We start from the raw sequence: 69,352 nt of genomic DNA, 5'->3' as shown, positions 1-69,352 counted from the left end.
AGAGGCAGCTGGAATGGGGGTAGGCCTGGTTCCACTTGGTTTGTGACCTTGGGCAAGTTACTCCAACTCCTCTGAGCCTTGATCTCATCGCCTGTGAAATGGGATAGGGGCAGAGCAGAGTGATTGGCCCGCACTGCCAGCTCAGATGCCATCTCTGAACTAGCCAGTGGTAGGGGCTAGCGTGCCACCTGGGAGAGGAGGACAGAGGAAGGCTGTGCAGGCCCGGGCAGAAGGTGGTCATTGGCTCCTAGCAGTCTTGGCAGGCTCTGCAGGGAGATTTAACTTGGGTCTGGGTAGACAGGAGGGCATCGAGCCTGATGGCATTGGGGAAGGTGTTCCCGTAGTAGAATAGGTTAGTAGTTCCATCTGTGCATGAAGTTAGAGTCAGGTCGGGAAGGGCCCTGCATGTCAGGTGGGAGGAAGCTAGCAGAGATCTTCAGGCGAACGGCTTGCTATAGAGCTGATCTGGGTGGCTGGTGTGGGGGATGGTGGGGCTGGAGCTCTGGAGTCAGGGAGGCCCTGGGCTGGGGGTACCACTTACTGGCTAGATGACTGACCGTTGGCAAGTCACTTCACCTCTCTGAGCCTGTTTCATCATCCTTAAGTGGGAGTGGTCCTGTCTGCCTCATGGGGCTTGTTGTTTGTGAGGTTAAACTACATGATGCATGTCAAAGCTCAGTGTCTCACAGGGGCCCAAGGAAGTGCTCAGCACCCAGTTGTTAAAACCAAGACCAAGCAGCGGGGGCTCTGGGGCCTGCTCCCTGAGCTGCCTCTTCCCTTCTAGTCTTGGTACCTGCTCCCAGCTGGCTGCCCAATGCTCTGACCACCCCCTTTTTCTCCTACAGATCCCTTTGGGCGTCCCACAAGCTTCGCCTCCTTGGCTGCCCTCTCCAACGGGGCCTTTGGAGGCCTGGGCAGCCCTACATTCAGTGAGTGCGGGTGGGGCTGGCCGGGTGGGTGGCCGTGGCAGTGGGCTTAGGAGGCCCCAGACATGGGACCTCCTCCTCCCTGTGGCGCCTGTCACTCTTTGCTTCACCCTCTGTCTAGACTCCGGCGCCGTCTTTGCCCAGAAAGAAAGCCCAGGGGCCCCACCAGCCTTCGCCTCCCCCCCAGACCCATGGGGCCGCCTGCACCGCAGTCCTCTGGCCTTTCCTGCCTGGGTCCGGCCCCCTGAGGCCGCCCGGACACCAGGCTCAGACAAGGAGCGGCCTGTGGAGCGGAGGGAGCCCTCTATCACCAAGGAGGAGAAAGACAGGTGCGCCGACCCTCCGACCCACTGCCCTGCTGCCCGCTACCCACATCCCGCACCGCCAGCCCTCCTGCCACCCCGCTCCCCACACCGCCCACCCTCCTGCCGCCCTGCTGCCTGCACCACCTGCTCTCAACGCCACTCGCAGTCTGGTCGGGTCGGACTGTTGGAGGCCCCCTCTCTCTCCCCAGGGACCTTCCCTTCTCACGGCCCCAGCTCCGAGTTTCTCCCGCTACTCCCAAGGCCCGGGCTGGCGAGGAAGGGGCCAGGCCTGCCAAGGAATCCGTGCGGGTAAAGGAAGAGCGGAAGGAGGAGGCCGCTGCTGCTGCTGCCGCTGCTGCCGCTGCCGCCGCCGCTGCCGCCGCCGCCGCTGCCACCACTGGGCCTCAGGGCCTTCACCTGCTGTTTGAGAGGCCCCGGCCACCCCCTTTTCTGGGCCCTAGTCCCCCAGAGCGCTGCGCGGGCTTTCTGGAGCCAACCTGGTTGGCAGGGCCCCCTCGCCTTGCCAGGCCACCCCGCTTCTATGAGGCTGGCGAGGAGCTGACTGGACCGGGGGCCGTGGCTGCCGCCCGCCTCTATGGTCTGGAGCCGGCCCACCCCCTGCTATACAGCCGCTTGGCACCGCCTCCACCGCCTACTGCAGCCCCAGGAACCCCTCACCTTCTCAGCAAGACCCCCCCAGGAGCCCTTTTGGGGGCCCCACCTCCACTTGTGCCCGCCCCCAGGCCTAGTTCCCCACCTCGGGCCCCTGGTCCAGCCCGGGCTGACAGGTGAGGGAAGGGCAGGGGCGGGGGCAAAGCTCCATCCCCCTTTCCTTTTGACAAGGTCCTAGAGCTGAGGTTTCAAGCCAGGGCTGGAGGGCAATGGTCATGACCTCACCAGCCACCTTTGAGGTCATGGAACCTGGGAGCGGAAGCCCCAACCCCCACGAGATCAAGCATCAGATGGACCTTGGGGTCACTGGGAGGGCAGAGGTCACAAGCCTCTAGAGAGAGGGGGTCTGTGTGTGTGTGTATGTGCACCTCTGTGCACATGAGAGATGAGAGTGGGGGTCATTTCAGAGGTCATAGCTCATGATCTCCTGAGGTACACCATCGCCCCCTCCAAGGGCCCCTAGGCCCTTGGCCTGCCTCCCCAAGGGCTCATTAAGCCAGAGGCCAAAGTGCCCCCCCTCCCCTTCACCTACCACCCAAGTCCTCATGCCCTCTCAGGGCTAGGGGAGGAGGGGCTAACGGAAGGGGGGTTCCATGTACATATTTATCTCTCCTTCCACATAGCCCCCCAGACCTTTTGTACATTTTTACAGGGGTGCCCCTCCCAATAATCTCCCTTCCTGGTTAATTAAATCCTCAGACTGGTGCTGTGTTCCTAGCCTCTGGCCTCTCTGTGGGGGGAGGGGGGATTGTAGAGGGAAGAGCTGGGAGGGGACAGGCAGGAACCCAGGGCTTATCCCTGGGAATATGGAGTCAGCAGGAGACAGAGCAACAGAGGAAGGGACCTGGGTACCTAGGCTGGAAAGAAGGGCAAAGGCTTCCTGCTTGGCTGACAGCCCAGGTTCCTCCCCACTTGTTCCTGTTACCTCTGTGTGCCACCATCCCCAAAAGGCTCAACCTCTAAGCTTCAGACTCCACCTCTTAGTGGCTCAGTCCCCCACTCCATTTCCAAGTGCCCCCAGGACTCCTGGGCCCTGCCCTCCAGAACCCTGTTCCCCGGAACCCTGCCCTAGGCTGGGGGGGGTGGGCAGAGAAGGTCACCATGTACCACACACCAAAGAAGGGGGTCGGCCCGGGGGTGGGCCACACAGGCAGCTTCTTCAGCGGCCTCTCGGCGGCAGTCCCAGCCTTCCCAAAGCAGCAGGTGCCCCCAGGCTGGGGCCCAACCTAGAAGGCAGGGGTCAGTTTAACAAAAACATAACGTTGACTTTTTTCCCCGGTGGGACTTATTCTGTAACATGACTTGCGGATATTTATATAAAAATGAGTGTTACAATGAGGCCCCTTGGCTGCTCTTTCAGTGTGTGGGGGTCATGTGGGTTGGGGGACGGGTGGGGGATTCGGATCAGGGAGGGATGGGGGAGGACAATACTAGCCATGTCCTATGAGGGTTCCCCCTCCCACCTTACCTGGGAGACCTGTTTTCTTACTTGTGGATGGATGAATTGGAGCATTGGGCATTGAAGTTTTCCATATTTTCTACAACCCAGGCATACATATTCTACAAGATTCAAGCAATATGAAAGGATAGCAAAACTAAATTTCCCATTTACCTGCCAACCTGTGCTATGCCCCATGCATTTCCTGAGGTAACCACTCCATCATTTGGTATATGCTCTTCAGGCCTATTTCTGTGCTTACCTACAAGTATGGACACATATAGTTCCATCAGAAAAGATCTGCAATTTAAAACAAACAAAAAAAAACCAACATTGGTTTTTCTTTTAGATCCAGTCACTATAAAACGAACATAGATATATACTACAAAGGGAAAGTGCCTCGTAATCTCAGCCCATGGAGGTGACCACTGCTAAGTGTCATGGATATCTTCCTCCAGTTATTTTTCTGGATATATATTTCAAATATTGTGGGGGAAAAATGGGGTCCTGTGAGATGTACTATTTGCAACTACCTTTTTACACTTAACATTATTTTTTGATGTGGTCATTAAAAACCAAGTAACTAAACCGAGCTAGAGAGGCTGGCACCCACCCGAGCTGCCCCAAATTGTCTTGTTCCACTATACCCATCACCTTAGGAAAGAGGTAGCCAACATTCATTCCTACCATGCCCAAGGCCTCTAGGGAAGGCTCAAACCTAAGGATGTTCCAACAAATCAGAAACAGGTTGACCAGAAGGACATGGCAGTCCTTGTTTTCAGCTTCTTTAGAAAAATCTAAAAATCTGTTGACACTGTACATGCTTTCCCCATGACTGCCCTTGAAATGGAGCATGATCCTCTTTCTCCAGATTGCCACTGTCTCCTCCACTCTTGTTTAGGAATGAGCCATTGTCACTATTGAGGTACCTCCCTGACCCCCATACACATTTGGGTGTGGAACTCTCAGGAGAATATGTTCTAGATACGTATATCGAACCTCTTCTAGATCCCCCCAAATGTAACTCAGATACCCAGTCATCTCCTATATCTGATGCTGTGTCCCCCAGCCTGAGCCACTTCCATCTGTTATCAGCACCCAAGTCAGAAAGCTCTCTCTTACCTCACTTGATTCACTATCTGAACTGCCTTTTATTCTTTCGACCACTGTTCACTTGATCATACCAGGCAGGCACTGACCTTGTAGCTGGGGCGCAGAGGTAAACAAAAATCCCCAGCTTTTCCAGAGCTTACATGCAGGTCCTGGGAGGAGCAACAGCAGCATGCTTCCTGAAGAAAAAGGGTGAAGGGCAGGAATCCCCAGGGCTGCCTTCTTGGGGCCTGTCCTCAGAACCACTACTTTCCCTTGATCCATCTCTGCATGTCCTGATCCGAAATCAGGAGCTCCTCAGGCAGAGGTAAAAGAGGAATCCAGAAAGACCAAATGCTGGTTGAAAAAGCAAAACAAAACCAAAATCATTTCACCATCATGAGGCTGCTATTCAGAAATGCATTTCTTTGTTTTGAATGAGCTTAGAAGTGTAGCTATGTAGTCTTAAACAATGTGCTTATTTCTGTGCCATGATTTATTTGTAGAATTGGGTTTTTTAAATTTGAAGATCTAATGGGCTCTGTTAAATGATTCATGATTGGGCAGCGCCCCATCTAGCAAATGGAGAGGCGCTCCTAAAATGGAGGGTTTTTAAAACAACTTTATTGAGATATAATTCATATACCACAGAATTCACTGTCTTTTATGACTGGCTTCTTTAACTTAGCATTATAAGCATTCGGGGTGCATCCAAGTTGTAGTTGTATCAGTCCTATGTTCCTTTTTATTGCCAAACAATACTCCATTATATAGGTGTACCACATTGCATTTATCCATTCTTCAACTGATGGACATTTGTTTCTTTTTTTAAGATTTTAAAATTTATTTATTTATTTATCCTGGAGGGGCTGGAGGGGGTAGGAGTAGAGGAAGGGAGCAAGCCAACTCAGCAGTGAACGTAGAGCCCAATCCTGGGGCTCAATTCCAGGACCCTGAGATCATGACCTGAGCCACTGAAACCAACATGCTTAACTGATTGAGCCATCCAGGCTCAATATTTTATATACCCACCAGCAGTGTATGAAGATGGAGGCTTGGATTTTTTATTTTTATTTTTATTTATTTATTTTTTGAGGTTTGGGTTTTTTTAAAGATTTTATTATCTATTTGAGAGAAAGAGAGAGAGAGAGAACATGAGGAGGGGGAGGGGCAGAGGGAGAAGCAGACTCCCTGCTGGGCAAGGAGCCCAATCAGAGGCTTGATCCCAGGACCCTGAGATCTGGACCTGAGCTGAAGGCAGACACTTAACCGACTGAGCCACCCAGGTGCCTCAAGATGGAATTTTATAATAGTTTTTTCTGGTATTGCTGTATGAATCCACAAAGTTAATTAGCACAAACTTCTTAGAACAGTGCCTGGCACAGAATAAGTGCTCAAAAAAATGATTGCTGTGATTATCAGTAATGCCTTTCTGTTTTGAAACTCTAAGAAGTAGATCTTAGGGCTCAATTAAGGAGAATGGCTTACTTACATGCAGTTTATTGGGAAGGCACATCTTTCAAAACAGACTTTGAGGTGAGGAGCATCTGTCTAGGGGCAGAAGGAGTCTGAGCCAGTGAAGAAGAATCCAGGTTTAAAGCCTTCTTCATCAGTCAGATCAGAGTTTGAGTTTGGCCTCCACCAACCAGCTCTGTGACTTTGGTTGGTCTTTAGCCTGTTTCCACTTTCCAAAGAACATGACCAGCCCAGCCCACAGGTTCACTGTGATAATTAGTTACATAGAATAATGCAGGTATAAGGTACTGAGCACAGAATTGAGTACACAGTAGACATTCACCAGATGAGAGTGTTGTTACTGATTGCAGTGGTCAAGACTATAAGCAGGTTCCCTATTTCAGGATGGGTAGGTTAAAGTTCAGAGAACTTTATATGATGTACAGAGTTAGGAGAAGAAAGGAGATATACACATTCAAGGAGGAGATTTTATTTTATTTTTAAAAAGATTTTATTTATTTATTCAAGAGAGACACGGGGTGGGGGGGCAGAGACACAGGCAGAGGGAGAAGCAGACTCCTTGAAGGAAGCCTGATGTGGGACTCAATCCTGGTACTTCGGGATCACATCCTGAACGGAAAGCAGACACTCAACCGCTGAGCCACCCAGGCATCCCTCAGAGAGGAGATTTTAAAAAATAAACTTGATGTTACAACAGTTTTAGCTGGACAAAAAAAAATTAGCAAAGATAGTAAAAGAGTACGGAGATTTCCTATGTGCCCAAAACTCAGTTTCCTGTTTTAACACCTATTAATATTTCACATTTGTTACAATTACTCAATCAGTATTGGTGCATTATTGACTTAAGTCCATACTTTATTCAGATTTCCTTTGTTTTTTTTTTTTTTAGATTTATGTATTCATTTTAGAGAGAGAGAGAGAGAGAGTACCAGCAGGAGGGGCAGGAGAGGGAGAAAGAATCCCAAGCGGACTCCTCGCTGAGAGCCAAAGCAGGGCTTGATCTCAGGATCCTGAGACCATGACTTGAGCCAAAAACCAAGAGTCAGATGCTTAACAGACTGCACCCCCAGGTCCCTCAGACTTCCTTAGTTTTACCTACTGTCCTTTTCCGGTTCCAGGATCCAACAAGACACCACATTATATTCAGTCATCATGTCTTCTTAGGGTCTTATTGATGACTTTTCTAGACTTTCCTTGGTTTTGATGATCTTGACAGTTTTGAGGAGTATTGGTCAAGTAGTTTAGAAAACGCCCCTTATTTGGGATACATATATTGTTTTTCTTAGGATGAAACTAGAGTTGGGGAGGAAGCAGAGGTAAAGTGCTGTTTTCATCACATCATATCAATGGTACATGCCTTCAAGATGATCCATGTCTGTGGCTGAGGCATGCTTGTCAGGTTCTATTGCAAAATTTCCCTTTCCCCCTTCTTGGCATATTCTACTCTTTGGAAGGAAGTTACTCTGTAGCCCAGACTGTGGGAGTAGGGAAATTATGCTCCACCTCCTGGAAGGTGGAGTTTCTACATAAATCACTTGGAATTCTGCTTGGGAAATTTGTCTCTTCTCCCTTTATTTATTCAATAATTTATTTATATTATAATGGATTCATGGATATTTCTTTTCTACTTTGGATTATACGCTAAGACTATGTTTTTGTTACTCTGCAGTTTTCTGTTGGCTCCTGTGTCCCTTTCATTGTGGGTTGCCTTTTTTTTTTTTTCCCTTAGCAGAGACTGTTTTACTGTTTATCCTTTTATATCTTTCTGCTTTTGTCTCATGTGCATGTATTGTCTGGCCTTAAAATTTAAAAACAACTGCCCTTGTAATTAACATAAAAAGTTTGTAGTTTATAAAAGAAGGTAGGATGGGGTGGCTGGCTGGCTCAGTCAGAAGAGCATGGGACTCTAGATCTCGGGGTGGTGAGTTGGAGTCCCACGTTAGGTGTAGAGATTTCTTAAACAAAAATTATTTTAAAAATTATTTATTTTTTACTTTTAAAAATATTTTATTTATATTTTTAAAAATGTTTTCAAAGAAGGTAGAGTAAAAAGTTTTGATCCATTCTCCTGATCATTCCTGCCTTGCTCCATTTCAGCTTTCCAGAGATACCATGTTGATTTCTTGTTTGTTTCTCCAGCACAATTCTTTTTTTTTTCTTCTTTCAAATATTTACATATAGGACATACTGTTCCCTATGCTGTTTTTCTCAGTAACTATCTCTTGCGGGTTGTAACATTACTTTGTAAGGCTACACCATAATATGTTTAACCACTCTCCACTAATGGACATTTATGTTCTTTCCAGTCTTACTAGAACAAGGAGTGCTGCAATGAATACCCATCTCCTTGTATACCTGAGCAAATAAATCTGCAAGATAAATTTCTAGGCAGAGAATTGCTGAGTCGTGAGTATATGCTTTCAAAATTTAGATGCTGCTGAATTGTCCTGCACAAACCTTGTGCCAATTGCCAATTTTCACTCTCGCCAACAACGTAGTAAGAGAGGACGTGTTTCCCCACACCCTTACTGACAAGGTTTTTGATCTCTGCCAATCCCACAGGTGAAGGACAGTGACTCACAGAAGTTTGAATCTGCATTTTTTTCATTGAGTGAAGCTGAAATCTTGCTGGACATTTACAAATCCTTTGTCTTTTTGTTTTCTGTGAATTGCCTTTTTAAATATCTGCCCATTCCTCTCTCCCCCTGCTCTTTGGGTTTGTCTATAACCTTTGTTCTGTGCCTCAGTGAAAGCTACTCATTCATTTCTTCCATTAACACATATTTATTTACCTACTGTATATCAGACTCTGTTTTAGCGATGTGACAGTAACCAGGAAGGGCAAAGATATTTTTCTCTGGGAGATTAAAATTCTAGAGGGGGTAGGCAGTAAAGGAACAAATACACGTTATGGAGGCAATACCTGTTATGGAGGGAAAGGTAGGGTATGGGCTAGAAAGTTCTGGGGCGCTATTTTATAGAGATGGATTAAAGAGGATTTCTCTGTGGGATGCTAAGGGAGCAGAGATGGAAATAAAGTGAGGAAAGGCTGTGTGCAATCATCTGGGTGAGGGAGCAGCAGTGAGAAGCCCATGAAGTAGGAATGTGCAGGGTGGGCTGGGGGATCAGCTGGAGGGCCAGCGTGACTGGAGCAGTGAGTGCGAGGCAGAGGGGGTGGGAGATGAGGTTCCAGAGATAAGTGGCCACTGGATCATGCATGGCCTTGCAGGCCGTTGTAAGGACTTTGGCTTCTACTCTGAGTAAGGTGCTAGCCATTGCAAAGTTTATTTATGTTGGCTGTACTATTTTTTTTTTTTTTTGGAGAGTTTTGAAGCAGAGGAATGGCATTATCCAATTTAGGGTTTTTTTTTTTAAGACTTTATTTATTTATTTGAGAAAGAGAGCACAAGTAGGAGCCACAGAAGGAGAGAGAGAAGCAGGGTCCCTGATGAGCAGAGGTCCCTATTTGGGGTTCTATCCCAGGACCCTGGGATCATGACCTGTGCCTTCCTGAACCTTAGTTTCCTCAAATCACGATAAAGCCTATCTCAGCGGAGATGTTGTGAGAATTTTTTGTATTCTAAAAGTAGTTAGAATTACTGTGAATCTTAGTCTGCCTCCAGCACTCGCTGCTTGGGTTGCCTGTTGAATAATAAGAGTATAATTATTCTCACAATTATACAGAGAGGCAGGCAAGGCTGGTATGACTATGCCCATTTTATACATAAGTACAGTGAGGTACAAAGATGAAAGGGGCTTTCGAACTTCATGAAAAATTCAAGACAGGCAGAGTTTAGGGTCGTACAAAATATGAGTTTGAATCCCTGCTTTGCAGGCTATTTGCTCTGTGACTTCAGGTTTGTTAGCCTTCTCAGTCTGAGAGTTAACCACATAGGTGTCTATCAAAAAGGGACAAGGCCTCAGACCTCACAGGACTTCAAGGATTAAAAGCTGCTAGAAAAGAAAAAAGCCTCCCATCGTGCTTGGAGCCTGGCAGCTGTCCAGGAAATAGCTGCTATTAGGGTAATTATTCTGTAAATGTTCTGAATGATAATAATATTTATGGACTGAGGTGTCACCTATGTTAAGTGCTGAGGTCAGAGGAGAAACTAGGCCTTGTGGTCTCTAACTCTTTCCCTAATACCAGCTCCTGCCCTTCTGAGCGCCACTGTGAATGAGGAGGAGAGACCCTCAGTGATGCAAATGAATGTTGACCTTTCATTAACAAAACAATGGGCTCGTTGACACGTAGGGTAGAAATGTTAAAAACTTTGAAAGGAGAAAAATTGGTTCACAAGTGTTTGTTGATATACTCACCCTGCTCTACTTGTCAATAAACATTTCCCAAGGCCTGCTGGAACAGCTCCAGGTTGGACTCCTGTTGAGGTCTCTTAAATGCTGTTTGTACTGGGGCCTTAGGATGTTTCAGCCTAAATGATGCTAACTCCTCAGGGCTGACCGGGTTGGGGGCGGAGGCGGGGGATGGAGGGCTTTGATGAAATGTGTATGAAGAGCCTGGGACCACTTAGAAACGAAGCCATTTTTCTTGTGTATAAGGAAATCAGTTTCCTTTACCCCAAACCTCCCTACCCCACCCTTAATTTCAGGAGGACGCTGACCACAAATCAATAAATAAGCAAAACTCAACAATTCAGGAAGGAGTGCCTGGCTGGCTCGCTTAGAGGATGTGCCCTTTGATCTTAGGGTTGTGAGTTTGAGCCCCACATTGGGTTCAGAGATTTCTTTCTTTTTTTCTTTTTAAAAAATATTTTATTTATTTATTCATGAGCGACAGAGAGAGAGAGAGAGAGAGAGAGAGAGAGGCAGAGACACAGGAGGGAGAAGCAGGCTCCATGCAGGGAGCCCGACGCGGACCTGATCCTGAGTCTCCAGGATCACGCACTGGGCCGAAGGCGGCGCTAAACCACTGGGCCATCCAGGCTGCCCGGGTCCAGAGATTTCTTAAATAAATAAGCTCCAGGGGTACCTGGGTGGCTCAGTGGTTGTGTCTGCCTTCGGCTCAGGTCATGATCCCAGGGTCCTGGGATTAAGGCCCGCATCAGGCTCCCCATAGGGAGCCTGCTTTTCCCTCGGCCTATGTCTCTGCCTCTGTCTCTGTCTCTCACGAATACATAAATAAAATATAAAAAATTAATTATATATAATATATAATTAATATATATTATCGGAGGAGTAAAGGGCTAAGAACAGAAAGATGCTTCTGAAGAAGAATAAAGAGAGAAGGCTTGCTCTACCAGGATTGTTAAAAAGCTGTAGTAATGAAGATAAAGTAGTGTTGGTAATAATAGTAATCTACCAAATCCAGCTCAGAATATAAGAAGCTCTGATAAATGACAAGAGTGGCAGAGCACATCGAAGGAGGGACTATTTGATAAATGGAACTAGAACAAAAATGGTCATCCATATGGGAAAAAACGAAGTTAGATCATTGCCTCACACTATCCGCAAAACCGAGTTCCAGATGTAAGAACTTAATTATCAAAACAAAACTTTAAAAGTTTTAGAAGAAAGTCTAAGGGAATTTCTTTCTGGACTTGGAGTAACAAAAAATCTCTCTTTTTTTCCCCAAAGATTGTGTTTACTTATTTTAAAGATTTTATTTTTAAAAATTTATTTGTTTGTTTGTTTGTTTTTACAGAGAGAGAGTATGAGCAGGGAGGGGCAGAGGGAGAAAGAATCTCAAACAGGCTCTGGGCTTAGCATGGAGTCCAACATGGGGCTCGATTCTATGACCCTAAGGTCATGACATGAGCTGAAATCAAGAATCAGACGTTCAACTAACTGAGACACCCAGGTGCCCCCCTTGGTTTTTTTAAAGATTTTATTTTGGGCAGCCCGGGTGGCTCAGCGGTTTAGCGCCGCCTTCAGCCCAGGGCCTGATCCTGAAGACCTAGGATCGAGTCCCACGTCGGGCTCCCTGCATGGAGCCTGCTTCTCCCTCTGCCTGTGTCTCTGCCTCTCTGTCTCTCTCTGTGTCTCTCATGAATAAATAAATACAATCTTAAAAAATATATACGTTAAAGACTTTATTTCTTTATTCATGCGAGACAGAGACACGGAGAGGCAGAGACTTAGGCAGAGGGAGAAGCAGGCTCCCTGCAGGGAGCCTCCCAGACCACTCAGGCACCCCTTAATGATTTTAATTTTAAGTAATCTCTACGGGCAACATGGAGCTCACACATATAACCCTGAGATGAAGAGTCCTATGCTCCATTGACTGAGCCAGCCAGGAGCCCCACAAAGAATCTGTTAATTAAACAAAACACAAAAGAGTAATTATAAAAGAAAATATTAATATGTGAATTATATATTTTAATATGTAAGAAAAGAAAATGAAATTATAAGCTACAAATTTGCAGAAGAAACGTGCAAACACAGAAAACCATTCAAGTACCTATTGAGATACTCTAGACATTTCTGCAAATCAAGGACAATAGGCCAAGTTAAAAAAAAATGGGTAAGAGACTTGAAAATGCACTTGAAAGAAAAAGAAACATGACTAAAAATCTCACGAAGAGCTCAGCATCACCACTAATCAAGGAAATACAAATCAAGATCACGATGAGATGCCATACTGATTTATATGCAGTCTATGGCAACAGTTAAGTCAGATAACACCAAGTATCGGAGAAGGGCAATAGGTCTTTTGTACCTAGTTGGTGGGAATATATATCCATACGGCCATTTTGGAAAGCAATTTATCACTTTTTTTTTTTTTTTTTTTTTTTTTTAAATTTTTATTTATTTATGATAGTCACAGAGAGAGAGAGAGAGAGAGAGAGGCAGAGACATAGGCAGAGGGAGAAGCAGGCTCCATGCACCAGGAGCCCGATGTGGGATTCGATCCCGGGTCTCCAGGATCGCGCCCTGGGCCAAAGGCAGGCGCCAAACCGCTGCGCCACCCAGGGATCCCAATTTATCACTTTTTAAAAATATTTTATTTATCCATTCATGAGAGACACACAGAGAGAGGCAGAGACACAGGCAGAGGGAGAAGCAGGCTCCCTGCAGGGAGCTCAATAAGGGACTCAATACCAGGACCCCAGGATCATGACCTGAACCAAAGGCAGACACTCAACCACTGAGCCACACAGGCGCTGCCCAATTTATCATTTTCTTGTATAATTGAACATTCACATACCTTAAAACCCAGCAGTTCCACTCTTTTCTTGTATAATTGAACATTCACATACCTTAAAACCCAGCAGTTCCACTCTTGGGCAAATATCCAGGAGCAAATTTTGTGCGTGTGCTCCAGGAGATATGTATATGAATATGCATAATGGCAGTGAATAAATGGCAAAAACCCCTCACCCAACAACAACAGAAAGAATTCCAACTTCCCTTCAACAGGAGAATGGATAAATACATGGGGGTACATTGACCAAATGAAATTACAGAAGAGTGAAATTTGAATGAACCACAGCCACATATCACCATTTAGATTATTTTTATTAACATAATAGTGTAAAAAAAGAAAACAGGAACCCAGGGACTACCTACACCATGATATTGTTTTTCTAAAATTCAGAAACAACTACAATTAAACAATATATTGTTTAATCATCATATTGAGGACAAAGCTGCAAAATTAAACGCAAGAAAACAATAAACACAAAGTTCAAGTTAGTGGTTTCCTGGTTTGTAGAGGGGAGAAGTATCTTGAATAGGATAGAGGTAGACCCCATCAGAAGATATGAATTGTTGTCAATATGATTTTAATATAAATAAGTAAATATATAGGGGTGGCTCAGTTGGTTAAGTGTCTGACTCTTGATTTCAGCTCAGGTTATGATCTCAGTGTTGCAAGATCCAGTCCCAAGTAGGGCTCTGCACTGGGTGTGGAACCTGTTTGGGATTCTCTCTCTCTCTCTCTGTCTCTGTCCCTCCCCTCCCCCCTGCTTTTGCACACTCTCTTCCTCAAAAAAAAAAAGTAAATATAAAAACAAATGAGGGGATCCCTGGGTGGCGCAGCGGTTTGGCGCCTGCCTTTGGCCCAGAGCGCGATCCTGGAGACCCGGGATCGAATCCCACGTCAGGCTCCCGGTGCATGGAGCCTGCTTCTCCCTCCTCCTGTGTCTCTGCCTCTTTCTCTCTCTCTATGTCTATCATGAATAAATAAATAAATCTTTAAAAAAAAATAAAAAAAAATAAAAACAAATGAACAAACAAAAACATAAAACAAGTAATTAAATAAAAGAGGACCATGAATGAACAGAAAGTAACAATGTGGCACAGATTAAGGATTTTAACTAATCTAATTCTTTATATCTGAAATACTTTCTTTAAAAAAAATGATCATGAACCATATGCCACCACTTGTGTAAAAAAATCAGTGGGGGACTATCCATTATCCATACATACAAAATGTTACTCATAAAACAGTCTTTTACAAGGTAATTGGGGATTGGTTGGGATGAGAGATTATGGATAGGGAGACTTTCTTTTTTTTAAATTTTTATTTATTTATGATAGTCACACAGAGAGAGAGGGGGGAGGGCAGAGACACAGGCAGAGAGAGAAGCAGGCTCCATGCACCGGGAGCCCGACGTGGGATTCGATCCCGGGACTCCAGGATCGCGCCCTGGGCCAAAGGCAGGCACCAAACCGCTGCGCCACCCAGGGATCCCAAGACTTTTTTTTTACTTTATACCTTTGTGTACTGTTGGAACTTTTATTTTGTGCATGGAATATCTTTTCAGCAAGAGCTGTGTCAAAATAAAGAAATTAAAATAAAAATGAAGCTTTTTATTCAGTACAGTTGATATTTTATCGCAGATGTTTTAAAAGCTTGGTAATTAGTGGTATTGATGAGGGAGGGGCAAACAGGCACCCTTCATACCCTGTTGGTGGCAGAAATTGGAGGGCAATATTTAGTTGTATCTATGGAAATCTTAAATGCACATATTCTGACCTAGTAAGTCTCTTCCACTTTAAGAATCTTCTTTACAGGGTGCCTCGCTTGTTCAGTCAGTAGAGCATGAGACTCTTGATCTCAGGGTCATGAGTTCAAGTCCCGTTATGGGCATAGAGATTACTTTAAAAAAATTTACAGGTTCACTTGTACAGCTCAAGATGTAAGTGAAACAGAGTTGCCATCATAGTACAGTACAAAATTCAGTGCAGTACACACCATGGTGTATTCAAACAAGTGAGTATTCAGAGTCTATTTAAAAGTAAGAGATAAAAAAAAAAAAGTAAGAGATAAGTTTGTATGTATTAACCTGAAAAGATGCTACACATATATTCAGTGTAAAAAGGCAAAATGTGGAACAATATATATAGTATGATATCATTTTCAGGCATAAAAGATATACATAATCATGGAAAATTTCTAAGCAAATGCAAACAACTGTTAACACCAGTTACTTCTGGGGAGTGGAATTAAAAGAGTGAAGGGAAGGACATACTTTCTGGTTTATATTTAATATTGGATTTTATTTTTTATAAAGAGCCAGCATTTATTACTGCTATAATAAAAAAAATCTATTTTAGGAGTGCTGAGTGGCTCAGTTGGTTAAGTGTCTGACTCTTGAGTTCCCCTCAGGTCTTGAACTCAGTGTCATGAGTTCAAGCCCTGCGTTGGGCTCCACGCTGGGCATGGAGCCTACTTTTTAAAAATTCAAAAAAATATATATTTTAGAAGTTCAAAACAAAGTATTATATGTCAATTATATCTCATTGAAGCTGGGGAATAGTTTATAAATCAAAAAGAAGGAATATGGGGTGCCTGGCTTTCTCAGTCCATAGAGCATGTGATTCTTTTTTTTTTTTTTAATTTTTATGATAGTCATACAGAGAGAGAGAGAGAGAGGCAGAGACATAGGCAGAGGGAGAAGCAGGCTCCATGCACCGGGAGCCCGACGTGGGATTCGATCCCGGGTCTCCAGGATCACGCCCTGGGCCAAAGGCAGGCGCCAAACCGCTGCGCCACCCAGGGATCCCAGAGCATGTGATTCTTGATCTTGGCGTTGGGAGTTCAAGCCCCATGTTAGATGTATAAATTACTCAAAATCTTAAGGGATACCCGGATGGCTCAGTTAGTTGAGCATCTGACTCTTGGTTTCAGCTCCGGTCATGATCTTAAAGGTTGTGAAATCGAGCCCCCACCCCCACCCCTGCATGGGGCTCTGTTTTCAATGGGGAGTCTACTTGAAGATTCTCTCCCTCTGCCCCTCCTCCCACTTGTACGCACACATATGCACGTTCTCTCTCTCTCTCTCTCTCTCTCTCTCTCTCTCTCAAATAATCTTTTAAAAAATAAATAAAATGTTTTTTTAAAAAGACTTTATTTATTTATTCATGAGAGACAGAGAGAGAGGCAGAGACACAGGCAGAGGGAGAAGCAGGTTCCATGCAAGGAACCTGATGCAGGACTTGATCCCAGAACTTCAGGATCACACACCCTGAGCCAAAGGCAGACGCTCAACCACTGAGACACCCAGGCGTCCCGAATAAAATATTTTTTTAAAAAGAAGCAAGGTGGGGTATCTGGGTGGCACAGTTGGTTGAGTGTCCAACTCTTGGTTTCAGCTCAGGTTGTGATTTCAAGGTCATGAGATCAAGCCCCACGTGGGACTCTGAGCTCAGCATAGAGTCTGCTTGAGATTCTCTCTTCCTCTCCCCTGGCCCCATGCTCATGCTCTCTCTCATGCTCTCTTAAATAAATATAGACGTCTTTAAAAAAAAGAAGAGATGTAAAAAAGAAGTAATTTTTTGCTCACTACAAAAATTTTTTTTAAATATTTTATATATTTATTTATTCATGAGAGAGAGAGAGAGAGAGAGAGAGGCAAAGACACAGGCAGAGGGAGAAGCAGGCTCCATGCAGGGACCCCAATGTGGGACTTGATCCCGGGTCTCCAGGATCACGCCCTGGGCCAAAGGCAGGCTCTAAACCACTGAGCCACCCAGGGACCCTACAAAAATTTTTTTTTGAGGAAAATAGAGAAGCATTTGAAGAAGAAAAGTTTTTTTTGCCTTCTTATCCTCAACAAGATATAACATTTAATAGTTTGGGATATATTCTTTTAAAAAATTTGTCTACTTTATTTGCTTATTTAGATATGTTTATTTTTTACAGAATGGAATCATCTGTGTTATTTTTTCACATTTTACCATGTCAATGATATATATGTACAATATTAGTTGTTTCCAAAACCAGAAATAATTATACTTTTTTTTGTCCTGATAAGAAAAATCTGGGACACCTGGGTGGCTCAGCGGTTGAGCATCTGCCTTCAGCTCAGGGTGTGATCCCGGAGTTCCAGGATCGATTGCTACATCTGGCTCCCTGTGAGGGCCTGCTTCTCCCTCTGCCTATGTCTCTTCCTCTTTCTGTGTGTCTCTCATGAATAAATAAATACAATCTTTAAAAAGGGGGGTGGGCAGCCCGGGTGGCTCAGCGGTTTAGCGCAGCCTTCAGCCCAGGGCATGATCCTGGAGACCCGGAATCCAGTCCCACATCGGGCTCCCTGCATGGAGCCAGCCTCTCCCTCTGCCTGTGTCTCTGCCTCTCTCTCTCTCTCTCTCTCTCCCTCTCACTCTGTCTCTCATGAATAAATAAATAAATAATCTTAAAGTGAAGAAAAAAGCAAATGTGAGTGTGTGAAGATCTGAAAAAACCGTTTATGAGGCTAGCCATTAGGCTCTGTTCACAGTAGTTATATGTGGGCGATTGGATTGAGGCAGTTTGGGATTTTTGTAATGCGTTGCTTTCATAATAATCATACTTGCATGTGGTCACAATTTTTGAAAATTCAGACAAGCATACAAAAAGTTGAAATCATCCCCAAATCCTACCACTGAGATAACTCCAGTCAGCATACTAGTGCACGTTCTTTCTTCTTTCCTTCTCCGCCTAGAGAAACATATTCATCCTCTCAATTGAGAAACTGGAATCATACAGAATACACTGCTCTGTGCCCTGCTGTTTTCAATATGTTCCATGTCAGTACATCATAGTAATGACTGCACATTTTGCCATTATAACAACTATCCCATAATTTAATCAAGCGATCTCTTGCTGTTGCATATTTTTTAAACCTGTTTTTAAAACCTTTTCATTGTAAAGTATAAAGCATGTTAGAAGAATGTCTAAGATACATGTATTCTTTAAAAAGTAGTCATAAAAGAAAACATTTTTGTTACCTCTACTCTAGAAACATTTTAAAATTTTTAGTTTTTTAAAAAGTTTTTTTAAAATTTATTTATTCATGAGAGACACACAGAGAGAGGCAGAGACATCGGCAGAGGGAGAAGCAGGCTCCCTATGGGGAGCCTGATGTGGGACTCGATCCCAGGACCCTGGGATCATGACCTGAGCCAAAGGCAGAAGCTCAACCACTGAGCCACCCAGGCGTCCCAAAATTTTTAGGTTTTAAAAAATAAGAAAAGCATAACAAACACCTGCGTACCTCTCTAGAATTAACAAATACATGTTCTGTTAATTTTTTTGCTTCCTTTTTTAAATTAACAAGACAATAGAATACATAAAATAGAATGCATTTTATCCTAACACCTTGTTTTAGAATACAATACTTTATGTTCACTCTTTTGTGACTACTTCAATGGACCAAGGCCAATATTGACAGCTCAATATTCTTTTGAAGTTTCAATAGTCTTAGAGTTGGCTCTTAGTATAGGTTCTTGTGTCTTTCCAACAAGAGTTCATTAATCTTTGAAAAATTCCTTGCTTTCTGGTTCAACAAGGTATTGCAGGCTCACCTTGTACCTTTCAGCTTTAGTCACACACCTGGCCTTTTTGGCAACCAGCCCTACCCAGTTCCTTTTAGAGACTATGATCTGGATGCTAAGATGCTTTGTTAGGATGTAGAATTGTCAAAATAAATGCAACTTTACAGACACAGGTGAAGTTCTCTTTGCTCTGTGAAATGATTGTCATCAGTTTCACATTTCCCTGATTATTCATGAGGGTGACCATCTTTTCAATGTATTTATTGGCCATGGGGGATGTTTTTGATTGGCAAGCTTGCTTAAGATGTGCTGGATTCAACCTGTAAAGCTCCTGCACTGTGTTGGCCATGTTCTCAAAAGTTCCCAGTCCTCCCAGAGAGGAGAGAGGTATTCCAACAGCTCCCCAGCCTCTCCTAGTCTCCTTGGACCTCAGCCACTTTACAGCTGCCTTCTGGAGGCAGAGGTCCCCTTGGAAGAGCTATTTGCTATATCTGGCAACCCTACCACCAGGTTCCTGTTCTACTCCTCTCACTGAGCCTGCAGCAATCATCTCCAGATTTCACCCCTACTGTCTATTGTCTCCAGCAGCCTCTGCCCAAAGCCCTCCTGCTACACTGAGAATTCCACCTAAACTCCTTAGCTGGGCCTTCAAAGCCCTTCCAAATCCAGGCCTGGCCCTTCTCTCAGACCTCATTCCAAATGTTCCCCAGCCTCCTGGAACACTCTGGGCCTCCTGGTTGTTTCCAGTTAGGATAAGCTGGGCCAGCCTCAGAGTCTTTGTACTTTCTTACCTCTGCTCAGAACGTTCTCTCCCCAAAGCATCCTCTGTTCAAATGTTGCCACATCAGGTAGGCCTTGCCAGACCACCTGGCCTGAGACAGCATCTTCCATGCCCCAATCCTGCCTTACTTTTTCCCCCAACACACACCACTCACCCACCTTTATTTTATACTTTGACTTGCTTAATACATATGGCCTTTGTCTTCCCTCACCGGGAATGCAAGCTTGATAAAAGCGAACCTTAAAGTTATTGGTTAGTTTTTCCAACATCATCTCCCTGGTGCCTAGGATAATTCCTGGCACCTTTCAGACTTGGATCCGACAGGCCATCCTGCACAGCAGTTAAGGGCACAGTTGTGAGTCAGTCTCTCTTGATTCAAGCCCCTGCTCTGCTTGCTGCTTTCCAGGTGTGTCACCTGGGGCCAGTAACTTAACTATCCTTTTTACCACCTGTGAAACAGGGACGATAATCTGCTTGAATTGGGTTATTGTGAGAATTACTTTTTGAAGGTTTTATTTATTCGAGAGAGAGAGAGAAAGAGAGAGAGAGAGAGGCAGAGACACAGGCAGAGGGAGAAGCAGGGTCCCTATGGGGAGCCTGATGCAGGACTCGATCCCAGGACCCCAGGATCACGCCCTGAGCCAAAGGCAGATGCTCAACCACTGAGCCACCCAGGAATCCCACTATTACAGCTTTTGCACGAATTTAACACATATCGGTTTTTACTGTTACACACGCGCAAACATCACCCACCCCAATCTATTGACTTTGGGAAGGGAGAGAGACTGGCCCCAGGGAGATGGATTAGGAAGTTGGTAGGATGGACCAAGCTCTAGAACTCTGACTTACTAACAGGGTTAGGAGCAGCTGGCTGGATGGTAGAGAGCAGGAGGCTAGAGGACTTGAGAGCTTGAAGTTTCATTTGTGTAGCACCTTACACAAAACTGAGAAAACAGCAATTGTCCATACCAAAGAATGGAGTGGGGAGGCAGTGGAGATGGTGGTAGTGAGGAAGGGGGACTAAAGTCCCAGCAGTCCCAGGGTGCCTGGCTGGCTCATGTGGTCCCAACAAGCCAGTTCTTGGTACTGTCACTGATTTTGAGTCACCAAGGGCTAAGGATCAAGTGTGGGGCTGAGGATATATAGAATATTGAAATATTTAAGATGTGGGGTTCCTGGGTGGCCAGTCAGTTAAGCATCTGCCTTCAGCTCAGGTCATGATCCCAGGGTCCTGGGATCGAGCCCCACATCAGGCTCCCAGAGCAGCAGGGGAGTCTGCTTCTCCCTCTGCCCCACCCCCTGGCATCCTCTCTTTCTCAAATAAATAAAATCTTAAAAAAAGAAATATTTAAGATGTAATGGACAAGACTTGGTGGCTGGATGTGGGGCATGAGGGAAATGGAAGGTGATGGCTATGTTTCTAGTTTAAGCAACTGGGTGGATGGTGGCACCACCCCCTCAGAGCAGATTTTGTGGTTCAACTCAGTGAGTTCAGTTATGGAAGTATGAGTCTCCGGTGCCTGGGAGGCCAGGAGGAATCCAGTAGTTAGACAGATGGGAACACAAGTTCTGAGATGGGGAGAATGCTTGGCTTAAGAGGTGATAGTTGGAATGCACAATGAAATCATGACAAAATGCTTTTTTCTTCTGGGATCTCTTTAGGCAAATTACCAGAAATGCTTACATCTAAATGCTTTCTGGTTGCAGACTGGCTTCTCCACTTCATCTAGACTGCTCTATAATCCCCCTGATACTTCTAGCAATGGAGGGTCCCTGTAAAGAAGGGGTCCAGGAGCTTAAACTTCCTTAGCTTCAGAGTATCTGCCTCTGTTCCTGTGGATGTGTTGGATGAGAAAAGACAATTGAGGCAAGAATCTTGAGGAATGTCTACAATTGGTGGAGGGGTCCAGGAGAAGTGGTCTGTAAGGGAGACTGAGAAGGGGCATCCAGGGAGGTAGGAGTTAGGAGGAGACTGGGAAAGGCTTCACAGAAGGCAAGAAGAATGGCTGTTCAGAGGATCATTATCACTAGCAATCAACTGTCTGCCAAGTTCTAATGATTCCTCTCCCTCTATCTCTGCTGCCACCTCCTGGCCAATAGTCCCCATTACAACTGGGTAATTGCTCTGGCTTCTGGTGTCCAGCCTCTTGTGGAGACTGGGTCATGTCCATCCCTCTTCAACAACATTCAGTAGCTCCCGGTCACGTCCTAATTAATCCCACTAGGGCCTGGAATGCTGGACCTTTGGCCGCCTGGTTCCAGGTGACTTATCTGTCTCAATCTGCTCCCTTAGAAGATAAGCTAATCTATTCACTATCCCCACAACCCTCAACCTTGTAGCTGTGTCATCTTCCTGAATTGCCCACCCTTCATGCCTAAATTTTTCAAAGTCAGGCTCAAATGACATCTTATCTAGGAAGCCCTCCCTGATACACACTGGATCCACCTGACCCTTGGCCACCTTCTTCTGTGGCATCAAAACACTGCCCTGATATTCACGAAGTTCACAGATCACCCTCCAATAGACGAAATTCCTGGGAGTAGAGACTGTGTCATCTTCTCTCCTGTCTTTCCCATTTAACCCAGCATAGGGCCTGATACTCAGTGGGCAGAGGAAATGCTGATCAGGAAAGCACACTTACTACCTACTCATATGTAGGAAAAAGAAGTCGCAGATTCAACTACCCTCAAGAGCCAGACACAGATATGACAAATGCATGAAGTTGCCCAGTGCTCGACGATGAGGAATGGTGGGGCCTATGGCAAGTAGGAGCCTTCATTCTTCTGCTTAAAGTATTAATAACACTCAGAACATTAAAACACTATGGAAAGCCTGTCTGAAAACGAATCTTGTGGTGCCTGGGGGCAGGGGGGAGCTCAGTTGGTTAAGCAGCTGCCTTCAGCTGGAGTCATGGTCTCAGGGTCCTGGGATCTAGCTCAATGTTGGGATCGCTGCTCAGTGGGGAGCTTGCTTTTCCCTCTCTCTCTGCTGTTCCCCCTGCTTGTGTTCTCTGGCTATCTCTCTCTCTGTGTCAAATAAACAAACAAACAAACAAACAAACAAATAAATAATCTTAAAAAAAAAGAAAGAAATGGGCAGCCTGGGTGGCTCCGCAGTTTAGCGCCACCCTCAGCCCACGGCATGATCCTGGAGACCTGGGATCGAGTCTCACGTCGGGCTCCCAGCATAAAGCCTGCTTCTCCCTCTGCCTGTGTCTCTGCCTCTGTGTGTGTGTATGTGTGTGTGTGTGTGTCTCATGAATAAATAAATAAAATCTTAAAAAAAAAAGAAAGAAAACTAAACTTGACCTGAAGACTCAGGAGTTTGAGACTCTGAAATATGAGTCCAAAACACACTCCTCTGTTTAGGTGGCTCTTTAGAGCTTTCAAAGCATTTTTACATCAGCAACTCTATCTCCCCTTTACGTATGAGAAAAGTGAGGCTCAGAGAAGTGAGGTGCTTAAGATGACATAGCAAGGAATTAGTAGCACAAGGCTAGGTCCAATCCATTTGGACTCCAGCTTGGCCTCCTGTTTTCTGAAGGTGATGGGAAGAGGGTATAAAAAGATAAACATAATTCACTTTTTAAAAATTTTTATTTATTTATTTATGATAGTCACAGAGAGAGAGAGAGAGAGAGAGAGAGAGAGAGAGGCAGAGACATAGGCAGAAGGAGAAGCAGGCTCCATGCACCGGGAGCCCGACGTGGGATTTGATCCCGGGTCTCCAGGATCGCGCCCTGGGCCAAAGGCAGGCACCAAACCGCTGCGCCACCCAGGGATCCCCACATCATTCACTTTTTAAAAATTAAGGCTATTTTTAGAGCAATACATTGTTCATAGCATTGAGGGGAAGATAGAGATTTCTTTTCTTTAGGATTGTATTTATTTATGCATGAGAGACACATACACACAGAGGCAGAGACAGGCAGAGGGAAAAACAGGCTCCATACAGGGGGCCTGATGTGGGACTCAATCCCTGAACTCCAGGATCATGCCCTGAGCTGAAAGCAAAGCTTGACCACTGAGCCATCCAGGCGTCCCAAGATAAAGATTTCTTATATATGCCTGGTCCCCACACATGCAAAGTCTATTATCAGTGTCCTTCACAACAGTGGGACATTTGTTACATTTGATAAACCTACACTGACACAGTATAGTCACTCAAAGTCCATGATTGACATTACAATTCACTCTTGGTATGGTACTTTTTGTAGGTTTAAACAAATGTAATCACATGTATCCACCATTAGAGTATCATAGAGAGTATTTTCTGCCCAAAAAATCCTCTGTCCTTTCCTCCTATTCATTTCTCCCCCACTGACCCCTGGCAACTGCTGATACTTGTAGTCTCCATAGTTTTGCCTTTTCCAGAATGTCATGCAGTTGGAATGATACAGTATGGAAACTTTTCAATTTTTTTTTTTTTAGATTTTTATTTATTTATGATAGTCACAGAGAGAGAAAGAGAGAGAGGCAGAGACATAGGCAGAGGGAGAAGCAGGCTCCATGCACCGGGAGCCCGATGTGGGATTCGATCCCGGGTCTCCAGGATCGCGCCCTGGGCCAAAGGCAGGCGCCAAACCCCTGCGCCACCCGGGGATCCCCTATGGAACCTTTTCAGATTGGTTTCTTGTATTTATGTTTATCCCATGTTTTTCTTTCTCTCTCTCTCTCTTTTTTTAAAGATTTATTTATTTATTCATGATAGATGTAGAGAGAGAAAGAGAGAGGCAGAGACACAGGAGGAGGGAGAAGCAGGCTCCACGCCGGGAGCCCGATGCGGGACTCGATTCCGGGACTCCAGGATCGTGCCCTGGGCCAAAGGCAGGCGCCAAACCGCTGAGCCATCCAGGGATCCCTTTTTCTCTCTCTTTTTTAGAGAGAAGGTGGGGAGGGGCAGCAGGAGAGGGGGAGAGAGAATCTTAGGCAGGCTCCATGCCCAGTGCAGAGCCCCATGCAGGGCTTGATCTCACAACCCTGAGGTTATGACCTGAGCTGAACTCAAGCATTGAACGATTAACAGACTGAGCCACCCAGGCGCCCCTCCTCCATGTTTTTCTGTGGCTCAATAGCTCACTTCTTTTTAGTGCTGAATAATATTGCACTGTCTAGATGTATCACAGTTTGTTAATGTATTCACTTATTGAAGGCCACCTTGGTTGCTTCCCAGTTCTGGCAATTAGGAATTAAACTGCTTTAAACATCAATGTGCAGGTTTTGTGTAGACATAAGTTGTGTGTGTGTTTTTTTTAACTCCTTTGGGAATTAAAAGGACTGTGACTGCTGGATTGTATGGTAAGAGTATATTTACTTTTGTAGGAAACCACCAAACCATCTTCCAAAGTGGCTGTACCGTTCCCACCATCAATGAATGAGAATTCCCATTGTTTCACATCTTCGTTGGCATTTGGTGTTGTCAGTATTCCTAATTTTGGTCATTCTAATAGATGTGCAGTGGTCTCTCGTTTTAATTGGCATTTCCCTGATGATATATGACGTTGGACCTCTTTTCATACTTTCATTTGCCATCTGTACGTCTTCTTTGGTGAGGTGTTTGCTAAGGTCTTTGGCCCATTTTCTTAAACAGGTTTTTTTATTATTGAGTTTTAAGAATTCTTTGAATATATTGAATAACAGTCTTTTATCAGATGTCATTTGTAAATATTCTCTCCCAGTCTGTGGCTTGTCTTCTCATTCTCTTTACATTGTTTTTCACAGAGAAAGGACACCTGGGTGGCTCAGCAGTTGAGCGTCTGCCTTCGGCTCAAAGTATGATCCTGGAGTCCCGGGATCGAGTCCTACATCAGGCTCCCTGCCTGGAATCTGCTTCTCCCTCTGCCTGTGTCTCTTCTTTCTCTCTGTGTCTTTCACAGAGAAGTTTTTAATTTAATTTAATTTAATTTAATTTTTTTTAATTTACTTATGATAGTCACAGAGAGAGAGAGAGAGAGGCAGAGACACAGGCAGAGGGAGAAGCAGGCTCCATGCACCGGGAGCCCGACGTGGGATTCGATCCCGGGTCTCCAGGATCACGCCCTGGGCCAAAGGCAGGCGCCAAACCGCTGCGCCACCCAGGGATCCCGAGAAGTTTTTAATTTTAATGAATTCAAGATCATCAATTGTTTCGTATATGGATCATCCTTTTCATGTTATTTCTAAAAAGGCATCAACACCACAGTCCAGGTCATCTAGGTTTTCTCCTACATTATCTTCTAGGTGTTCCACAGTTTTGGTCTTTACATTGAAGTCTGCAATCCATTTTGAATTAGTTTTTGTTAAAGGTGTAAGTCTAGATTAATATTTTTGTTTATGGATGTCCAGTTGTTCTAGCTCCATTTGTTGAAAAGTACTTTTGTTCCATTGTATTACCTTTGCTCCAAAGTCAGTTGATCCTATTAATGTGGGTCTATTTCTGGGCTCTCTATTGATCTATTTGTTTCATTCATATATCTGTCTATTCTTTTGCCAATATTACATGTCTTGATTACTGCAGCTTTATAGTATCTCTTGAAGTCAGGTAGCGTCAGTTTCCGACTTTGTTTTCCTTGAATAGTATCTTGGCTATTCTGGGTCTTCTGCCTATCAGTATAAACTTTAGAATCAGTTTGTTGATATTCACAAAATAGCTTGCTGGGATTTTGACTGGGATTGTACCAAATCTATAGATCAAGTTGGGAAGAACGGACATCTCGACAATATTCAGTCTTCATCACTCGCTTTTCATTTAACCATTTTCATTTGTCAAATGGACCAATCTCCTTTTCACAGGGTTGTTTGAAATTTTTTTCATATTTCAGTAATTATTTAGAGTACCGTAAACCCTATGACAATGTCCCTGCTCTTAGGGAGCTTATCTTTTAGAGGGTGGAGTGGGGTAGGCAATAAACAAGAATACAAATAAATTAGTAATTTCTTTTTTTAAGATTATTTATTTATTAATGAGAGACACACAGAGAGAGATCGGCAGAAAGAGAAGCAGCCTCCACGCAGGGAGCCCGATGCGGGACTCCATCCCCGGTCTCCAGGATCAGGCTCTGGGCTGAAGGCGGCGCTAAACCGCTGAGCCACCCGGGCTGCCCAAATAAATTAGTAATTTCAAATAAGTGTTGTGAAGAAAGCATGTAATAGGGAGTGACTGGCAGTGAAAGGGCTATTTAAAGTCAGGAAACTTCTCTAAGAGGCAGCAATTGAACTAAGACTTTCATGAAAAGAGAGAGCTAGCCATGAGGAAAAACTTTCAGATAGAGGAAACAACAGAAATAAGGCTCTGGAAGCAGAAATGAACTTGATGGATGATTTGAAGAAGGACATGGCAGTTACAGTAGTGAACAAGGGGTAAATGAAATTTTAAAAAAGACAGGTTATATCTTGTAGGATATTTATTTTTAAAATTTAAGTATAGGGACACCGGGGTGGCTCAGTGATTGAGCACTTGCCTTTGGCTCAGGTCGTGATCCTGCGGTCCCGGGATCCAGTCCCGCACCATTAGTAAATAAATAAATCTTAAAAAAAATTTTTAAAGATTTTATTTATTTATTCATGAGAGACCCAGAGAGAGAGAGAGAGTCAGAGACACAGGCAGAGGGAGAAGCAGGCTCCATGCAGGTAGCCTGATGTGGGACTTGATCCTGGGACTCTGGGATCACGCCCCGAGCCAAAGGCAGCCGATCAACCGCTGAGCCACCTGGTGTCCCTTAAAATTTTTTTTTAATTTAAAGTTTAAGTATAAAATATGTGCTTTGAGGTACACAAAGTATACACATTTTAAGTACACAGCTCAATGGATGTTTACATCTGTGCATACTCATGGAAATGATCTCATCTAGATCAAGATATAGAATAGTGGTCAGCAGACATTTTTGGGAAAGTACCAGACAGAAAAAAGTTTAGGCTTTGTGGGCCTATGGCCTCTGTTGCAACTACTCTGCTCTGGTACCGCAGCAGGAAAGCAGCCACAGATGCCATGTTAACCAATGAGTATGGTGGAATTCCAATAAATCTTTGGTTACAGACACTGAACTTTGATTTACATGGACTTTCCATGTGTCACGAAAGTTTTCTTTTGATTTTTCTTCAAACATTTGTAAACGTAAAAACCATTCTTAAACTTTTGATTTAGACTTGTTAGCATCTTAGCTTGTATGCTTTACCAAAACAGGTGCTGTACAGGACCTTTGGGCCATAGTTTACCAACTCCTGATACAGATTTCTAATATCCCCTTGTGGCTCTTCCTAGGTAAAATCTGCCCCCCTCTCAATGGTTATTATTTTTATTTTTATCACCATGAATTAGTTTTGCCCCCTCTTGAACTTTATATAAATGTAGTTACATGTATATACTCTTGTGCCTGGCTTCTTCAGCTCAATATAATGTCTGTCCTGTGGAGATTTTAAGTGATAATACATAATTTGGCTTTTCATTTAAATGAATTAAGATGCCAATTGGAGGTCTTAAGTGTTAGAGCAACATGATCTGATTTATATGTAAAGTTCACTCAGATTGCTCTGTGGAGAATAAAGAGAAACAGGAGTGGGAGTGGGAAACCTAGTCAGGCATAATTCAAGCAAGAGATGATGGTGGCTGGCTCAAGGGTGATAGTCATGGAAATAGAAGAGATTTCGGTTTTGTTTTCAGTTTGAGCTCATTAATCCTATACTGGTTATTGTTTTTTAAAGATTTTATTTATTCATGCGAGACAGAGAGGAAGGCAGAGACATAGGCAGAAGGAGAGGCTCCCCACGGGGAGCCTGATGTGGGACTCAATCCCAGGACCCCAGGATCATGACCTGAGCTGAAGGCAGACACTCAACCACAGAGCCACCCAGGCGTCCTTATTTTTGCTTTTAATCAAGTATTATAACACAAGTGGTTATACTAATAAATTTCCTTAATAATCTGAGACTGGTGTAGTGGATTTACATGAATAAACCATGTTTCTATCTTCAAGAGGTTAATAATACTTTTGGAGGGGGGGGGGACGGGCAGCCCGGGTGGCTCAGCAGTTTAGCGCCACCTTCAGTCCAGGGCCTGATCCTGGAGACCCGGGATTGAGTCTCACATTGGGCTCCCTGCATGGAGCCTGCTTCTCCCTCTGCCTGTGTCTCTGCCTCTCTCTCTCTGTGTCTCTCATGAATAAATAAATAAAATCTTTTAAAAAAAATAATACTTTTTGGGGTAGGGGTGGACAGATCATAAATCTAGATACAATGCAATCAGCGCTTTATGAAACCCAGGAGGCTATAGAAGCCAACAGTATGAAAACCAGGCTAGGGGTGGTCAAATGAGATCACCTGGGGGTGTGTGGCCCTGGAGCTCAATTTTGAAGGAAGAATGGCTGAAAAAGGATGAAAAAAGGTTTATGGGAAGGCCAAGACATGTGAAGTCTCTTGGGAGCTCAATGTGGTTCTATGATAGGGCCTCAGAAATATGTAAGCTTGGTATGGAAAAAAAAAAAAAAAAGGACTTTGAACTGGGCCTGAATGGATTGGCATTTATCCATTTTTCAATCAAGCAATTTGGGTGCTTCTATATACCTTGAGGCTCCAGGATAGGCCAGAGGTAGCAAATTGGCAACCTGTGGTTAAATTTGACCCTTAGATGTATTTCGGACTGCATTCCTGCAGGATGACCACTGGAACAACCAGTGGTTGTTTCTCCCAGACAAAGCCTATAGTCTCCAGCCCCTCACATTCCTCTCCTGACCCTCTTCACTTTATTTACATCACCTTCTTGGCTTTTTTAGATATCTGAGTTTCCTTTTTTAAAACTTATTTTCTTATTAAAGTATAATTAACATACAATGTTATATTAGTTTCACGGGTACAAGTTTTTGAGTTTTCAACCCCTGATCTTTGCTGTAAGAAAAATAGAACTTCAAATCAGTGACACTGAGAAAGATCAACTGAGTAAAACAGTTAAGAACTAAACTGAGTGGATGAAGAGGCCCTGAATGAGACTTTATCAGGGTTTCCTAACCTGGTTCCCAGGGTGGGTTTTAGTTGGTAAATTTTGTGTGTGTATCCTTGTGGTTTATTTTTTTTTAAAGATTTTATTTATTTACTCATGAGAGACAGAGAGAGAGAGAGAGAGAGGCAGAGAGAGAAGCAGGCTCCATGCAGGGAGCCTGATGTGGGACTCGATCCCGGGTCTCCAAGATCACACCCTGGGCCAAAGGCAGGCAGGCGCTCAACTGCTGAGCCACCCGGGCGTCCCTATCCTTGTGGTTTAGACTGCTTGCCTATGAATGTTGGCTTTAGGCTCAGTCACAGGTTAATCCATGAGCTTGATTCATTTGTAAAATGGAGCATTGTTGGGATTAAAAGAGAATTAGTGCACAAAGTGGTCTCAGTAGAAGATAACTGTTACTATTCTATTCTGGGGTGAGGGTATCTCAAAGGAGTTCTTAACCTAGAAAGTTGGCCAACAAATGGCATATCGGTGCTTGGGAGCTATTGGGAATAACACCCTTGTGTTAAGCGAAGCAGCTATGTAAGTACACTGCCGTAGGAATCCAGAGGCCCAGGCTCTACTGCTAACTTGCTGAAAGTACCTGACAAATTGCTTCAGCTCTCTGGGTGATCTATTAAAAAACGGGGGACTGGTCCGAATTGGCAGCCGCAATGCAGCTCCACTGGCACTTTCTCCTGTGGAGAATAAAGACGCTCTGCCGCGGGGCAAGCGCGGAGTCTCCAGAGGACTACATCACCCAGCCTGCTTTGCGCTTCGGACAGCGCCCTACGCTAGCACGCGAGCCTCCCCGATCCTCCAACCTCCAGTTACTGTCTCTCGCGAGAGGACGGGCCGCGCCGGCGGTAGCGATAGAGAGCTGTGGTGGTGGTGCTGGTGGTGGTGGCGGCCGAGACGGCGGCGGCCATTTTGGTGGGGCCTCGGAAGCGGCGGCGGCGGTTCGCTGAGAGTAGCGTCTTCCATTTTTCCCACCCACCGCCCGCATCTCTGTGTCGTGAGAGGAGGCAATGGAAGCAAGGCGGTGGCAGTAGCCGCGGGCCCCAGGGGAATTTAAAGGCCGCAAAGGCGGCGGCCAAGAGGGGGCCCTCCCCCCTCCTCGGCGGGAGGGGGGGTGGTGCGCACGCCCCCGAGGACGCAGGTAAGGAGAGGGAGACAAGATGGCGGACACTCCACAGTTCCCCCTCCCCTGACGGGAGACTGCGCGCGCATCTTTCCGCCACCGCCTCTCCTCCCACCTTCCCGGGGTGCTGCGCGCGCACCTTCGGCCGGGGCCCCGGGGCCGGTGCGCGAGGCTGTCGGCGCGCGCCCATAGAGACAGGCTGAGGGGGGCCAGGCCGGCCAGCACAGGGCCCAGGCGCATCTCCTCTCCCCTCCCGTCCGTCTGCGCACGCGTGCCTGAGCGAGCGAGCGAGCCCTGAGAGGACGGACCCAGGTGCGCTCCCGCCCGCCCACCAAACCCAGGCCCCCCCCCCCCCAGGGGCGCGCGGGAAGAGGAAGGGGGGCGTGGGACGAGGAGTCGGGGCGCGCGCCCACCATATCCAGTCAGTAACCAGGACCTGGCGGCACGAACCCTCCCTTATGTCAGCCCTTCGCGGTCTGGTGGTGGGGGGCTCCCTGACGGGTAGGGATGAGAGACTTCCCAGCCTGCGACCCTTGTGTGCGTGGGTTTGGGCTCTGGCGGGAGCCCCCGGGCGGTGCGCGCAGCCGGCTCTCTCCACCTCCAGGCGCGCACGCGCGGGCCCCTCCCCCAGTCTGTCGCGCACGTTGGGTGGGGTGGGAGTCTAGGAGGGGGCGGGGCTAGTTTAGGTTTAGTGGCAACTTGGGGTAGAGGTCAGGGGTCACGCCGGGTCAGTCTGTTGGAAGGAGTTGGGAGGCAGCAGTGAAGCCAGGGGTCAAGAGTTCAGGCGTCTTGAATTCTGGTTAGCTCGGGTCTTGTGAATCTGTTGTGGAGGAAGGAGTGAATCGAAGGCTGCACTGTGGCTAAGGAATTTCCTTAAACACTAGGGAAACACTTCCGGGCCTTTGGTGGGTTTACCCTACCTGTTTCCGGGGCATGGTTCTTTGCCGAGCGGTCTTTCTCACTTCTGACTTCTCCTCTAATGTCTCCTGCTGCAATTCTTGTGTTTGAGGAAGTGTCTCATGGGGCAGGTATAGGAGTTACGGGGCCCTGCCCTGAGGAAGGGTGGATTCTCCTGTGATTCTGTTCAATCCTCACTTGAAAGGAGAGCCAACATCTTTCAGAGCTTCTGGATGTGACAGCTTTTTTTGCTGTTATTTGCCCTCTGTTCCGTGGTTAGAACCTTTTACGCTTAAGCTTTTTAAACTTTTTGTTTCTTGTTCTTTGCTTCACTGCAGTGCTTCTCTTCCAGCCAGAATCTTAGCTCTCTTAGGGAATTGTGTTTTTGCAAAACATGATTTGCTTTTATTTTTTCTGAAACGAGAGCTTTCCTTACTATAATTCTCTTCAACCTTTGATTTTGGTGTATTTAAAAGCTTCAAAAGTTGTCGTAAAGAAGGCTTTGATGTTCGTAGATCATCGTGGAATAAACCGATCGTGGATCAGTTCCTCACTGCCTGTTTTCCTTCCCCTATGCTTGTTTCAGGCGTGATTCCTCTCAGTACGGCGGCACCGTGGAAGTACAGACTTTCACAGGGGGTGTGGTCTCAGCTCACACAGGTGAGGGTTCAGATACCATTTTGTGTACTGATGCTAATGGAAAAGATGTTTGAGATGAGAGAAATTATAAGTATTTTTCGTTTTTTGATAGTGGCACAAGCACAAAAGTTGACTTGTGAATAGAGAAAGGTCTGATAACCCTGATTTTCCCAAGGAGAGTAGCACCTTCTCCGTGGTTTTGGCATCAGACTACCTCAGTTTAAGTCTTTCTATCAGTTCCTTACTGTGTGACCTTATGCAAGTCATTTAGGTCTCTGTATGCTGACTTTCTTACATAAAATAGGGAAAATAGTAGAATGCAGGCTCCATTTAGGTCTGGGATGTTTTCTGTGTTATCTAACTTCAATATATTGAAGGAACTAAACGTTTATAAAGGTGTGAAAAATAACGTGGTTTGCAAGGTAGGTATGAAGATTACAGAATGTATCAAGTCAGTGTTTAGTACGGTATGACACATAGCGGAAGCCCAAGAAACATAGGCTTTAATCATTGTTTCTTTACTTTTGTTCTTTAATGTTATTCTTGGGTTTGTTTTTTTTTTTAAAGGTTCATTAATCTTATTAAAACCCATTTTTACTCTTTTTTACCCTACTTAGGTGCTCCAGAGGCCGGTGGACCTGAGCGGAGGCTGGGACGCCCTAGTGGGCCCCGGGCCCTGGAAGGCGGGTCCCGGTGGCCGGTGGCCCAGAATGAGGCCAGCTCCCAGCATGCCCTGCAGCCGGACGCCAGCCCCTCGGCCAGCAGCAGTGGTGATAACAACCCAGTCATTCTTCAGGCGTCCAAAGAGGAGCCTGGGAGTGGGACCATGCAGAGCAGCCCCTCCCCTGCTCACCCTCAGCTCCCAATCTTGCAGACACAGGTTTGAAAGTGGACGGGTTCCTTCTCTGCTTTTGCTTTGTGTGTTGTTGGCTCTGAGGCAGAAAAAAATGTGGCAAGTTTTAGCCACATTTCCATGATCCTAGCTAACTGGAAAATTTTTGGTGCTTATGTTGACCATCAAGCCTGTTAGATACATTCTTTTTGACATTAGTGTAATATTGGTCACTAAGAGTGTGGAACCTCCTTGTTACCTGAAATGGTTTCAACTAGGCCAGGTTGGAAATGGGTTGGCACAACATGCTTCTAAGACAGAGAGCTTTGAGAATAGCTCAGTTTCTTTAGGAATTGAAGCATTATGGATGGTGTGTAGCATTTATACTTTCCTTGTAATATAGCACCAAGGAAATGGAAAAGTAGAAAAAACATGGCTTTTGAGAATAGCCATATATAGGTTTGCATAGGTAGGTTTTTAATTGGTATGGATTTGATACTTAAAATTTTCCTGAGCACCTGGGGAATTTTGTGACATACAGTCTTTTGTCATTTAACTGAGGTAGGAATTTCAGTGGCACACCTGAGGCTAGTGTGCCAGAGTGATTTTTTTTGGTTTTCCTCACTACCTACATTTAAGTGAGATATTATTTCCTACTTATTACTGTTTGTGCAGTAGCTTGTAAAGTAATAGGTGAATACTTGAGAATAGTGACTCCCTTTCCTTCCCACCTTCCTAGTAAAGGAAACTACCAAGATTGTTGAAGAACATAAAAAGATTTAAGTGATCTTGGTGGTGGTCTTTGTTGCCTTTTGAATTTGGTGGTAACTCAGATTTGTTCTAATAGGTCCATATGCCACACTTGATGTATAAAGGAGGGAAGAAGAGGGAGTTGTTCATGTGAATGAAATTCTTGAGGTTCTGAAAGGATCATTAGCGTTTGAAATCATCTACTCTAGTATGTTCTTGAATTCATAAACTGTAAATGTCAAGCTATAACTTTTCTTGCATCTGTAAACTTGGCTTTGTTATCTTGAAGGTCTTTTTAAAATGATATCGCGTATATTTGTGTTTATAAAAACAAGATTGGGCAGCCCCGGTGGCGCAGCGGTTTAGAGCCTCCTGCAGCCCAGGGCGTGATCTGGAGACCCTGGATCGAGTCCCACGTCAGGCTCTCTGCATGGAGCCTGCTTCTCCCTCTGCCTGTGTTTCTGCATCTCTATGAATAAATAAATAAAATCTTAAAAAAAAAAAACAAGATTGATCATTTACTCTGGAGTTTTTCCTTGTGAAGGTAGAATGAAATAATATCAAGAATTTTTTTTTAAAAGATTTTATTTCAGAGAGAGCATGCACAAACAAGCAAGCATGAGTGGCGGGGAGGGGCAGAAGAAGAAGCAGACTCCCCACTGAGCAGGGAGTCTTACACGGGGTTTGATCCCAAAGTCCTGGGATCATGACCTTAGCCAAAAGCAGACACTTAATCAACTGAGCCACCCAGGCGCCCGATGAGAACTGCTGGTATGGTGCTAAGTAAAGTAAACATTCATTTTATTTATCATTTTTGTTTTTCTAGATGGTGTCGGACGGCATGACAGGCAGCAATCCTGTGTCCCCTGCCTCATCCAGTTCCCCAGCCTCTAGTGGGGCAGGCGGCATCTCCCCCCAGCATATAGCTCAAGATTCCTCTCTGGATGGACCTCCAGGGCCCCCAGATGGTGCCACAGTGCCCCTGGAGGGGCTCAGCTTACCCCAGGCTGCTGACCTGGCTAACAAGGGCCCAAAGTGGGAGAAGAGCCATGCTGAGATTGCAGAGCAGGCCAAGCATGTATGTATTGGGGAGGTCTCTGAGGATTCTTCTTTCTTCAACTCCTATGTCCTTTGAGCTTTTTACTTTTCTTTCCGTATGGATGGATGGATTTATTTATTTTTTAAAGATTATTTATTCATGAGAGACAGAGAGAGAGAGTGGGAGAAAGAGAGGCAGAGGGACAGGCAGAGGGAGAAGCAGGCTCCGTGTAGGAGCCTGACATGGGACTTGATCCTGGGTCTCCAGGATTACCCCCTGGGCCGAAGGCAGCACTAAACCGCTGAGCTCCCCCTCTTTGTGGATTTAGAGTATAGGCTCTGCCTTAACTTACATGATCTTGAGTTGCTTAATCTCTGAGCCTTGTTTTCTATAAGGTTGTAGTATGGTGTAGTAGTCTATAGAGTGTTGTGAGGTTTAAGTTAAGGGAGAAATAGACATAAAAGTGCTTTGTAAAGCTGTAAGGCTCTTTAAGATTTACTGGTTTCTACTTCTCATTTTTATTCTCCAGTCTCTCTTGCCTTATCCAGTGGTAAGTTTCATCTCTGGACCAGCAGCATTGGCATCACCTGGGAAATTTGTTAGAAATGCAAGTTTGGGGGATCCCTGAGTGGCTCAGCGGTTTAGCGCCTGCCTTTGGCCCAGGGCGCAATCCTGGAGTCCCGGGATCGAGTCCCATGTCGAGCTCCTGGCATGAGGCCTGCTTCTCCCTCCTCCTGTGTCTCTGCCTCTCTCTCTCTCTCTCTATGTGTATCATAAATAAATAAATCTTTAAAAAAAAAAAAAGAGGGGATCCCTGGGTGGCGCAGCGGTTTGGCGCCTGCCTTTGGCCCAGGGCGCGATCCTGGAGACCCGGGATCGAATCCCACATCAGGCTTCTGGTGCATGGAGCCTGCTTCTCCCTCTGCCTATGTCTCTGCCTCTCTCTCTCTGTGACTATCATAAATAAAAATAAAAAAAAATAAAAAAAAGAAATGCAAGTTTGTTGGTACCCACCTATCTATTTAAAGCTGGAGGGGTGGGGTCCGTCAATCTGTCTTAAAAAGCACTCCAGATGATTTTGATGCATGCTTAAATTTGAGAGCCATTGATCTAATACCCCCATCTTGATGTTTCTTTCGCCATCAGGCCATTTAGTTCCCTCTGTCTTTGCTGGCTGTTTTTTCCTCTGATTAATTTTTGTTTGGAGAGGATAAGAATAATGACGGCAGTTGTCTTTTGAGTTTGTCTTTTTAAATATTTATTTTAGAGAGAAAGTATGGGAGGGGCAGAAGGAGAGAGACAGGGAGAGAAGCTATGTGGAGAGCCTGACCGCGGACTGGATCCCACAACCCTGAGATCCTGCCCTGAACCAAAATCAAGAGTCTAATGCTCAGCTGAGCCACCAGGCACCCCAGTTGTCTTAAGGTTTTTTTTGTTTGTTTGTTTTTTAAGATTTTTATTCATGAGACACACACACCCACACAGAGGCAGAGACACAGGCAGAGGAAGAAGCAGGCTCCATGCGGGGAGCCCATTGTGGGACTTGACCCTGGGTCTCCAGGATCACACCCCGGGCCAAAGGCAGTGCTAAACCGCTGGGCCACTGGAGCTGCCCAAGTTTTTAAGTCACCTTTGTTGATTTCAGATGCTTTTACTTCTTTATGAATTTAACCATTGTAGAAATAGTGTTCTCTTTTGTTATTTAATTTTTCTATGTGTAACTTCAATATTGTCATCAAAATGTATGTTTTTATAAAAGTAGTATTTTTCAGGCAGCCCGGGTGGCTCAGCGGTTTAGTGCTGCCTTCAGCCCACAGCCTGATCCTGGAGACCCAGGATCTAGTCCCACATCGGGCTCCCGGTATGGAGCCTGCTTCTGCCTCTGCCTGTCTCTCTCTCTCTCTCTGTCTCATGAATAAATAAATAAAATCTTTAAATATATATGTATTCTAAAAACAAATAGGATTATGTAAATTGGGCCTTAAATTTCTAAGCATGAACATACTCTTTCTCAAGCAGAATTCAACAGCGATGATGATCTTTTGTCCATAAGGAAGGGTTCATTCCCTGCTTCTCTAGAGGCTTCCCTTGGAATATGTTTTCCTCAGTCTTTCCTATATTCATAGGGCATGGATATTGAGTGAAATAACAGAATGTGAAATCTGGTGTCTGGAGTCATTAGACCTATTTTTAATTTCCAGCTCTTATCACTTTTTGGTTGTGTGATCTCAAATCACTTTTATCTTCCTATCTTCTCTCTTTTTTTTTTTTTCTCACTTGAAAAAGTTGTAATACCTGCTTACTTTCAGGATTGGTAAGAGGACTTAAGACATGTAAAATGCTCAGTCCAGACAGTGCCTATATATAATCAGTGCCCAGGAATTCAGCTGTATTTGTGAGGTAGGTTTTATTTGCAGTGGTTGACTTAGCTCCTCTTTGTTAGGAGGCTGAGATTGAGACTCGGATTGCTGAGCTGCGGAAAGAGGGTTTCTGGTCACTGAAAAGGCTGCCTAAAGTGCCAGAGCCTCCCCGCCCCAAAGGCCACTGGGACTATCTATGTGAGGAGATGCAGTGGCTCTCTGCTGACTTTGCTCAGGAGCGTCGTTGGAAACGGGGTGTGGCCCGTAAGGTATGTCATCAACTGGGCCTACCTTCCTTATTTCTTTTCCCAGTTTCCTTTTCGTTGATATGTGGGTTGAAGAAAACCAAACTGAAACAGTATAGGGTGGTTATTAATGCCTATAGTCTCAAGACACAAGCTGATTTCCCAGATTTCTTGGACTTGATTACGATCTTTGCTTTTGATTTGAGGAAGGAGTAGGAGATTGGCCTTGGAATGTTTTCACTCTGGTTCCTTATTCCACAGGTTGTGCGCATGGTCATCCGGCACCACGAGGAGCAGCGGCAGAAGGAGGAACGGGCTCGGAGAGAAGAGCAGGCCAAGCTACGCCGAATTGCCTCCACCATGGCCAAAGATGTCAGGCAATTCTGGAGCAATGTGGAGAAGGTAGGCAGCAGGGATTGGAAGAGGGAAATGCCTTAGGTTTGCTTGGTATGGTTAGCATGGTATCAGGAACGATCAAAACTTGAGAGAGAAATATTTTAACTTCAAGTGATTCTAGTGAGATTTCCATTGTGCATTGGATCTCTCTAGCATTGGGTGCCAGGAAGAAGAAAGAAGTAGAGTGGAAAAATATGGCCATACCTTAGGGGATTGTTAATAAGACTTTTTGATCCCTCTAGGCCACTCGTCCTCTGCAGGGCATTCTGCACACTTTTCCTACAACCTCTTAGTGCCATTTAGCTGGTTAAATACCATTGAAGTTCTCAGTAATCAACTTGTTCCCTTATGTTAAGTTTTATTGTTTCTCAAGTGCTACTTGGTTTCTGTCTATGTTTTCAGTCTTGTCTCCTGTTAGTTCCTTTCCTTTTCTTTCTTCGTTTCAAATATTCTTTCTTTTGCCCATCCCTGCTAACTTACCTGTGCTTTTTCTGCTGCCTGGAATGCATTTCTCGTCATTCCCACTTTGGGAACACCTACTAGTCTTAAAGATTCAACTCCAGATACATTTGTATATTTTTCCCTGCTACCTGAAGTTAAACTGGCTCTTCTCTTTCCTTTGTTCCCTTTGTGCTTTCCTTAAGGAAAGGTCATTTTAGTTCTTCTCTTTTGAAAAGCTAGTTCATAGTCTAACATAGAGGAAGTTTCCTTAAATGTTAGGTAAAAGGGTACATGAATAAAAGATTGTTAGTGACCTGTTCATTTCATGTTGTGGCAGGTGGTGCAATTCAAGCAACAGTCCCGGCTTGAGGAAAAGCGTAAAAAAGCTCTGGACCTGCACCTGGACTTCATTGTGGGGCAGACTGAAAAGTACTCAGACCTTTTATCTCAGAGCCTCAACCAGCCACTAGCATCCAGCAAAGCTGGCTCTTCCCCTTGTCTAGGCTCTTCCTCAGCTGCCTCTAGTCCTCCACCCCCGGTTTCCCGGCTGGACGATGAAGGTGTGTGTCCTCTTTGGCTCTGTTACTCTTCCTCATGTACCCTTTCCAGAGCTGAAAACCCACCCTGTGGCTTGCAGGGCCCCGTGGACTTTGTGACCTTGTTCTCCTGCTATAGATGGGGACTTCCAACCCCAAGAGGAGGAGGAAGAGGATGACGAGGAGACGATTGAGGTTGAAGAACAACAGGAAGGCAATGATGCAGAGACCCAGAGGCGTGAGATTGAGCTGCTTCGACGTGAGGGAGAATTGCCATTGGAAGAGCTGCTCCGTTCCCTCCCCCCTCAGCTGCTAGGAGGGCCTTCCAGCCCCTCGAGGACCCCCTCATCTCGTGACAGTGATATCCGAGATGGGCCTGAAGAAGGTGGTGAAGAAGAGCCCTCTCAGGTGATACAGGTATGGGGAGAATGAGTAGAGGGAGGACTCAAAAGTGGGAACAGAGGTAGAGGTTCAAGGACTGAGATCTGGTTTATAAGGTTGGTTGTGGTTTTCAGGAGTCCTCTCTGGTTAAGAGTAATTGGCTCTCATTTGGGGACGGATAAAGAATCTGGGTTTGGGGCAAGTTGCATTCTGATACGGGCAGTTTCTGATGCTGTAGTGGAAAAGTGTATTGTACTCTACTTTTTAACTGCTATGTCTTCTTGAAAAAAGATACTTAATCTGGTTTTTGCCACTTCTGTGAAATAGTCCTAATACTCCCTATTGGTTTCTAGGTTTGGAGCTAGGATGATAATCTTGAAGTCTTTTCTGGACCTAAGCTCTCTATCATATGTCTGAGTGCATAGGGATGGTGTTGGGGGCCTGTGTTTCTTATCTAGCACTTTCACAGATCCTCCCCCAGGCAGTGGGGCCAGGATTTGGTAGCTGGTGCTGAAAGAAAACCTTTGATTGCATCCTTGCCCTGGGACCGTACCAGTGGCAGCTGTCACTCAGTGGAACAGAGACTGTTCTGTGACAATGTATTCAACATCGAACCTTTCTCCTGTTGCTTAAACCTTAGGTCTTCTTCCTTTTTATCCTTTGCCATACAGGTGAAACCCTCACCCTCTGTTACACAGCGCAATAAACAGCCTTGGCATCCAGATGAGGATGACGAAGAGTTTACTGCCAATGAGGATGAAGGTCAGGCTTATTTTCTGTATCCTTTGCCCCTTTCCCTTTGAATTGTCTAGACATAATATTTAATGCTTTCTCCTTTGTTCAGCTTGGACTGGGTCCTATAATTCTGTTCCCATTGATTTTGCTTCATTCTCTTTCTTAGCGGAGGATGAAGAGGAAACTATAGCGGCTGAGGAGCAGTTGGAAGGGGAGGTGGACCATGCCATGGAGCTGAGCGAGTTGGCTCGAGAAGGTGACATTCACCAGATGTTTACTGAGCGTCCACTCGGTGTCTCCTTTGTGCAGAATTCCAGGGATAAAGGGATGAATAAGACTTTATCCTCCTCAGAGGAACTCCAGGTCTAATGACAAAGACAGATGTTAAATAATTATAAATAGAATATGACAAGGTTTTGATGGAAGTTTGAACAAAGTAGATAGGACAGCTAAGTGGAACTGATGTAAGAGGATGTTGGCTGTGTTTGACTTGAATCTTAAAGAGATTTAGTTTGATATCCTTCCCAGTGGATGGCAGCATCACCCATGGTTCTGGCCAAGGCTGTGTGGCTTGGCTTTAGTAGCAGGTGTTGAAAGCAAACTCTTACCTCCCTTCAGATCTGAGCCCAGGAGTGTCTGTAGAAACCAACATAAAATTAACTGGCAGCCCTCAGTCCTTTCTCCTTTACCTCCTTTCCCTTGAAGCACCAAGAAGCTCCTGTGTCATTTCTTCCCCAGGTGAGCTATCTATGGAAGAGCTCTTGCAGCAGTATGCGGGAGCCTATGCTTCTGACGCCTCTGGCCCAGGCTCTGGGAGTAGCGAAGAAGAGGACGAGGAGGAGGTTGAGGCTAACAGCTCTGACTGTGAAGCAGAGGGGGCCACAGAGGCTGAAGAGGCTCGTCCTGAGGACAGTAGCAGTCAGTCAGGTGAATGTGTGGTCATGGATGTGCTGTGGGGGAGGCTTTGGAGGGGAATGGGTGTGGTGAGCACTAAGCCTTGGTGTGCTTCAGAATCTGCTGAAGAGCAAAGTGAGGAAGAAGAAGATGAGCATTCAGAGGAGGAAGAAACCAGCGGGAGTTCAGAATCAGAGGAATCGGAGTCTGAGGAGTCTGAGGAGTCTGGATCACAGAGCCAGGCAGATGAGGAAGAGGAGGAAGATGATGACTTTGGGGTGGAATACTTGCTTGCCCGGGATGAAGAGCAGAGTGAGGCAGATGGGGGCAGTGGACCTCCTACCCCAGGACCCACCGCTACTCTAGGCCCTAAGAAGGAGATTACTGACATCGCTGCGGCAGCTGAAAGTCTTCAGCCCAAGGGTTACACCTTGGCCACTACCCAGGTAACCCCTGACCCCAGCTTCTGCTTTTTCTTATCTTGACTTTTTTGATTCTCAGTGACTAAGGCCTCATTTCTACTTTGATATCTCTCTTCCTCCCTACCAGGTGAAGACACCCATCCCCTTGCTCCTGCGGGGCCAGCTCCGGGAGTACCAACACATTGGGCTGGACTGGCTGGTTACTATGTATGAGAAGAAGCTTAATGGTATTCTTGCTGATGAGATGGGGCTAGGCAAGACAATCCAGACCATCTCCCTGCTTGCCCATTTGGCCTGTGAAAAAGGTAACAAGGCAGGGCCCTTCTTCTTGGATCTCCTTGACCAATTCCCTGTGAAGCTTATTTAATGGTGACTAGTTGCTGGATGGTGAAACACTGTTTCCTGCTTAGTAGCTTCCTTGACTGGTCAGTAACTAGGGAGATGCCAGTGTAGGTGCTAGGATTCTTAGGAGGGGATCATTAGAGTGATCAGGGTTATACCTGAGGGACTAGAATAGAACCGCAGTTTGCATTTCTTTACCACCTCTAATTTTTCTTTCTTTTTAAATTCTCTTTAAAATCTTTTTTTTTGGGGGATCCCTGGGTGGCGCAGTGGTTTGGCGCCTGCCTTTGGCCCAGGGCGCGATCCTGGAGTCCCGGGATCGAATCCCACGTCGGGCTCCCGGCGCATGGAGCCTGCTTCTCCCTCTGCCTGTGTCTCTGCCTCTCTCTCTCTGTGTGACTATCATAAATAAATAAAGAAAAAAAGATAAAAAATAAAAATAAAATCTTTTTTTTTAAGTTGAGGTATAATCGACATGTAACATTATGTAGGTTTTAAGGATCCAGCATAATGTTCTGATGTTAGTATGTGTTGTGAAATGATTAACACAATAAGTCTAGTTAACGTCCACTACTATATGTAGTTACAAAAACTTGTTTCTCGTGATTAGAATTTTTTAATGTGTTCTTTTAACTTTCAAATATGCAGTCCAGTATTATTAACTATAGTCACCATGCTGTACATCTCTTATTCTTTTGCTAAACAGGTAACTGGGGTCCCCATTTGATCATTGTCCCCACCAGTGTGATGCTGAACTGGGAGATGGAGCTGAAACGGTGGTGCCCCAGCTTTAAAATCCTCACTTACTATGGAGCCCAGAAAGAGAGGAAGCTCAAGCGGCAGGTTCGCTCTCCATGTGATCACCCCCCCCCCCCCACCTCTTTTACTCTTAAGCCCTTTCCTCAGAGGAGTTCCTTTCCCTCCTTTTTCTGTTGCTGCCTCCTGCTCCTGGGGCTTTCTCTTTTTTCCCAACCTGATTTATGTCCCTTGAGGACCTTAGCATGTCTTTTCTGTATCCTTTCTTTTCTTTTCATTCCACTATCTGCTGCTTTCTCCTGATATCTCAGGGCTGGACCAAGCCCAATGCCTTCCATGTGTGTATCACGTCTTACAAGCTGGTGCTGCAGGACCACCAGGCCTTCCGCCGTAAGAACTGGCGCTATCTCATTCTGGATGAGGCTCAGAACATCAAGAACTTCAAGTCACAGCGCTGGCAGTCACTGCTCAACTTCAACAGGTGGAGATGGAAATGGGGGTTTGTAGGACGGTTGACTTAGCTTGAAGGGTGAGATGCTCAGAAGGTTAGGACCTTGATGATCATCCTCCCTCTAATTCCCTCTGTTTCTTTGCAGCCAGAGACGCCTGCTCCTTACAGGAACTCCATTGCAGAACAGCCTCATGGAGCTGTGGTCTTTGATGCACTTTTTGATGCCCCATGTCTTCCAGTCTCATCGAGAGTTTAAAGAATGGTTCTCTAACCCCCTAACTGGCATGATTGAGGGCAGCCAAGAGTACAATGAAGGTCTAGTCAAACGCCTCCACAAGGTAGGGCCTATAACATTTGGCAGGGAATTGGGAATGGCAGGCTAAGGACAGTACCTAGAAAACCTTTAGGGAAAATGAAGCCAGTGCTGGGCTGAATTCACTCAGTGTCATGTAGCAGGGTTCTAGTGACTGAGCCGTAGGCAAATTGAGTTATTTCATCTTCGTCATTTTCCTTTTTTTACTGATGGGGACATTTCTGTCTTCATTCTCTAAGTAGAATAATACTGATCAGTCCTTGCTCAGATTTCTTCTTACTAGGGTTTTTTCCAACTTTGATTGGGTTCTCTCTCTCTTTTTTTTTCTTTCTCTCTCTCTCTGTTCTTGTTTTTTTCTGGCTCTTTCCTTTCGTCCCCCCCCCCCCCTTTTTTTAGCAAGATTTTATTTATTTATTTATTTGTTTGTTTATTTATTTATTTAGCAAGTAGTTTTTTTTTTTTTTTTAAGATTATTTATTTATTTATTCATAGAGACACAGAATGAGAGGCAGAGACACAGGCAGAGGTAGAAGCAGGCTCCATGCAGAGAGCCCGACGTGGGACTCGATCCAGGGTCTCCAGGATCACGCCCTGGGCTGCAGGCGGCACTAAACCGCTGCGCCACCGGGGCTGCCCAGATTTTATTTATTTATTTTAGAGAAAGGAAGGGGGAGGAGCAGAGGGAGAGGGATAAGCAGCCTCCACCCTAAGCACAGAGCCTGATACAGGGCTCAGTCCGACAACTCTGAGATCATGACTTGAGTCAAAATCAAGAGTTGGACACTCAACTGCTTTGTCCAGCTTTTAAAATAACATCTCTCAACATTCTTGTCTTTTTTTAAATCTCAGTTAACATCTGTTTTTTTTTTTTTCTTTTTTTTTTTTTTAATTTTTATTTATTTATGATAGTCACAGAGAGAGAGAGAGAGAGAGAGAGAGGCAGAGACACAGGCAGAGGGAGAAGCAGGCTCCATGCACCGGGAGCCTGACGTGGGATTCGATCCCGGGTCTCCAGGATCGCGCCCTGGGCCAAAGGCAGGCACCAAACCGCTGCGCCACCCAGGGATCCCTCAGTTAACATATCTTAAGGCTTCAAGAATTCTCCACTTTATATTTTTACAGTCTTAACCAAACTATTTAAATTTCTAACTTGATATCTTTAATTCTTTTTTTTTTTTTTTTTTTTTAATTTTTATTTATTTATGATAGTCACAGAGAGAGAGAGAGAGGCAGAGACACAGGCAGAGGGAGAAGCAGGCTCCATGCACCGGGAGCCTGATGTGGGATTCGATCCTGGGTCTCCAGGATCGCGCCCTGGGCCAAAGGCAGGCGCCAAACCGCTGCGCCACCCAGGGATCCCAACTTGATATCTTTAATTCAAAGTTTCTCTTGAACACACCCTGTTCTAAGCCAAAATCTCGAGTCTTATAGCCTCCTATTTCTACTCCATTTTGTTCCATCACACCTTCATTTTGGTAAATCAGAATAGAAACCAAAAAGACTTCACTAGCTATGTCTCTTTCCTTCGTTTTATTCCTATTTTCCATTTCTTCCATGTGAATTTAAAGACTATGTCCTATCAGATTTTACCTCTTGGGATTTCAGATTTGCCTTTTGTTTTCTGTGGTACTGTCACTGCCACAAGTTTTGTTCTCAGCTTCTCTTCTGGATTTACTCTCGTAATATTACAAATTTACATTTCCTCCTGGAAATGTAATTTGAGTCATTCCTCCTGTAGTTAGTTGCTCTGCCTTCAGTGTCTTTTTTTTTTTTTTAAAGCATTTCTTTAGGTATGGTATCATCTTTGTGTATGTCTCCTTCAACCGATAGTAAATGTTTGAGAAGAGGGCTTTCATTTGATTCCTCTCTGCGTGATTGGTTCTTGGCACGCTTTATGGCTTCATGAGTATTTACTGAAGGGCTAAGCCAGGGTTCTTCTGGTCATCAGCTCAAGACCCAGCTAGAGAGGCTAGGCTGGGGCTCAGTGCCCATCATTCTTCTGTCAGCCTCTTGCTTATTTGCTTTTAGGTTTTGCGGCCTTTTTTGCTGCGCCGAGTTAAGGTGGATGTTGAGAAGCAGATGCCTAAAAAGTATGAGCATGTTATCCGCTGCCGGCTCTCCAAGCGTCAACGCTGCCTCTATGATGACTTCATGGCACAGACCACGTAAGGGAGGCCCGAGGGTGGGCCCTGGGGCTCTTTATTGGAACAGATGTGATTGTCAGGATGCCCCATATATTTTTCCTCTCTCCCAGAACTAAGGAGACCCTAGCCACAGGCCATTTCATGAGTGTCATCAACATTTTGATGCAGCTGCGAAAAGTCTGCAATCATCCAAACCTGTTTGACCCTCGACCTGTTACCTCCCCCTTCATCACCCCAGGAATTTGTTTCAGCACCGCATCTCTGGTGCTCAGGGCCACTGATGTCCACCCCCTTCAGGTGAGTAGTTGCTCCCAAGATTATTGGCCCTATCCTAACCCTGCATCTTTTTCTTTAGGCTGGATTCTGACCTTTTGCATTTTTCCTTTTATATAATCTGAGCACTATTCTTCTAGTTTCATTGTTTCCTAGCTGTGTGACTTTGGGCAAGCTCTTTATTAATCTCTAATGCTGTTTGCCTTTGAAAGTAGGGATTATAAAGTCTATTATCTGCGGTTTGTGAAAATTGTGTTAATATTTTTGAAAGTGCCTGGCATGTTAGTTATACTTAAATACTTAAATGTTACTTTGTTTTCCTGTTCCTTCCCTCTTTTTTGGCCACTTTTCCCTCCAAACTTTTGGTTTTGTTGTGGCAAAATACAGAAATTGTATCATTTTAACCATTTTTAAGTATACGTTTCAGTGGCATGAGTACATTCACATTGTTGTGTGACTACCATCATCACTGTCTATCTTCAAAACTTTTTTTCATCTTTCCAAATTGAAACGCCATGCACACTAAATAATAATTACTCCTCATTTTCTGCTTTCCCCCAGCCCTTGGCAGCCACACTCTACTTTGTCTAAGTTTGCCTATTCTAAGTACTCATATAAATAGGATCATATGGTATTCGTCCTTTTGTGACTGGCTTATTTCACTTAGCAGAATGTCTTCCAGGTTCATCCATATTGTAGTACATGTCAGAATTTATTTCATTGTTAAGTTAGGGTGATGTTTTGTATCATATTTATGTCTACGTATTTGTATACATCCTGACATGTACGTGTGTATACTGTATTTTGTTTTATCTGTTTATCCATCAGTGGACACTTTGGGTTATATTTACTTTTGGCTATTGTAAATAATGCTACAATGAACACAAGTGTGCAAATACCAGTTTGAGTCCTGCTTTCAATTCTTTTGGGTACATACCCAGACAAGGAATTGGATCGTATGGTAGTTTTATTTTTTAATTTTGAGAAATCGCCATAGTATTTTCCATAGTGACTGCTCCGTTTCACATTGCCACCAGCAGTGCACAAGGGTTCTAATTTCTCCATATTATTGCCAGCAGTTGGTGTTTTGTTTTATTACAATAGCCGTCTTAACAGGTGTGAGGTGGCAGTACCTCATTATGATTTGATTTGCATTTCCCTAATGATTAGGGTACATGTGCTTATTGTGTATTTCCTTTAGAGAAATGTCCATTTGGTATATTTGCCTGATTTTTTTAATTAGGTTGTTTCGTTGTTGAGTTGTGGGAGTTCTTTATATATTCTAGATATTAACATCAGATACATGATTTGCAAATATTTTGTCTCATTACATAGCTTGATTTCTCATTCTGTTGATAGTATCTTTTGATACTATCAAAAGTCCAATTTATCGTTTTTTTTTTCTTTTGTTGTCTGTGCTATTGGTGTCATATCCAAGAAATCATTGCTGTATTGGTCTCTCTGACAACATGCTTTTGTGTTCTTCTTGTACCAGCGGATAGACATGGGTCGGTTTGATCTTATTGGCCTGGAGGGTCGTGTCTCTAGATATGAGGCTGAGACATTTCTACCCCGTCACCGCCTGTCCCGCCGGGTACTGCTAGAAGTGGCTACAGCTCCTGATCCCCCACCCCGGCCCAAACCAGTCAAGATGAAGGTTAACAGGTACCAGGGTTGAGGGATAAAGGGGATGGGTTCCTAGAAAAAGTGGCTATAGCTGGCTGGGGGTGGAAATTGGGGTGGAAAGGAGAGAGTTGGAGGCTAGGCTAGAATGTTTATATAGGATGGATACAACGTACTGGAGGAATTGGGGGAGACAATAACTAGAAGAGGATCCTGGGAGGGGCTCTTGTGTTTGTCACTGATTTGTTTCTCCCTTTCTCTGGTTGGTGCTTTTTGGTTATCTTGGATCTCTCTTTCTTTCTCCTTTGTGTCCTTTTCTTTTACCCCCTTTGCTTTTGTAATTTCTGTTACGTTTCTTCTTCAACTTCCTATTCCTTATTCTCCCTCCCTTTCCTACCCACCCTTTTGTTTCTGTCCTCATAGGATGCTGCAGCCAGTGCCCAAGCAGGAAGGCCGGACAGTGGTGGTGGTGAACAGCCCACGGACCCCCATTGGCCCTGTCCCCGTCCGACCCTCTCCAGGCCCTGAGTTCTCCGCCCAGCCCACCCCTGGCCCAACACCTCCAATGCTGCCAGCACCACTGATGGTGTCAGCTTCGCCTGTTGGGCCCCCACTTATTCCGGCATCCCGGCCTCCTGGCCCTGTTCTGTTGCCCCCACTGCAGCCAAACAGTGGGCCTCTTCCCCAGGGTGAGTTACAAGGGGGCCAGTGTGCTGGGGGCTACCTCAGGCAGATTGTGATTATGCCTGTTCAGATTGGGGAAGAAGTAATGAAATTAGAGTAGGGAGGATGCTAAATTGGAGACAGGTGTGGTATTTGATAGGTTGGGAGCATGTGTGGTGATTTCTGGGAGCAGGCTAAGGCTATATCTGACAGATGTTTGCTTTGTGTCTGCAGTGTTGCCATCCCCCCTGGGGGTCCTTAGTGGGACCTCACGGCCTCCTACACCAACCCTGTCCTTGAAGCCGGCCCCACCTGCACCTGTTCGCTTAAGCCCTGCTCCACCTCCAGGCTCCTCCAGCCTGTTGAAGCCCCTGACAGTGCCACCAGGCTACACTTTCCCTTCTGCTGCTGCCACCACCACCTCTACTACCACAGCCACTGCTCCCACCACGGCAGTGCCAGCTTCTACTCCTGCACCACAGCGCCTCATCTTGTCTCCTGATATGCAGGCTCGCCTGCCCTGTAAGTTCTCAGGAGTCTGTGAATGAAGGTTTTAAGATGGGAGGAGTGTATATATGCTACAGGGCTGGAGAAAAGCTTGAGAATGTTGAAAGTATAAAACTCCAAGTAGCTAATGCATGTGAAATATTTTACCATATGCTGGAAATTCATAGTCGAGTAAGAGCTGTCAAGGAGTTCTCAGGCTAGTGGGGGAAATGACACCAGAGATGAGTAAATAGTGATAGACCTAGAAGTAGAAAGTTATTTGGGGATAAAGGGCAGCATGGAGTTGGGGGTGATGATTAGCTCAGTATGGTGGCAGGCCATTAGAGGATATAAAGAAGATTGCTGGGCACACAATGGGATTGGAAGGGGTAGCACATCAAAGGCTCAAAGGCTGAGTTTGTTGGAACCTGGTAAATTGAGTTAGGAGGGTTGGAGGAACTGGAGACTTGTGCCTCTTGAGGCAAAGTGGTGTTAAAGAGTAGTTGCTGTGTACATTAAGTCCCTTCTTTGTTCCTAGCAGGTGAAGTGGTCAGCATCGGGCAGTTGGCCTCACTGGCACAACGTCCAGTGGCTAGTGCAGGAGGAAGCAAACCTCTCACCTTCCAAATCCAGGGCAACAAGCTGACTTTGACTGGTGCGCAGGTGCGCCAGCTTGCTGTGGGGCAGCCCCGCCCGCTGCAAAGTAGGTAAAACCCACCCCCTGTCCTGCTTTTTTTCTCCTCTTCCTTGTCTCTTTGTTTTTGTTGCTCTCTTCGGACGTCAGCCTTTATGTTTCTTTTCCTAACTTTTGGTGGGATGGGGCCAAAGGGAATGTTTAGAAGGGCTCTTTTGAGAAAAGTAGGGATGAGGTCATTCTAGAGAAGTTATCCCCTCTCTGTTCTTTCCTTTTCCTCTGGCCCTTGCCTCTATCCTCCTCCTGCTGATAGCTGCTTCTCTTTCTTTCTCTCTTCCCTTAACCCAGGGAATGTGGTGCACCTGGTGTCAGCAGGGGGGCAGCACCACCTCATCAGCCAGCCTGCCCATGTGGCTCTCATCCAGGCCGTGGCCCCGACCCCTGGCCCCACCCCTGTCTCTGTGCTGCCTTCTTCGACCCCCAGCACCACCCTTGCCCCCACTGGCCTCAGCCTTCCGCTTGCTGCTAACCAGGGTGAGGCTCCTGGCCTTCCTACTTACTTAGCCCTTGCTGGCCTTGGTCCTTTCAGGCATGCCCTGGGCTACTGTCTGTCCAGCCTTCCCCCAGTGTTGTTTTCCCTTGCCAGTATCTCCAATATCTGTCTGCTACCCTCTCCTGCCCCTGGACTATTTCCATCCTTTGGGTCTCTTGTTTCTTTTCTACCTTCCCCTCAATGTAGCTTCCTCTTGCAGTGCCACCAACCATGGTGAATAATACAGGCGTGGTGAAGATTGTAGTGAGACAGGCCCCTCGGGATGGACTGACTCCTGTTCCTCCACTGGCCCCAGCACCCCGGCCTCCGAGTTCTGGGCTTCCAGCTGTGTTGACTCCGCGCCCCACATTAACCCCTGGCCGGCTACCCACACCTACTCTGGGTACTGCCCGGGCCCCCATCCCCACGTCCACTCTGGTGAGGCCTCTTCTCAAGCTGGTCCACAGTCCTTCGCCCGAAGTCAGTGGTGAGTCCAGGTGGCTAAGAGCAGATGTTTTTGCCAGGAATGGACATAGGGTGGTCCGGAGGGTTTCTTTGTCACAGCAAGATTCTCTGTTTATCAGCATACTGACTCACTTTGTAGTGGGCCTCAGAGCGAGGCTGCTGAGCTCTTGCCTTATTTTAAAATATACTTCATGAAATCTTGGAGGGAAAGGAAATGTTAAGTTGTCAGAGTCTTTGCATCTTTGACTTCATGGTGTGGGATTGAAGGTTTTCTAGGAAATGGATAAAGCGTGGGGGTAAGGGAGAAGGGTGGGATGAAGTAATGAAAAGACTTCTGGGGCTAACTCATCCTCTGTCTCCACAGCTTCAGCACCCGGAGCTGCTCCCTTGACCATCTCTTCTCCTCTCCCTGTGCAGTCCTCACTCCCTGGGCCAGCCTCTTCTCCAATGCCAGTTCCCAACTCCTCTCCTCTTGCTAGTCCTGTGTCCTCTACAGTCTCAGTTCCAGTGTCCTCTTCACTTCCCATCTCTGTTTCGACCACGCCTCCTGCCCCAGCCTCAGCTCCACTCACCATCCCCATCTCAGCCCCCTTGCCTGTTTCGGCTTCTGGCCCAGCTCTGTTGACCAATGTGACTCCAGCACTGGCACCTGTTGTCTCAGCGGCTCCTGGACCTCCTTCTTTGGCACCAGCTGGGGCTTCCCCATCAGCGTCAGCTTTGACTCTAGGTTTGGCCACAACTCCATCCCTGTCTTCATCTCAGGCACCTGGTCACCCTCTGTTGTTGGCTCCAGCCTCTTCACATGTTCCAGGCTTGAACTCAGCTGTGGCCCCAGCATGTTCACCTGTCCTGGTACCAGCTTCTGCTCTGGCCAATCCTTTTCCGGCAGCACCAAATCCAGCTCCAGCTCAGGCTTCCCTTCTGGCTCCAGCACCTTCTGCATCTCAGGCTCTAGCCACCTCTCTGGCTCCCATGGTGGCTCCACAGACAGCAATCCTGGCTCCTTCTCCAGCTCCTTCCCTGGCTCCTCTTCCAGTCCTGGCTCCATCACCAGGTCCTGCTCCTGTCCTGGCTCCATCGCAGACTCCAGTTCCAGTTCTGGCTTCATCATCTACTCCGGGAACTCCTTTAGCTTCAGCTTCTTCACTGGTGCCAGCCCCAACTCCTGTGTTGGCTCCATCATCAACTCAGACTATGGTACCAGCCCCGGTTCCGTCGCCTCTCCCAAGCCCAGCTTCTTCGCAGACACTGGCCTTAGCCCCAGCTTTAGCATCCACTCCTGGTGGCTCGTCTCCATCTCAGACCCTCTCTTTGGGAACGGGGAACCCTCAGGGGCCTTTTCCAGCTCAGACATTATCACTGACTCCAGCATCATCCCTAGTACCAGCTCCATCGCAGACGCTGTCTTTGGCGCCAGGACCACCACTGGGTCCATCGCAGACGCTGTCTCTGGCTCCAGCACCCCCTTTGACTCCAGCTTCTCCGATGGGCCCAGCCCCAGCTCACACACTGACTTTGGCTCCAGTATCGTCATCTGCTTCACTCCTGACCCCAGCTTCGGTGCAAACATTGACCTTGAGTCCTGCCCCTGTTCCGGTGCCGCCCTTGGGCCCAGCTGCAGCCCAGACTCTGGCGCTAGCCCCAGCCTCAACACAGGCCCCAGCTTCCCAGACATCCTCCCTTGTGGTTTCGGCATCTGGATCTGCTCCCTTGCCTGTCACCATGGTATCCCGGCTGCCTGTTGCCAAGGATGAGCCTGAGACACTGACATTGCGCCCTGGTCCCCCCAGCCCTCCCTCCACTGCTACCTCGTTCAGTGGTCCCCGGCCTCGACGCCAGCCCCCACCACCACCTCGTTCCCCTTTCTATCTGGTAAGTTTACTCTCTCAGAGGAGAGGAAATAGGAAGTTGGGTTTCTTTGGAGCGTTGGTAAAGTGGAGTAGAACAATGTTATTTTTATCTTGGTAAATTACAAAGCCTAGTTTTGTGGACCTGGTAGTTGAGTGTGCAGTTGGATCAGTACCTTCTCTCTTCCTTGACTGGCCCTGTCCTCTTATCTGTATAATGGGAATAATATCTATATTCTGCCCTTCTCAGGGGAGTAATTGAGGACCTAATGTGCGTTTAAAACTTCAAAGAATTACTGGTATGTTCAAGGTTGCCTTGTTACTATTGGTTAATTTGGTACTTGCTTGCTTATTCTTGAGCTAGTGTTGGCATCTAATTGCCCATTTTACAGGTGAAGAAACTAGGCCACTTGATGTTATAGAGGTGACACAACTTGTGAGAACTCAGATGTGCTGACTCCATTGCTTTCTCCTCTTTTGGACAAGAGGCATTCCTCAGAGATAGGAAGACTTTTCTCAGTTGCTAAAAGCATCACATTTGTCAAGTATTTGAACGTCTGAGGGGAGGTGACACCGTGGAATACAGTTCCCTAAAGATTGCAAGCCTCTGACTGATGGTTATCTCTTACAGTTTTTTACCTCCATGGTGATCAAGTGGGCAATAAAAAGAACTATGTTTCTTGTCCTTCCATGAACTTTGTAATAGCTGTTTGTTTTCTGTTATGTGTATGGTTCCATATATGTTTGGTTGTTAAATTTACAGCTCAAATTGAGTGAAATAGTCCAGGAAGTAATAGGAAGAAAGATCTAGGGAATCGTTCCAGGCCCTCTTTGTCTTTTTCTCCCTTTATTTTCCAGAGCTGCTGCTTATACTTTGCCTCAGCACTAGGCCCCCACTATCAGTAGCATTTACTCCACCTTTGATCTTTCAGCAAGCCATGTTGGTCTGGCTTGCTGAAAGTAGAAAGGAGAACTAGATCCCTTACCCATGGTTTGTGCTAAATGTTGGTTGCTCTACAAGTATGTAGAAAATTCTTAAAACTCTTTTTTTCTTTGAACAGTTTGACCTAAAGACCATAGTATACCATGCAGCTTATCCATGTAAAGTGTGTAATTCATTGGCTTTTAGTATATTCACGTAGGTTACAACCATCACTGCATTCAACTTGAAAACATTTCATGATCCTAAAAAAGAACCCCACACTTTTAGTTATCATTTTCCAACCCTTTCATCTCTCAACTTTAGGAAACCATTAATCTTTCCGTCCCTTTAGATTTGCCTATGGAGTCATAGGGTATATGGTCTTTTGTGACTGGCTTTTTCATTCATCTTAATGTTTTTGAGGTTCTTCAACATTGTAGCTTATGTTGGAACTTTAATTGTTGAATAACATTCAATTGTAAGGTATACGTTTTATATATCTGTTCATCAGCTGATGGACACATTCGAGTTATTTCTGCTTTTTCACTGTTGTGAGTAATGGCTGCTCTAAATATTCATGTATAAGATTTTGTGTTTTCATATGTTTTAAGTTGTATTGGATGTATGCCTAGGAGCAGAATTGCTGAGTCCAACAGTAACTATGTTTAACTGTTTGAGGAACTATCAAACTGTTTTCCAAAGTGGCTATGCCATTTTACATCTCACTGGCAGAACATAAGGGTTCCAGGTTCTCCACATATGTGCCAACACTTGCTATTGTCTTTTTGGTTGTCGCCATCCTAGTGGGTATGAAGTGATATCTTGTGGGTTTTGATTGGTTTTCCTAATGGCTAATGATGTTGAGCATCTTTTCAGTGATTGGCCATTTGCGTATTTTCTTTAAAGAAATTTTAGATATTCAGTTTATGTTTATTTATTTTTGTCATTTTTTGATTTTTTTTTTTTTTTTTTAAGTAAATTCTACACCCAAAGTGGGGCTTGAGCTCACAATCCTGAGATCAGGATCAAGAGCATGCTGTACCAACTGAGCCAGCCAGGCATCCCTGCCCTTTTTAATTGGATTGCTTTACTGATTTGAGCTCTTTATATATTCTGGGTATAAATACCTTTTCAGATACATGATTTGCAAATATTTTCTCTTTTGCTACTATTTTTGAGAGCTGTCAAAAGCTGCTCTGCTAGGATGCTTTCCTTTTTCACTTTGATCACCATGAGCTTAAGAGGTCAAGTTTAAGGGAGCAGTCAGGGAGGGCGATTTGGGACACTGTTTTTTTTTTTTCAGGACCATCTCCTGGGGTCCAGTCTCCTCCTTTTCTTCATTCTAATATCCGCTGTTGATTGAGAGCCTACGTGGTGCTAGATAGTGGGTGATTATAGTGAGCAAGGTCAGATGTGGCTTGAATTTATATGGCGTTAAGTTTTGTGGATAGAAGGCTGTCTTATTAATTAAAGAGTCATACAGATGTAAAGCTGCAAATGTGGTAAGTGCTGAAAAAAAGGTAGTTTTATAGCCTGTGAAACCAGAAGCACTAGTGATGGGAAAAGACGGTGTCAAAGTCCTACAGATTTTCTCTCTGCAAGGGCACTCCTCTTTGTTCTCTTAGGGTGATGAAACCTAGATGTCTGATTTAGCTGTTCCCATCCTGCTCCATTTCAGTCTGACCCTTGGCAGAAACCTGCCGTGGATTTGATTAGCCACTCTATCCTGGTCAGTGACTTGAGGGCTTTTAATAATTGTTTTGGATCCACTTCAAGCATGCAAATTAATTTGAATGTTGTGGAGTAGGTGTTACTTAGGAAAATTCCCAGAAATCATCGATCTTACAAGCTTGCTGGATATACAGATCTTAATTTTGAAGATTTAGGCATTCTGTTTTGGTAGCCTATGAAGGAAGATCATGGTTTTTTTTTGTTTTGTTTTGTTTTGTTTTTTGCAGAGAAGCTATTTAACATTATGAAAGGAATAACTTTGATTATTGACAACTTAGAAAACTACTAAAGGCATAATATAGGTTTGAATCTTATGGTTTCCATAGGTTATGCTTAATTCTGGGAGGAATGGTCAGGTTTTTCAGGAGGACACTGATTACTTTTTCTGTGTTTTTTTTTCCTCTCATCCTTAGGACTCTCTGGAGGAAAAGCGGAAGCGGCAGCGGTCTGAACGCCTGGAACGGATTTTCCAACTTAGTGAGGCTCATGGGGCCCTGGCACCTGTGTATGGGACTGAAGTCCTGGATTTCTGTACCCTGCCCCAACCTGTTGCCAGCCCCATCGGCCCTCGTTCTCCTGGCCCCAGCCACCCCACCTTTTGGACTTATACCGAGGCTGCCCGCCAGGCTGTACTGTTTCCCCAGCAACGACTAGACCAGCTGTCAGAAATCATTGAGAGGTTGGCAGGGCTAAGTGCTAATGGGAAGCGGGTCTTGGGGCCTCTGAGTGGATGTAGTGGTTAGGGCTGGTGAAGGTGCACTTCTGGGGCCTTTCAGAGTTCCATCTTTTATACTGCTTACCTTCTTCCTTCACAGGTTCATCTTTGTCATGCCTCCTGTGGAGGCACCTCCCCCTTCCCTGCATGCCTGCCACCCACCTCCTTGGCTGGCCCCACGTCAGGCAGCCTTCCAGGAGCAATTGGCTTGTGAGCTCTGGCCCCGAGCTCGTCCTTTGCACCGTATTGTGTGTAACATGCGCACCCAGTTCCCTGACTTGAGGCTCATCCAGTATGATTGTGGTAAGTTTGTTGTTAAGTAAGGATCCCTTGACCTTTTTTTTCCTCTCCTACTAGCAAGGCTGCCATATCAAAGGGATGCTGTATATAAGATTTTTGTGAATTTCATTAAACAGTTTTTCAGGTTATACTTAGAGGCAAGATAAAGAAATGTAGGCCTTATGATGGATTCTTGGCATTCATGAATTTGACTGATGAAAGTTGAAAATTTGTGCTAACTCATTCAGTGGTTCAGTTCATTCAGTGATTATTTTGTGAGTATATATTGTATTTTGCTAATCATTTGGGATGCAGTGGTAAATAAGATAGCCTAGCATAGAGTTTTCAGGTTCATGGGAAAGGTGCAAGGTGGTAGAAGACTGCACAGTAAATAATAGTTTTGGGGAAACACAAGGATCTTCTTGTCTTTGGTTAGAATCCTGTTGGTTAGAATGCATTTGGCTGCAGGTAATGGAAAACTGACCAGTAGTGGTTTTAACCACAAGAGCGTTTGTTTACTTGTTGAGAATAATGGTATGTGACTGGTTCAGCTTTTTGATGTCTTCATGGACCCAGGACCTTCTGGTCTTTCTGCAATCCTTAGGTTTTATCTTTTTATTCTCTTGAGTATTTCTTGATGGTCTTACTATGGCTGCCACAGTTCTAGGGAGCACAGCAATCCTCTGAGCAGGAAGCAGGGCTTGAGATAAAATACTCTCAGCAAGTTTCCCTTTTAGGGGTGGGGAGAAAGTTCTCATTGACTGTGCTTCACAACTCTCTGCCTTAATTTGTGCTATAGGCCCATCCCTAGAATAACCACTGATAAAGGGAAATGGCAAAGAGGAACTATGGCTTATTTAGACTGATCATGATTTATCTGTTGGGGTTGGTTTGGGGTTTCTCGTCCCTGGGATCAGAGGATCCTTGCCAGGTACCTACAGTGTAAATTGGGTTCTGTTAAGTAAGAATATCTTTTGAAAAGTAGTGAATTGTTTCTGCCACAACCCTGCAGAGATATTATTATAGTAACATGTTTGGAGATTTCCTAAGTGGTCTTAGAACGTAAGACAGCAAAATACTGGGATGCCTGGGTAGCTCAGCAGTTGAGCTTCTGCCTTTGACTCAGGGTGTGATGCCAGGGTCCAGGATTGAGTTCTGCATCGGGTTCCTGCAGGGAGCCTGCTTCTCCCTCTCTCTTTGTGTCTGCCTCATTCTCTCTCTGTCTCTCAGGAATACATAAATCTTTTTTTAAAAACCAGAAAAATATTTTTATTACTATATATGTACTCAGTATTTTAGTAAATAATTTTGTGACATTTGAAAAAATATAATTTTGTAACATTTGAAACCATTTAGAGTAGATGAATTGAAAGTCTTTGTTAAAAGCATTCAAACTGATTTATTAGAAACATTGCAGGGTTGTTTCTGTGTTTGATGGGGAGGTTGAACTAAAGATAACCTCATAAGATCCTCTTTCCATGGTTCTGATCTCAGTGATTTTTCAATCCCTGTATGTAGGTCATGACAGCCAAAAGATGTTGTTGATGCCTGTCCTGTGAATGTTTTGTGTTTTAGCTGGCATAACTGAGTGTAGTACTTAAGGATTTCCTTCCTGCTTATACACCATTAAGGGTTCCTTTTTTCCTCCCAAGGGTCTATATGTTTTCCTACTCTTGGCTAGATGCAGAAGTGAGATCCAAGACGGAAGCAGACTGAAGAGGGGACCCCATAAGGGAAGAAAAATAAAGTTAAAACAATTTTTTTAAGGTTTAGTTAATTTTAGGGAGCATGGACGTTCACACCTGTGTATGAGTGAAGAGGGGGAAGAGGGAACCTGGAGCTGGCTCTGAGATTACAACCTGAGCTGAAACCAAGAGTCAGATAATGAACTGCCCAGGCATCCCTAAAGTTAAATAGTTTTGATCTCTTAGGCTAATTGAAATCCCCACCTGAATCCCCACTTATTATCTTTCAACTACAGTCTTCCAGTGCTAAGTGTTCTCCCTATTCCAGCTTATAGCAAGCTCCCTGTACCCCTTCATATTTCTTCAGGAAAGTTGCAAACATTGGCAGTGCTGTTGCGACAGCTAAAGGCGGAGGGCCACCGGGTGCTCATATTCACCCAGATGACCCGGATGCTGGATGTATTGGAACAGTTTCTCACCTACCATGGCCACCTCTACTTGCGTCTGGATGGGTCTACTAGAGTTGAGCAGAGACAGGTAACCTGGGCATCTGCAGCCCTTCGAGGTTCACATCAGCTACTGTCTCCATTTTCCAGACCTCAGGGTTCCAGAAGGGGACCCACTAAGCCTTTGGTCTGTTTGGGGGGGATATGTTTCCTGATAATATTTTTTTTCTTTTTCTCTAGGCTTTGATGGAACGATTCAATGCAGACAAACGCATATTTTGCTTCATCCTTTCAACTCGGAGTGGGGGTGTGGGTGTGAACCTGACAGGAGCAGACACTGTCGTTTTTTATGACAGCGACTGGAATCCCACCATGGATGCGCAGGCCCAGGATCGCTGCCACCGAATTGGCCAAACCCGAGATGTCCACATTTACAGGTATTGCCTAGTTTCCCCTCAACTTGCATCCTCTTTACTGATAGGCTTTATTAATGTATTTGTCTATTTATACATGGCTTTCATCATTCCTTAGACTTATCAGTGAACGGACAGTGGAGGAGAACATCCTAAAAAAGGCAAATCAGAAGAGAATGTTGGGAGACATGGCCATTGAGGGAGGCAACTTCACCACAGCCTATTTTAAACAGGTACCAAGATCTTCCAGTCTAAGCAGGAAGGCATAGAGAACTGCTATATGTCCCTAGGGGTTGTTCCTGTTTATTAAAGAGGATACTGGGGCTTCTGGGTAGTTCAGTTGGTTAAGTGTCCATCCTGCTGTTGGTTTCTGCTCAAGCTGTGATTTTATGGGTCATGAGATTGAGCCCGGCAGTGGGCTCTGCTCTCAACGGGCAGTCTGGCTTGAAAGATTCTCTTCCTGTGCCCCTCCCCTCATGTGCGTGTGCTCACTCTTTCTCTCTAAAATAAATAAACCTTTTAAAAAATAAAGAGGATGTTTTGGCCTCCACAGATCTTTCTCTTCAAGTAGTGGCATTTTTTTTAAGATGTTATTTATTTATTCATGAGAGACCTAGACAGAGACATAGAGAGAGAGAAGCAGGCTCCATGCAGGGAGCCCGATGTGTGGGACTCAATTCTGGGACTCCAGGATCACACCCTGGACTAAAGGTAGGTGCTCAACCACTGAGCCACTCAGGTGTCCCACTAGTGGCATTTCTGATTACTACTACTTTTTTTTTTCTTTTCTTTTGAAGATTTTATTTATTTATTTAACAGCACAAGCAGGGGGATCAGCAGAGGGAGAAAGAGAAGCAGGTTCCCTGCTGAGCAGAAAACCCAATGCATGCAGGACTCGATTCCAGGACTCTGGGATCATGACCTGAGCCAAAGGCAGATGCTTAACTGACTGAGCCACCCAGGCACCCCATTCTGATTACTTCTAAGCTATTATCTCATAGATCTGGGCCATCATTGCATTGGTGCTGACACTTCCCTCTCTCTCCAAAGCAGACCATCCGAGAGCTGTTTGATATGCCCCTGGAAGAGCCATCCGGCTCATCTGTGCCCTCTGCCCCTGAAGAGGAGGAAGAGACTGTGGCCAGCAAGCAGACCCATATCCTGGAGCAGGTGAAGAAAGAACAGGCAATCTCTAGGGTAGAGCTAATAGTTACAGTGTGGGTTTTCCAGAGGGAAAGAATGTTTTCCGCTGCTTCCCAGATGGCTGTTGGCCTTTGATATTTGTGAGTAGATTGTTTATTGTTTCATAAGACTTCATAGAAGAAAGACAGGATTTGAAATTCTTGGTTATAGGTTTGAATTCTAACAGTACTTCTTACTAAAATGTGTCTGTTAAGCCAAATCTGCTTAATTTTCTGAGCCTGGAATCTTTTCACTTTTCTGAACTGTTCATGGAAGAAAGTAACAAACACTGACTGATAATAATAGGATCACTTGGGAAGCCCTTTTTGTTTTTTTGTTTTGTTTTTTGTTTTTTTTTAATTAAGTAGGCTCCATGCCCAGCATAGGGCTTGAACTCACATCTTTGAGATTAAGTTGTACACTCTACTGACTGAGCCAGGTAGGTGCCCTGGAGAGCTTTTAAAGGATTGATTCTGGGATCCCATCTGAGAATCTACTGTCATTTGAGGGGGATAAAGGGTGGGTGTTTGTATTTTTTCAGAAGAAGATGTTTAGGAACTACAGGTGTACAGTACCATGGAGATGTTTTTCCCTACCAAGTGTCTTCTCCTCATTGCTGGGCACACCGTAGGTTGCATCCCTTGATGACTTCGGTGTGACCTTTCTGGATATTCATCATGGGAAAAATCAGGTGTGGTTAGTCTGTTGTCAAGAGATATCTCAGTGCAAAAAAGAATGAGGGATTTTTTTGTATCTAAAGCTTTGTGGGACTGCTCTTTTTAAGATCTTAGTCTAACTTGCATGGAAAAGGAAACAGAGCTAGAGATTTCTCTTTTTTTTTTTTTTTTTTTTTAAGTTTTTTTGTTTTTTATTTATTTATGATAGTCACACAGAGAGAGAGGCAGAGACATAGGCAGAGGGAGAAGCAGGCTCCATGCACCGGGAGCCCGACGTGGGATTCGATCCCGGGTCTCCAGGATCGCGCCCCGGGCCAAAGGCAGGCGCTAAACCGCTGCGCCACCCAGGGATCCCGAGCTAGAGATTTCTAAAAACAGTTCTTACTGGGGGGCCTCCAGGTGAAATCTGTTTCATCCTCTGTGGAATACTGCATTGCTTTGATAACTTTGAGGGCTGAGAAGGGAGTTGAGCTTAGTTGTAAGCCTGGTTTGGTGTTAACTTGTCCTTTAATTTTTGCCAGAACCAAACCAAAGGATGTAGGATTCTTTAATTTTCCTGGTTTTTCTTCCCCACATCTTTGCAGGCACTATGTCGTGCAGAGGATGAAGAGGATATCCGTGCAGCCACCCAGGCCAAGGCTGAACAGGTGGCTGAGCTGGCAGAATTCAATGAGAACGACGGGTTTCCCACTGGTGAGGGAGAGGAGGCCAACCGACCTGGCGTGGAAGATGAAGAGATGTCCCGAGCTGAGCAGGAAATTGCTGCCCTTGTAGAACAGGTCAGTGTTGGACCCACTAGTTCTCAACCTCACTCTTCACAACTACTTCCTCTAGACTTTGTGATCCTCCTTCTGTCTTCTCTGGTGAAAATAAGGGTGATGGGCCCCGGTTACCAAACCTGTATGTTCATCACTACTGCTCCTTCCCACAGCTGACCCCGATTGAGCGCTATGCCATGAAATTCCTGGAAGCCTCACTGGAGGAGGTGAGCCGAGAGGAACTCAAGCAGGCAGAAGTGAGTATTTCTAGGGGGTGGGGATTGAAGGGGGAAGTGGCTGCTTTCTACCCGCTCCCCACCCTGCTTGCCTCCCTCTGACCACCCACTGTTTGGGCTCTCTTGGTAGGAGCAAGTGGAAGCTGCCCGCAAGGACCTGGACCAAGCCAAGGAGGAGGTGTTCCGCCTACCCCAAGAGGAGGAGGAGGGGCCAGGGGCTGGGGATGAGGTTTCCTGTGGGACTGGTGGAGGCAGTCACCGGCGCAGTAAGAAGGCCAAGGCCCCTGAAAGGCCAGGGACTCGTGTCAGTGAGCGTCTTCGTGGAGCCCGGGCTGAGACTCAAGGGGCAAACCACACTCCTGTCACATCCACCCATCATACCCGCAACATTTCCACACCCCCACGCTGCAGCCCTGCCAGGGAGAGAGTTCCCCGGCCAGCACCTAGGCCTCGACCCCCTCCAGCTTCAGCTCCTGCTGTAATTCCTGCCCCAATCCCTGTTCCAATCCCTGCCCCAATCCCCATTTCAGCCCCAAACCCTATAACCATGCTTCCTGTTCATATCTTGCCTTCTCCACCACTTCCTCCTTCACAGATTCCTCCCTCTTGTTCTTCTGCCTGTACCCCTCCTCCTGCCTGTACTCCTCCACCAGCTCATACCCCACCTCCCACCCAGACCTCTCTTTCAACTCCTTCCTCCCCTCTCCTGCTTGGTCTACCTTCTGTGCCCATCTCCCCCCCAGTCACAAACCTCCCCTTGGGCTTGGGGCCTGAGACAGAGCTTTGTGCACAAGCATTGGCATCTACCGAGTCCCTGGAGCTGGCTGATATGGCCAGTTCCGAGACTTCCCCGCTTACTCTTGTGCCCCCTAAGGATCTGTTGCCAGTTGCTGTTGAGATCCTGCCTATATCAGAGAAGAACCTTTCTCTCGCCTCTTCTGCACCTAGCCCAACCCTGGAGGCTGACAGCGTCCCCAACGGTCAAGAGCAGGAAGTGCCAGAGCCTGCTGAGGGGACCATCCTCACAGTGCTGCCTGATGGTGAGGAGGTGCCCTCGTGTCTGAGTGAGAGCAATGGGCTGGATCTCCCACTTTCAGCAGCATCTGATGAGCTACTTCAGGAGCCATTGGAGGCTGACAAGAGCTCAGAAGAGCTGGTGGAGGCCCAGACCCCAACCTCCAGCCCAGAGAAGCCACAGGAACTTGTTTCAGCAGAGGTCGCAGCCCCATCCACCTCATCCTCCGCCACCTCCTCACCTGAGAGTCCTTCACCTGCCCGGCCCCCTCGGCGTCGCACCAGTGCTGATGTAGAAATTAGGGGTCAGGGGGCTGGTCGGCCAGGGCAGCCTCCAGGCCCCAAAGTTCTCCGCAAGCTGCCAGGACGGCTGGTGACTGTGGTAGAGGAGAAGGAACTGGTGAGGCGACGGCGACAGCAGCGGGGAACTGCCAGCACCCTAGTGCCTGGGGTCTCTGAGACTGGTGCCAGCCCAGGAAGCCCATCTGCCCGCAGCATGTCAGGGCCAGAATCCTCACCTCCCACCAGTGGGCCCTGTGAAGCTGCTCCCCCATCCACACTGCCCACCCCAACTCAGCAACCCTTCATAGCTCGCCGTCGCATTGAGCTAGGGGTGACTGGTGGGGGCAGCCCAGAGAATGGAGAAGGGGCACTGCTTGCCATCACCCCTCCTGCTGTGAAACGTCGGAGGGGGAGGCCCCCCAAGAAGAACAGGTCTCCAGCAGATGCTGGGCGAGGGGTGGATGAGGTACCTTCATCTGCCCCTAAGGGAAAAACCAATGGGGCTGACCCAGTCCCTGGGGCCGAGACCCTTATTGTTGCGGAGCCTGTCCTGGGACCCCAGCTTAGTCTTGGACCCCAGCCAATTCACAGACCCGAGCCCATCATCCTATCACCTGTGGAGAAAAGAAGGCGTGGGCGGCCCCCTAAGGCACGAGATTTGCCCCTTCCTGGGACCATTTCCTCTCCAGGGGATGGCAACTTAGAGAGCCGGACACAGCCACTCCCGCTACCACCTCCCCTGCCACCACTCCCACCACTCCTAGCCTGTCCCACTGCTACTGTCGCCAACACTGTCACCAATCTCACCATTTCAACATCCCCACCCAAGCGGAAGCGGGGCCGACCTCCCAAGAATCCACCGTCACCTCGGCCCAGCCAGCTCCCTGTCTTGGACCGTGACAGCTCTTCTGTCCTTGAGAGCTGTGGATTGGGGAGGCGGCGGCAACCCCAGGGCCAGGGGGAGAGTGAGGGTAGTTCCTCTGATGAGGATGGAAGCCGCCCCCTCACCCGCCTGGCCCGCCTGCGGCTTGAAGCAGAGGGAATGCGGGGACGAAAGAGTGAAGGGTCCATGGTGGTGGCTGTAATTCAGGATGACCTGGATTTAGCAGATAGCGGGCCAGGCGGGTTAGAATTGACACCTCCCGTGGTCTCGTTAGCTCCAAAACTGCGTTCGACCCGGCTGCGTCCAGGGTCTCTAGTCCCCCCACTAGAGACTGAGAAGGTGCCTCGCAAACGGGCAGGGGCACCAGTTGGCGGGGGTCCTGGGCTGGCAAAGCGGGGCCGCTTACAGCCCCCAAGTCCCCTAGGGCCTGAGGGTTCAGTAGAGGAGTCTGAGGCTGAAGCCTCAGGTGAGGAGGAGGAAGTAGATGGGACCCCACGTCGCCGGCCTGGCCCCCGCCGACTTGGTGGGGCCACTAACCAAGGGGACCAGCGCATCCTGCGCAGCAGTGCCCCTCCCCACCTGGCTGGCCCTACCATTAGTCACAGAGGCCGAAAGGCCAAGACGTGAGTGGGCTGCCCCTCCACCTAGGCTTTCCGCCATGGCCCCTCTCCCTTCACAACCAGGCCTGACTCTTAACCACTACTTGAAGTCTTTTGAGGGGGGAAAGCCTCCAGGGAGACATAGGGGCCTTCTCCCTTCTTTCCACCAAAGTAGGGGGTAGGCAACTGGTTGTCATGGAAATGGGGCTCTTCACATAACCCCTTCCCTTCCACCCCACATGGCTGGGCAGTGTTAAGGGTGGCAAGATAGTCTCTGTCCCCACCCCCTTGTACTTGATTCCCCAGCTATCTTTCATGGCCCCTCACCCTTAGGGGAAGGGGGAGGGGCTTCTCTCTACCATGAGTTTTTTTTTTTTCTTTTTTTTTTAAGAAGAAAAAATAATAAACTTAGTTTCTGTATGAGCATCCGCGTAAGGAGGCTTCTGATTTTCTGGTCTGGTGGAGGGTTGGGTGGGAACTTGGGCATCATTTTTCTCCTCTCTCTTGTTCTTGCCAAAACCCTAGTACCTGATATCTGACCCAGAATTATGTGTCTTTGAGGCAGAAATCACCCAAGGGGAGGAAAGATTGGCATATCTGATCTGGTAGGGTTCCTTTTCCTAAAGTTTCTGTTTTAAGTCTCTCCAACTCATACTTTTTTCTCTCCTCCTATTCCCTTAGTTCCTGGACTCCCCCAGAGCTCTCTGATGCCTCAGACTTTTTTCCTGCTTTACCCCTTTGCTCAGGTGCTTTCACTCCTTTTCCAGAAGGCAGGCATCTTACCTCCAATTGCTCTATCCTCCCCCCCCCCCCCCCACCTTTGCTTTCCTCCATCCAGCCAAACTAGTTTGAGTCAGCCACACCCCCTTCCAAGCTCCCGGGGCCTTTCAGGTGGTGGCTGGCCACCCAACCCCACCCCTGGGCTTGGTTTGGAGACCTGAGTCAGCTCCATCTCCACCCAAGCCAAATCAAACCTGAGGCAGGAGCCGAAACTCACAGTCCCTCAAGGCCTATAGACAGGTAAGAGCCCCTGTTCATTTTTACATTTTCTTTGATCTCAACTCCCTGGATGCTCTCATTGCATTTTCCCCCTAATGACTATGTTTACCTCATCGGTTCTTTCCTCATACCCACTCTCCTGCAGCCTTGTGGCAGAGATTCTTTGTGCTCTGCTTATCTTGCCTCCTTTATTTGACTCTCTGTTGCTTATGTTCAGAGAACTGCAAATGGTTCTATTTTATGTAGGTCGTAGGGATGGTTGGAGATGAGGGTGGAAAGATGGTTTGATGCCACAGCTCAAGAGAATTTGAGAAGTTAGTAGATGAGAAATGATTAGAGCATCATTATGCAGGTTTCTGTGTGGGTTATGAGGTCATAGAGTTATCTGAATTAATTGTGTGGCCTGGGTTAAAATGGAGAGAGTAACAGGGAGTCAGCCTAGCAAAGGAGGCCCGATTTGGGAAGATAAGGTTATTCCTGATGTTCAGCTTCCTCAACTATGAAGGGAGCCTAGCCGGGTCCTTTCCCCTCCCTGTGTTTTCATCCACTGTGTTTTCACATGAAATGGCTACTTTGCTTGAAGTGGGTGGGATACAGGGCTGGGGTGCCATTTTGTGACCCCTCAGTATTCAGGGGCAGCTTCTGAGGAACTTGAGATAATTTTTAAGGCCCTTTTAAATACTGTTTAAAATCACTTGACTTGTGTAATCTTGATTCCTTGCAGCTTTTTGAGATAATGTGTTTCTCCTGCTTGTCAGTATGCACCTGTCATTTTGTGTTTCCCTACTTGTCAAAACAGTTAAGTAATACAGATAATGCTATGTTCACACAGGCTTGCCTTTAAAGACTCAGAATCTGGGGCTGAGAAAAAAGGATTCCGGCCACACATTTCCTCTCTTGGTCTATGAGTCATTTGAGGAATTCCCCAGTAAGGCAGCATTCCTGAGAGCTGGACTAGGTCACAAGGACACATCAGAGAGAGGGGTGGAGTCTGACCAAGCCAGACCAATGGCTCAGTTGTTGGGCTTACAAGTACCTTGACTGTATCGCCCACAGGTGATGGAGGACGAGGAGAAGGCAGTGGACACCTTGGTGAGCAACATGGAAGCTGCTCATTCTCCATCCCCCATCCGATGCTGCTGGCTCCGCCTCCGATACTTGGCAGCTACTAGCATTATCTGTGGCTGCTCTTGCCTGGGAGTCGTGGCCCTTGTGTTTGCCATCAAGGTGAGGAATGCAATTCCTATGGGAGCAGTGGGAGGTGGTGTAGACAGGCAATGGTTTAGTGTATTGGATCTATTTACATTGATCACACAGTTACTAAGTACTTGTCAGAGTTTGGCTCTGGGCCTGGTATCAGAAATAAGAATAAGACATGGTTTTTGCCTCAAAGGGCCCACACAGGCTAATGAAAGAAAGAACTGTGAAAATGGATAATTATTAATGGAATGCAGCCCATCAGTATTGTGATGGAGGAAACAAGGTATCCTGAAAGCTAGGGAGGATATGTACGTGTGATTATATACACGTGTATGTAGAGTAGGTGACAAGAAAGTAACCTTAAAGGATGAGTGACTAAGGGTGAAAGGGTACTCCAGGTGAAGGGAGGAATGTGTACAAAGCCTGGACTATTAGTGCCACATGACTAAACCAGTGAGGAATGGTGACAGATGAAGTGGGCCCAGATTCCCAAGGGCCTTGAAAGTACTCTCCAGTTTTTGCAGAGGAGAGTGACATGGTCTCGTTTGTATTTCAGTGCCTACAGGGAGGATGGGTTGGAAGGGGCAGGACTTGAAGCAGTTGAACAACGCCTAGAGCAATCTGTAGCGGTCCGAAAGATACTGGGATTTTTGAGAGGGTTCCACCATTTCCAAACATCTAGCCGAGACTGCACATGTAACTTTTGAAAAGCCACACAGGCTAACTTAAATACCATGCTGGAATTTTCTCAACCCTAGCTGTATTTTAACGATCAGAAACTATTTTTATCATCATGAGAATTTCTGGCTTTGTCAGGTCAAAATCCAAAAAACAATGCATAATAATGACAGCGAAGAGGCCTGAGCTAATAAGGGGGTTTTGTTTACCTAGACAGGAGGGAAATACTGAAGATAGCTCACAGTTTCTTGTCAAGGATTCCAAATTCTGAATGAATGTGGGATAAGTAGAAAAGGATGAGAGATAAGAGGATTGAAAAATACTTTCCCATATGTGATCTTGTGAGCGTTAACAGCTACTTGAACAAGTACACAGAGCTGAGTGGGAATCTTACTTTGCAGATGACGCATGAGAAATAGACATTGGAAAGGGAGGGCAGGGGGTTTGGGTGTCAGGTTTTGAACCAAGACAAGGATGGAGGATTGGTGTGGGGCAGTGGGCACTTTGGGGCAGAAGCAGGGGAAGAACCTAACCTAAAACCTGCCCCCACAGGCGGAAGAGCGGCATAAGGCAGGCCGGTTCGAGGAGGCAGTGCACTGGGGGGCCCGGGCCCGGAGCTTCATCCTGGCCAGCTTTGCCGTCTGGCTTGCGGTCCTCATTCTGGGCCCCCTGCTTCTGTGGCTGCTCTCCTACGCCATCGCCCAGGCTGAGTGACCCTGGGTGGCCTCTGCTGAGAGTCAGCGAGACCTCCTGGATCCTGCAGTGCAGCATTGCTTCGGCCTAAGGCTGGCAATGGTCCTTCCTGGCTGGAAGGATGGTGCCTCTCTCAAAGGGCTTTGGAAGAGCTCTTCTAGACCTTTCCAAAAGAAGGCAGCAGCTGAGACTGTTGAGGGGAGGCCAGCCTGCTCTGTTCTTTCAGTGCCCACCATCCCCTATTTCCCTCAGCCTACATCATCTTAGGGGCCTTGACCCAGAGGTGGGGTTGAAGACCAGGCCTGATTTTATTAGAATTTGTTTTATAATAAAAATCTTTTTTAGTGGTGAAACTCTCCTGTCTAATTGTTGTTCCCCTACTTTCTCTGGGCCCTTGGCGAGAGCCAGACTGGACATCTGACTGGTGGCAAGACTCTGCATTTTCCCTTACTTAGAGCTCCAAGAGGGGTCTTCTTTTTATCCTTTTCCTGGAAGTTTCCCTTCTTGGAAAGACCCCAACTTCTCTGTATATATGACCAGAGACCGTGTGGCCCGATAGGAAGAGGAGTGGCAGCCACTGCTCTTTATGGAGTGCTTCCTATATTTCAGGCTGTATTCTTTTCTCTTTTTTTTTTAGATTTTATTTATTTACTAATGAGAGACACACAGAAAGAGACAGAGACATAGGCAGAGGGAGGGGAGGCCAATGCAGGACTCGATCCTGGGACTACAGGATCACCCCCTGAGCCAAAGGCAGATGCTCAACCACTGAGACACCCAGGCGTCCCAAATCTCTTTTTTTTTTTTTTTTAAGATTTTATTTATTCATAGAGATGCACAGAGAGAGAGAGAGAGAGAGGCAGAGACACAGGCAGAGGAAGAAGCAGGCTCCATGCAGAGAGCCTGACATGGGACTCGATCCCGGGTCTCCAGGATCATGCCCTGGGCTGCAGGCGGCACTAAACCACTGCGCCACCAGGGCTGCCCTAAAATCTCTTTTAAAAAGAAGCAAGGTGGGGTATCTGGGTGGCACAGTTGGTTGAGTGTCCAATTCTTGGTTTCAGCTCAGGTTGTGATTTCAAGGTCATGAGATGCTCAACCACTGAGCCACCCAGGTGTCCCTCCAGGCTGTGTTCTTAAGCATTTTCTATTTCTTAACTCTTTCAGCCCTCAGAGCCACTCAGTAGGAGGTACCATTTTTTTCACTTGATAGTTAAGGAAGCAATCATCCAAGGTCATATAGCTAATGAGAGGCTGAGTTGGCACTGAACCCAGACACTTTGGTTCTAGAGTTTAGAGAGGAATGAAAGGGTTGGATGGCAGCAGGAGGTGAGTCTCTGCCCTAGATGTGAAGCTCTGTAGGATTAAAATGAATTTTCATATCCTTTATCTTGGGCCTCTTGCTAATATTTTTTATTTTATTTTATTAAGATTTTATTTATCTAGGGCAGCCCAGGTGGCTCAGTGGTTTAGCACTGCCTTCGGCCCACGGTGTGATCCTGGAGACCCGGGATCGAGTCCCACATCAGGCTCCCTGCATGGAGCCTGCTTCTCCCTCTGCCTGTCTCTCTGCCTCTCTCCCTCTCTCTCTCTTTCCTTGTCTCTCACAAAGAAATAAATAAAATCTTAAAAAAAAATTTTTTTATTTATTTATTAGAAACAGAGAGAGAGAGAGAGAGACAGGCAGAAGGAGAAGTAGGCTCCATGCAGGGAGTCCTACATGGGACTCGATCTCGGGTCTCCAGGATCATGCCCCGGGCTAAAGGTGGCATTAAACCGTTAAGCCACTGGGGCTGCCCTCTTGCTAATATTTCAAACATATTTTCAATTGTGAAGTATATCATAACACAGGAAAAATCCAAAACAAATACACAGCTTTTTTTTTCTAAAAAATATTTATTTATTTATTTATTTATTTATTTATTTATTTATTTATCAAATGCACAGCTTTTAAGTTAACACAAAGCAGACATCTGAAAACCACCAGTCAAGAAATTGAACATTGCCAAAGCTCCAAAACCTTTTTTATACCCCTTCCAATTACTACTACTTCCTTTCTTCCCACAGATACCTAGCATTTTTTTTTTTTAAGATTTTATTTATTCATGAGAGACAGAAAGAGGGAGAGGCACAGACATAGACAGCGGGAGAAGAGGCTCCATGCGGGGAGCCCAATATGGGACTCAATCCCGGATCTCCAGGATCACACCCTGGGCTGAAAGCGGTGCTAAACCGCTGAGCCACCCGGGCTGCCCCTACCTAGCATTTTGGCTTCTAACAATGGGTTTAGTTTTGCCTGCATTTGAACATTATATAAATGGAGTCCAAAGAATTCTTTTTATGTCTGGTTTCTTTTACTTAACATTGTTG

The 69,352-nt window shown here is 46.1% G+C and overlaps 3 protein-coding genes and 1 non-coding gene across 10 annotated transcripts in view; all 4 read left to right on the top strand.

Annotated features, from left to right (window-relative positions):
- Positions 1-3,242, top strand: part of FBRS (fibrosin) — a 12,586-nt gene extending 9,344 nt beyond the window's left edge. For both annotated transcript variants that reach the window (XM_025415872.3, XM_025415873.3), the window contains exons 16-18: positions 846-929; positions 1,048-1,255; positions 1,441-3,242. In XM_025415872.3, coding sequence (XP_025271657.1) covers positions 846-929; positions 1,048-1,255; positions 1,441-2,023 — 875 coding nt within the window. In that variant the 3' untranslated portion in view covers positions 2,024-3,242. The remainder of the gene's footprint in view (positions 1-845; positions 930-1,047; positions 1,256-1,440) is intronic.
- A 27,129-nt stretch (positions 3,243-30,371) lies between these two features.
- On the top strand, positions 30,372-63,835 carry LOC112640107 (Snf2 related CREBBP activator protein). 6 transcript variants are annotated; one of them, XM_049111245.1, is made up of 34 exons: positions 30,372-30,512; positions 31,978-32,051; positions 32,648-32,910; positions 34,439-34,690; positions 37,095-37,280; positions 37,518-37,658; positions 38,431-38,653; positions 38,769-39,046; positions 39,682-39,772; positions 39,912-40,001; positions 40,484-40,672; positions 40,757-41,085; positions 41,189-41,366; positions 42,110-42,246; positions 42,471-42,640; positions 42,756-42,948; positions 44,952-45,088; positions 45,178-45,364; positions 46,836-47,005; positions 47,387-47,652; positions 47,861-48,148; positions 48,654-48,815; positions 49,095-49,280; positions 49,499-49,765; positions 50,108-51,615; positions 54,657-54,922; positions 55,059-55,261; positions 57,290-57,459; positions 57,609-57,805; positions 57,900-58,014; positions 58,832-58,951; positions 60,225-60,419; positions 60,572-60,655; positions 60,765-63,835. In XM_049111245.1, exons 3-34 carry the CDS (start codon positions 32,857-32,859, stop codon positions 63,438-63,440), a joined length of 9,708 nt encoding a protein of 3,235 aa, XP_048967202.1. In that variant the 5' UTR covers positions 30,372-30,512; positions 31,978-32,051; positions 32,648-32,856; the 3' UTR covers positions 63,441-63,835. The 6 variants fall into 6 exon arrangements, with proteins under 6 accessions (XP_048967202.1, XP_025271662.1, XP_048967205.1 ...); XM_025415877.3 differs by having other exon boundaries at positions 48,651-48,815; XM_025415878.3 differs by lacking the exon at positions 30,372-30,512 and adding an exon at positions 30,666-30,806 and having other exon boundaries at positions 48,651-48,815.
- LOC112641106 (small nucleolar RNA SNORA30/SNORA37 family) lies at positions 39,465-39,593 on the top strand. Its single transcript, XR_003124506.1, has one exon. It is a non-coding gene; the product is annotated as a small nucleolar RNA SNORA30/SNORA37 family (small nucleolar RNA).
- Positions 63,836-63,973: 138 nt separating the features above from the next.
- On the top strand, positions 63,974-67,335 carry TMEM265 (transmembrane protein 265). Its single transcript, XM_025415882.3, has 3 exons — positions 63,974-64,432; positions 65,468-65,638; positions 66,842-67,335. Exons 2-3 carry the CDS (start codon positions 65,471-65,473, stop codon positions 67,001-67,003), a joined length of 330 nt encoding a protein of 109 aa, XP_025271667.1. The 5' UTR covers positions 63,974-64,432; positions 65,468-65,470; the 3' UTR covers positions 67,004-67,335.
- The last annotated feature ends 2,017 nt before the right edge of the window (positions 67,336-69,352 follow it).

This window comes from Canis lupus, chromosome 6 (genome assembly GCF_003254725.2).
Source record: "Canis lupus dingo isolate Sandy chromosome 6, ASM325472v2, whole genome shotgun sequence".
In the NCBI taxonomy this organism is placed as follows: Eukaryota; Metazoa; Chordata; class Mammalia; order Carnivora; family Canidae; genus Canis; species Canis lupus.
Note: the sequence above shows the minus strand (reverse complement) of the source record. Positions and strands in the feature narration are given on the sequence as shown.

Excerpts from the sequence above, each read along its gene's own strand:
- LOC112640107 (XM_025415877.3), top strand. The coding sequence starts at position 32,857 with ATGCAGAGCAGCCCCTCCCCTGCTCACCCTCAGCTCCCAATCTTGCAG. Across the intron at positions 39,047-39,681 it reads AGCCCTCTCAGGTGATACAG|GTGAAACCCTCACCCTCTGT; the intron begins GTATGGGGAGAA and ends TTTGCCATACAG. Across the intron at positions 40,002-40,483 it reads GAGCGAGTTGGCTCGAGAAG|GTGAGCTATCTATGGAAGAG; the intron begins GTGACATTCACC and ends TTTCTTCCCCAG.
- TMEM265 (XM_025415882.3), top strand. The coding sequence starts at position 65,471 with ATGGAGGACGAGGAGAAGGCAGTGGACACCTTGGTGAGCAACATGGAA. Across the intron at positions 65,639-66,841 it reads CCCTTGTGTTTGCCATCAAG|GCGGAAGAGCGGCATAAGGC; the intron begins GTGAGGAATGCA and ends CTGCCCCCACAG.